General features: G+C 41.4%; 1 protein-coding gene across 2 annotated transcripts; it reads left to right on the top strand.

The window, feature by feature from the left end:
• Positions 1 to 21,660: 21,660 nt before the first annotated feature.
• Positions 21,661 to 56,339, top strand: FAM53A (family with sequence similarity 53 member A). Of its 2 annotated transcripts, none has more exons than XM_057432309.1 (4): positions 21,661 to 21,902; positions 42,156 to 42,402; positions 51,830 to 51,884; positions 55,345 to 56,339. In XM_057432309.1, the coding sequence occupies exons 2-4, from the start codon at positions 42,325 to 42,327 to the stop codon at positions 56,205 to 56,207; spliced, it is 996 nt and encodes a 331-aa protein (XP_057288292.1). In that variant the 5' UTR covers positions 21,661 to 21,902; positions 42,156 to 42,324; the 3' UTR covers positions 56,208 to 56,339. The 2 variants fall into 2 exon arrangements, with proteins under 2 accessions (XP_057288292.1, XP_057288291.1); XM_057432308.1 differs by having other exon boundaries at positions 21,668 to 21,902; positions 55,342 to 56,336.
• Positions 56,340 to 71,840: the final 15,501 nt, after the last annotated feature.

The raw sequence follows: 71,840 nt of genomic DNA, 5'->3' as shown, positions 1-71,840 counted from the left end.
GAGAGGAGCTGGCTTCAGATAAGAAATTTCTGCCTTATTTCCCTTGAATAAAAAAGAGTAATTTAGGTTGGTAGGGACCTAAGAAAACCATCAGGTCAAACCTCCTCGTTCAAAAGGAGATAGCTTCAACACTAGATCCGGTTGCTCTTGTCTGGTTTATTTCTGAGTATTTCCACAGATGGAGATACTACCATCTCTATGACCCCATGTTTAACCACTCTCATCATGAAGCATTTTCCTTAATAACCACTGGAATTTCATTTATGCAGCTTGGATCTACTGCCTCTCATGCTCTCATTACGTACCTGTGAGAAGAGTTCATGTTCTCCATAAGCCTCATTAGATACTGACAAGTGACTTAGTCCTTTCCAGCCACTGAAAGGAGGGAAGAGCTGTGAAGAAGAAATGCTCCAGTCCCATCCCTCCCCTCTTTCCTTTTTGGGATTGTTTTCATTGAATACCTTGGGACTTTGGAGTATTCCTTGCACTTCCTTCCTTCTTTTGGCTCCCGCTCACATCACAGTCTTTCCAGGTGAGCTACACTAACTGGCTGCTTACTTAGGCCCTGTTGCCATGGTATGGAAACACTGCTATGACATTATCACCACTTGCAGGGACACCGGCCATGAAGTAGGGACCTGAAACAGAGCCCCTGGGTTGGCTAAGAGGTACCAGACCTCCAGATCACACTCCAGTGCAAGAGAGGTGTGTTGAGGGCTCCTGGCCATTATTCCAGCTCTCTGTTGAATGGCTGAGCTTGAGCCCAGGATCCAGGGCATGAACAGATCAGCTCTGGTGAGCTTTGCTGGTGTGGGACAAGAAGCTTCTCCTCCCTGCTTGTCTCCATGTTGTGTGGGAGTTCACGGCATGTCCAGCAATGGTTGTGTGCCAATTTCCCAACCAACCTGCAAAGCCTGCTGCCTCCATTCCCACCCTGTCCTCAGCAGTTTGGATGAAGGTGCTGGGCCATGACCAGCCTGAGATGTGTTCTCCCTCCCCGGTCTCTGGCAGCTGTGGGAAGCAACAGCACTTCCAGCAGTGCATCCAGATCTGCCGGAGCTTGTCTGCTGAAGTGGGTTTATCCGAATCCTCTCTAAAGCATTAAGATGGAGACAGATTGCCTCTCTTCTTCAAGAAACGAAGCTCAAGTCTTGCACCAGACACAGCTGGGTTGAAGCGGAAGGCATTCATTTCAAGTCATGACTTGGTCCCTGCAGGCGATTGAGCTCTGCTGAATGAGAACTCCCTGGTGTGATTTGCATTGCTCTTTTCCATGTGTTCTGCAAAACCAGAGCAAACCTGTCCATGGGCCCTCCTTACTTTGGTTTAGTTTCTCACCAGATTAAAGCAAGCTGATAGGAGTCTGGTTTTAATATGGTGCAGGAGCGTCCATCCCTCTGCTTGCTCCGGGGTTCCTATTAGTTTAATGAATTGGTTTAAATTAATATCTAGTTGGATGGGTGCAACTCTTTCATGTAGATGAGGCCTGAGGCTATGAGATAAACAAGAGATGAGGTGAGAAGACCTTTAAATTCTTCACAGCCCAACAGAAGCCTGCACAAATGAATTGAGATCTAATTTTGTCTTTATTCTTTTACCTTTTAAAAGAAACCATTAAATGGCTGGAACGACTTTTAGCAGAAAGACAGGGCCAGGCAGTGGGTGGAGAAGAACTACAGGAGGTTAGGGATGCAACTTTTGAGCTCAGACCTGGGAGTGCCTCATTCCAAAGCCAGTGGAGCCGCCAGCAAGCTACACGTGTAGCACATGAATGGGTGAAAAGAGGAAATACAGGGGAAGGCTGCAGGGCTGAATCCCAATCTCATTGAAAGTCAGTGGCAAAGCTCCATTGACTAGGTTGGCCCTTGGCCCTGAATTCATTTGTTCTGAAGGTTTGCTTGTGCAATTGTTAATCTGTGCTGATGAGCAATAATTGCTGCAAGAAGGGAAAAGGGAAGAGGAGGCAGCATCAGCAGCACAAGAACAGTGGAATCTGTTCTGCTCCTGCCTGGACTCGGCGTTTCACTGCATGGATTCAGTCTGTGCATTGCTGCAGGGGAGCACCCTCTTTGTGCCAATGCCACATCAAAGTGCAGTGTGTGGTGCGAGATTTCAGCATCCCAGGGTAGCAGACAGCAGCAGCCTGAGCTGCCTGTGAGATGAGCTGGGATATGGGACTGCAGGCGGACAAAGGCTCACGGTCCTTTGAAAGATGTTTGGTGTGATCCAGGAAACCTTTAATGTACAGAGAAAGTGCACATGACTGTCATACATGGGCTTTACATAGCAGTGCTTCCCCAAGGAGGTGGTTTACATCAGCCGCAATTAGGGATGAGGAAGCTGAGGCATAGATGAGAAACTACTTGTCCAGTGTCACTTAGGAGGTTAGAGGCATGGAAAGGGCTGCTTCCCTTGATGCACCTCTGCCTTGTACTTTAGAAGACAAAAATGACCTGCTTTAGGCAGTAAATATCTAATATATTAGATAGATTAGATATATAGATTAGATAGATATCTCATATAGTGGTATGGGTTAGTGGTGGCCTTGGCAATGCTGGGGTAATGGTTGGACTTGATGATCTTAAAGGTCTTCTTCTAACCTAGCTGATTCTATGATTCTATGATTAGATATCTATAGATAGATATAGATGTATAGATATATCACAATACAAAGGAATAATTTTACCTTGCACCACAGACCAAGGGGATTTTTTTTGCCAGGTGTAAGCAGTGTGGTTCAGGGGTGGCTGGAGCACTGGTTGTTTTTCTTGCTGCTCATGTTGCAATGGGGCATTTCTAATGACTCTTCCTAATACATGTTTTCATGAATCCAGTCATCTGGGAAGCATTTCAGGTAACATTTCTTTTAAAGACAGTTGAAGAAAATGAAGATGAAGCATCAGTTGGCCACAGCTCTGTTAAGTAATATCAGGATAGAAGGGGTTTCTTTTGTTAGAGTTCTCATGAGCTCTAGCCAGTACTGCAATGAAACTGCTATTAAAAAAGGGAAATCAAGCGAGGCTGGTTATAGACACTCTGGGGAGGTTAATGCTGCCTCATTTTGTTGCTCTCAGTGGCTCATATCCTTAATTTAAAGCAGATATAAATCTCATGTTTGTAAATGAATGAACATCTCCTGTGGTTGGGTTATGCTGATCCTCCCTGGCTTCTTTGTTCTGAAGCACCTAATGTTTCCAGATATCCATGAGACAAATGCAGCACAGCTCTTCAGTCTGCAAGCCAATATTCATGCCAAGGTATGGTGATGTCCATGGCAACTGAACAGACTATCTGGTGGGTTCAAAGACAGGAGATCCTATCATTTCACATACCTTGTACAACCTTATGAGCTGCTCTCCTTTCAGTTTGTTGTGCAAGCCTTGTGTGCTCTCCCCAGTGTAAGTCACAATAATGCCCTGTCCATCACTGTGACTACGTTTTCGATGCTATTTCCCATAGTTTCTAATGACATTACTTGCTCTTTGCCCCAGGTGAACGATGAAGCCCAGCTGTCATTATCATGGATCAGCTGTAGTCTGGTAGGTAGTGATGAGATGATGAGATTGTCCTATGTCACCTCTGACTCCACGAGCAAGCTGGGTTTCCCTGATCCTTCACCATCTCTAGCTGTGGCAGGCCAGTGGCATAACCTCCATGGCTTGGGAGGTAGCACAGGACAACAGAAGTTGGTTTCCACTTCCAAACCTGCATCTAGTATGTGGAAGAAATGGCAAGCTCCCATCTTTTACAAATGCCTATGACTGCATAACTTCTCATCTTGGATACCTGGTGCATTTTCTTCTGCATATCTTCCCTTCCTTCCTTCAGCCAGCCAGACTTAACATCTGGACTTGGGTTGGGAAGATTACCAATACACAAAGGCTTAAGATTGCTCTAAACCAGCCACCCCTTTATTGGTGCTTCCCCTTCTCTCTGAAAAATAGCCCATCTAGTATTTGCTGCAAATAGTCTCATATGGTCTCGAATGTCATTCCTCCAGCCTTTATTTCCAAACTGGAATGAAAATACCAGCATTGCTTTAATTTGTGCCAATAATCGTAACAGCAAAAAGACTGGGCAGGACTTCCGCAATTGTTAATTCAAAGTGTGTTGTCAGACTTCTGGTTCTTTACAGAGTAAACACCCAGAACAATTTTTTCTCATGTTCTTTCTCATGAGAACATGAACATGAACAATGAGTAATTTCAAGCACTGAAAACATAATTATTATATAACCAATAAGTTAACTAATAAGTAAGGCCAGTAATGAGTGGTGTCCCTCAGGGATCGGTGTTGGGACCGGTCTTGTTCAACATCTTTGTCGGTGACATGGACAGTGGGATTGAGTGAGCCCTCAGCAAGTTCGCCGATGACACCAAGCTGTGTGGTTCAGTTGATACCCTGGAGGGAAGGAATGCCATCCAGAGGGACCTTGACACGCTTGTGAGGTGGCCTGATGTCAGCCTTATGAAGTTTAACCATGCCAAGTGCAAGGTCCTACACCTGGGTCGGAGCAGTCCCAGGCACAGCTACAGGTTGGGCAGAGAAGAGATTCAGAGCAGCCCTGCGGAGAAGGACTTGGGGGTGTTGGTTGATGAGAAAATGAACATGAGCAGGTTTCAGTGTGCGCTCACAGCCCAGAAAGCCAACTGTATCCTGGGCTGCATCAAGAGGAGCATGACCAGCAGGTCGAAGGAGGTGATTCTGCCCCTCTACTCTGCTCTTGTGAGACCTCACCTGGAGTATTGTGTGCAGTTCTGGTGTCCTCAACATGAAAAGGACATGGAACTGTTGGAACAAGTCCAGAGGAGGGCCACGAGGATGATCAGGGGACTGGAGCACCTCCCGTATGAAGAGAGGCTGAGGAAGTTGGGGCTGTTCAGCCTGGAGAAGAGAAGGCTGCATGGAGACCTCAGAGCAGCCTTCCAGTATCTGAAGGGGGCCTATAGGGATGCTGGGGAGGGGCTCTTCATCAAGGACTGTAGCGACAGGACAAAAGGGTGATGGGTTCAAGCTTAAACAGGGGAATTTCAGGCTAGATTTAAGCAAGAAGTTCTTTACTGTGAGGGTGGTGAGGCACTGGAATGGGTTGCCCAGAGAAGTGAATGCTCCATCCCTGGCAGTGTTCAAGGCCAGGTTGGACGAGGTCTTGGGTGACATGGTTTAGTGTGACGCATCCCCGCTCATGCCAGGGGGTTGGAACTGAATGATGTTAAGGTCCTTTCCAACCCAGAAACAAAAGGTCTGTTAATGACATTTCAGGCTAAAATGAAAGGGCAGGGAAGCAGAGATATTTGTGAGGGTAGAAAAATGAGGCTGAGTGGGCTTCCAACAGCAATGACAAGGGCAAGTAGGAAGGTGACAGTCATTTGGAAAACTGCAAGCTGGAGAATCAGTGTGGTGCTGGATGTAGCTCCTGCATGTCTTTGCAGAGGCTGCCAACCTTAAAAAACGTGGGGTAATAGTGGTGGTTCCCCTTTTACCAAACATTTAATCTTCTCTTGGAAGAGAACTGTGATTTATAACTGTGTCCAGGAAAAGACCAAGGAGCCTTCCCTGTCACTGCTGTCCAGTCTGGTGACTCCCGCAGAGAAACCATGCTGCTGTATCTCAGCAGCATATAGTGCCTTCCAAAAATCCCTTCCCTCTGTCATTATGAGAGCTTGATGAGGGCAACATCCTTATTTTCCTGCACCAAGCTAGCAATATTAAGAATGGATCCAGAGGTGGCTACAGAGAAATGCTGATCTAGTGAGCACTTCTGTGCAATACTGAAACACTCCTTTCAATGACTACCTTTTGTTCCACCTCCTCCTGCTTTTGTGTAACAGGAACTGTTTTTCCACTGAAGGCACTGACCAAAAATAAGCACTTTTCTTAGATACCTTGTTTTAAATCTTGTTATCCCAATCTGACTCAGGTTCTTCTTGCTCTTAGAGTGTGTAACCTAGTTAGGTTGACGAACTCATCTATTGAGGTAGCCCTCTTAGATTAACAAAGGCTGGGCCAGTCTTGCACCTGAAGAGACAGAACTAAGCAGTGGGACTGCTCAGACCCCAAGAGCAGAGGAAACACGATTTGTCTTTTCAAGAGCCCCATGAGCTGAAATAGGCTGTTGAGCTGATACAAAGCAGGGTGGATTTTTCCAGGGTTGCTAAATATCTCCAGCTGCTCTAAGAAATTGCTGAAGTTGTGGGGAATGACAGTCCTGAGGACTGGGGCTGAAGAAATGGTTGTTAAGCATTCTGCTGTGCAAGGGAAGAAAAAGGGAGGGGATGGGAAAAGCAAGATAAGGTTTGTCATTTAAACCCAAACACAGAATAGCCTCACCTTGTATCTTTAAATCTGCATCAATTATAATGCCTTGTTCACTTGCAAATTTCACTTGAAGATAAAGAATCATGCCTGGTTTGTTTGCCATTCCTACAGCCAAAGACAAGCTTCACTTTACTCCCCTTTTATTTTCAGTGACTAAGACTGAAAGAGCTAAATTACATTTCCTCCCCCTATGGAAACCTGATGAACCAGTGTGAACCTGCACCTGAGAACCCCCCGGGAATGCCGAGGATTTGGCCACACAGATTGGACACTTGGATGCTTAATTGCGCTCTGGGCACAAAGCCTGCTTGAATGTGCATCTTTTAGTAAGGGTGTGGGAGACCAGCACAAAAGTTAGACGCCATTAAGGTGCAAGAAGGAGGAAAGCAGTGCAAAGGCTCTGCAGGGCCTGTCTCTACTGCACTGCAGAGCGTCAAGCTGCTACCCCATGTCAGAAGCCCTCTGAAAAATGGACCCTGAGCATCAACCTGGAACTCATAAGCAAGACACAAAGATTTGCTGTGGGCACTGGTAGAGACTGGAATGAGTAGTTATTTATGGAGCTCACACATAAGGTTGGGGCCAGGAGCAAGAGCAGAACTGGAGCTAAAGGAAAGAGAACCTGAGAGGACATGAAGGGACCAGAAGAGCATGGGCAGAGCACTAGGAACAGCTAAGGCTTGTTGGGAGCCCATATACCCTGCAAGGGAGATGATACCTCAGCAAAAGGGTTCAGCCAGAGATAGGGGTGAAAACAGGGTGTTGGTGAAGACATGGAAATGGTGAAGAACAAGGGCCAAATGGTGTAATGGGATGAGTCTGGGAAGTGAGAATTTTGTTAGGTAAGAGTGTGATGATTTTTTCAACTTTTTAAAAGATTAAGCTAGTGATACAGCATTATACTTTAGAGGTGTGTTTGAACTTCCTCAGGCTTTGCAAAGTTGGTGATTTGGAGCCTTTTTCTGGGTGGCGGCCTCCTTACTATTCTGTCCACCTTTGTATGAATCACTATGAAAAAAGCAAGATGAAGAAGGATGAAGAAAGCATCCTTGCTTGTAGAAGGAGTAAGATCTGGGCCTCCCTTGGAAGTAAAGCAGCCACATATGTTTTCCCTCCTCCCATCATCTTGGTCACTTAGTGAAGACGAATTGTAATGCCAGCACACAAATGCTTGCAGCTTGCATCAGTCATGGACAAAGCATAGTGTGCTATAAACACCACATTTTAACATTTTGAGTATCAGTACCTTTTCAATCATCCCCTTATTATATTTAGTAGTTGCAACCCAACTGAAGAACAATAAGCAAGTGTAGTTAGTGTCCAATACATCTTACCGTGTTTCACTCAGGATTTGTAACTTGGGTCTGTCCTTGGCCTCTAAATCAGAATATGAGTGAGATGCATTGAATGATCCCATTAATATAAATAGAACTAAAGTTAAAAGCAAGGCTCTGTGAAAGGACTTTTGATACACCGGCTACCGTCGCCCTTGAGTCAGCAGGTGGCATTATAGAACAATCAGAAATCACCGAACCTCCACTGCTTCCCGCTCGCAGCCCCAGATCTGAGCCTACAGAGGAACGAGCATGAAACCAGCCTGTTCAAAACACATGGAAACGCACAATGAGCAGTTGCCAATTAGGGCCAGGGCTATTGTCTGCTAAAGGTCAAGTGCTGGCCTTGCTGAAATCTTTCAACACTGGCTCCAGAGAGATTGGAACTACATCTATTTTATGCGGCTGAAAACTTACTTGGCCCTTTGCAGGGCAGAGCCTTTCCTCTCCCCTTCCCCTGTATTCCCCAGACCGGCAATACGTGCTGGGAAACCTCAGAGAGGGAGGAACCTGGCTTTTTAATCTGTTACCCCCTCCCTCCCTGTAGGTATTGTGGAAGAATTGAGTTGTTGGCAGGGCAGAAGAAAAGGAGGTGGTTTGGCAATGTGGGCAAGGGGAGGGTGTTTGCGACTGGGTTTGTTTTACCATCTCCCAAGAGATTTTCTTTATAGCTCTGGTGGTACATGTTTTTACAGCTTACTACTTTTAGTATCTGTCACTTGAAAAGAATAGATGGTCTAGATACAGGGGGAAAAAAACCTTGTGCAAGCAGCAACACGCAACAGGCAAAAAGAAAACTTTCCCATGAAATACCTTAGTGCTACAGATGTTGCAGGGTGCTTAATGAACCGCAGGTTAGGGAAAGACTCAAAACCTCTGGCTAGGTGCTGGATCCAGAGGCTGCAGATTAAGGCCCTCTTGCTTCCTTGGGTCTGCTGCCAGATGATCCATCAGTCTAATGACCATGCCAAGACACTGTGCCTCCCAGCAGCTGCAGCTGGCAAGGGTCTCTCCTCAGACTCCAAACCATGTTTGCCTATAGCCCTGATGCTGTAATTACTGCTGCATGGCAGAGTATTGCCTGGTGGGGTTCTTGGTGATGCAAGGGCTTTGACTTCCACAAAGGCAGAGGTGAATACCCCTCAATTCTCAGCACACAATGAGCTACTGATGTTGCTCCTTTTGCCCTTCTATTTAGGGCCAGTGTTTATTAAAGTGGATGGTGACTTTACATCCCAGGCCAAAGTGAGTAGTGACTGCAGTGTCCCCAAGGGCTCTGGACTATAGCATCCTATTGGGAGTGAAAAGTCAACTTTCAACCACCACCACTCCCCCCCACCACCCCGCATAAGAGCTGACTTTTATTTACACCAGTGGCACAATTAGGATGAGCTCAGGGTGGTCCTGGAGAAGACATCAACCTCCCTGTAACTGCTGGTGATGACAGCCACAGGCTGGTGTTGGGCATTGCCCACATGCTTGTACAGTCACCAATGTGCTGCGTGACTGTTTTCCAGTGGGCACTGGCATGGAGCAGGGCCACAGACCAAGTTACTGGTTAAACACAAGGTTTTTATATGCTAATCCCTGAGTTTGAATACCTGTACCCTGTGTGTGTGGTCTTGAAAAATCATCAATCTACATTAAAAAAAAAAGAAAAATTATAATATTTGCCCATTTGTTGCCATGGCGATAAAGGAGTGTGGGACAAAAGAAAGACATTCCGGTTGCCCCGGGCCTGTGAACAAGCAGAATTGGAGAGAGTTGGTGAGAATGTGCTGTTAATTGTAACCAGAAATGCAGTAGTCAGCCACTATCCCTGCAAAGTGTTCTTCAAACCCCCTTTCATGTCCTGCCATAGCAAAATGACATCCTCTATTAGCTGGGTGACAAAGAATACTGACAGCTGGACTTCCGTTGTACCAGGCGAGACTTGAACCCTCAGTGAAGAAAGCTGCAAATCCAGCCTTGCTCTCTCAGGTATTTCCAGCTCCATCGATAACCTTGGCGTGAGCAGATCTTGAATGAAATGTTATCTGGGCGCTGCCAGGACTTGCAGGGAAGCTGGAGGGGGAAGGCAGAGCTGCTGACTCCCAGAGATAACAGGTGGAATGCAACCGTCGGTTCTTTTGTCTACTGTAACTTCCAGTTAAAGCTCTCAAATGCAGCCAGACCATTTGCTGTCCCAGCCTGCAGACCTTGCTAAGCAGAAGCATCTTCCTGCTGGCCTGGGCAGATGCGTGAAGAAGGAATCCGAGGCATTTCACAACTGATAGCATTGCAAAAAAATACATAAACCCCCTATAAAATCCCTTTTTTTTTTTTTTTTGTGGTGCTGGAGACCCATTGCTGCTTCCTGGGTATGGATTATGGGCTCAGAAAATAATTGTAATCGGTTCTCATTCTGTACATGCACTACATTTGGCATGAAAAGCGTCTGTAAATCCCTCTTCAATTATGTGGAAGTGACGGGTTTAATTTAAACTGTGGCTGCTCCTAGCTCACTTAAAATAAAAGAACATAAAAATAGAACCACCCAAATCAGTCGTAGTATCTTGGCCATGTTTATGTTACATACACAGTTTTAGATTTGCTGCTATACAGATGGCAACCTGAAGCCTGCTATCAGAGCTACCTAGTTAGGGAACTTTAGGAAGCTTTTGGGTCCATGTATACCTGGCTCTTCTGAAGAGTTATTTTCCCTGTCTCAACCTGTATTCTATTTGCAAGAAGGCAGATGACGATGCAACCTTCAGATTAAGTGTATAATCATTTAAAAGCTGGTACACTTGGCTCACAGCCATAAGGATGCCCAGGCCCAGTATTTTTAGAGGCAGTATTACATAGCTCTAGCTACGTAAAATGGATTTTTCAAGAAGTGAAGGGGCAGTGGCTTAAGAATGTGCCCGAATTAAATGTGGTCTTATTGATGTGCTTTTAAATACAAAACTAGTCAACATAAGGATCACAGGATCTGGCCTATAGTTGTCGGAGATGGAAAAATACTTGGATAAAGCTCTGCAAGGGTAGATTATAGTCCCTCCTAACAGAGGACTGGCTCTCATCTGTCATTGTTCATTCTTCCATTAACTTGATCTTTGATCTCAGTTCCTGTTAGAAATAACTGTAAACAGTGATGAAGTTCTAGGCCATTAACCAGATGTACAACATAGCAAGGTCCCTGCCACTAACAGACCATCTGAAAAAAAAAAACCATGCAAGAGTAATGCTTAATAATAATTTTTTTTTTTTTTTTCAGGAAAGAAGACACAGCATTTTCATTTCCTGCAGGATCTGCCATGTCATGTCTGAAGCAGGTCAGGCTGCTGGAAATGTGGCTCACAACAGCCCTTTCAGAGTCATCAGACCCCAGCATCAAAAGCCAAGCTAATGATTCACTTTAACAAACACAGGGGTTCAGTTCACCTATAATAATAATTTGATACCCATTCCACCAGTTCTTGACAGAAAGATGCCCAAATAACAGACATTACAGAAATTGACCTCAGGGTGTTGCATCAAGAAGAGCGTGACCAGCAGCTCGAAGGAGGTGATCCTGCCCCTCTACTCTGCTCTCATGAGACCTCACCTGGAGTATTGTGTGCAGTTCTGGTGTCCTCAACATAAAAAGGACATGGAACTGTTGGAACAAGTCCAGAGGAGGGCCACGAGGATGATCAGGGGACTGGAACACCTCCCGTATGAAGAGAGGCTGAGAAAGTTGGGGCTGTTCAGCCTGGAGAAAAGAAGGCTGCATGGAGACCTCATAGCAGCCTTCCAGTATCTGAAAGGGGCCTATAAGGATGCTGGGGAGGGACTCTTCATTAGGGACTGCAGTGATAGGACAAGGGGGAAGGGGTTAAAACTTAAACAGGGGAAGTTTAGATTGGATATAAAGAGGAAATTCTTTCCTGTTAGGGTGGTGAGGCACTGGAATGGGTTGCCCAGGGAGGTTGTGAATGCTCCATCCCTGGCAGTGTTCAAGACCAGGTTGGACGAAGCCTTGGGTGATACAGTTTAGTGTGAGGTGTCCCTGCCCGTGGCAGGGGGGGTTGGAAATTGATGATCTTAAGGTCCTTTCCAACCCTAACTATTCTATGATTCTATGATTTTAGTTTAGCCTTCCTTTATGCAGAGTTTGAACTCTTAAATCTTCCAGCCCCACAGGAGGCCACGGAGATGCTTAAACGGCTGGAGCATGTCTCCTATGAAGACAGCCTGAGAGAGCTGGGCTGGTTCAGCCTGGAGAAGAGAAGGCTCTGAAAAGACCTTAGAGCAGCTCCCAGTGCCTAAAAAGGCTACAAGAAATACGGAGAGGGATCTTTTACATGGACATATAGTGGCAGGACAAGGGGGGGATGGCTTTAAGATGAAAGAAGGTAGATTAAGGTTAGATTTGAGGAAGAAATTATTCACTCTGATGGTGGTGAGACACTGCCACAAGTTGCCCAGAGCAGTGGCTGCCCCGTCCCTGGCAGTGCTCAAGGCCATTTTGAACAGAGTTTGGAGCAGCCTGGTCTAGTGGAAGGTGTCCCTGCCCATGGCAGGGGATTGGAACTGGATGAGCTTTAAGGTCCCTTCCAACACAAACCCTTCTATGATTATATGATTCTGTGATATGCTGGGTAGCTTCCAGACCACAGCTAGTGCTGTGAAAGGACTGCACTCAGACAGGGCTGTCCTGGAAATCCTTCCCAGAAAAGCTCAGGTTGATGGTGTTCAGGTAAAACTATGAAGTCCGTCTTTTAATTCATAGAGTCTTCTGCTGATCTAACTGATAAATAAATCCAGAGAGGTTGTATTCTTCACTGAGGAAGGAACATGAGAAAAAAAGCCAACAGTTTTCCTTTTTTTATAGCCTAGTAATTTTGTACAGCATGACATGCAATATATAAAGGAAAGATGTGTGGAACAATCAGGTTAGAGATTTCAATTGTATGCATTATGTATGCATTATTTATAGGCTTTCGCTAAAACATTATTTAGTCCCATTCACTATCCTGAGTTTTTAAAAGTTGAATGTAAAGCCTGTGACTGGAAAAATGATGCAGAAAAGGAGATCTGCTTTGAATGTACTCCTAAGTACTGCTGAAAAGCGTTTATGAAAAACAGACCAAAGCACTTCCTATTGTTTTACATTTTGTCCTGGTTTAGAGACTGACAAGTGATGTCATAACAGGGGGAAATTTGTCATGGACACACATTAAAACCTGAACACAAGGAAAAGACCTTTGATAACAGATATTTGGATACATAGATGGGTAATTCAATAAGGGGAGAAAATTCTGAATTAAAGATATTTTGAGAGTTACTTATATGCACGTCTCAGAAATTCTACCTCTGTTGAGAGGCACATGCTGAACAGCAATCAAATTACAATGTCCAGCTCTGCAATTTCAATCATTCATCCCATTTATAGGGGTCTTTATGCCTTGAATTAGGCAAAATGTGAGCCCAACAGGAAATTAAGCAACCAAGCAAAATCAGGAAATTCACTCAAGTGGCTTAGCCAGTGGAATGCCACTGCTATCTTCAAACTGAAACTCCAAAGAGAAGACACTGAACTGCAGTCAGATTTACTTTCAAAGCAGCTAATGTGCTTTTAATTTGCACAAGATTGGTAACCAGGAGAAAAACAGGCAGAGCCTTACATAGCTGTTGTGAAGTTTGCTTTTCATTTCTTTCACATAAGGCCCTGGCATACAGGGCACATAAATATAATGACCTTAAAAATACACCACTTGTAAAGAAATTAGAACAGCTATTTTAATGACAATGTTTAAGATGCTTATTGTAAACTAAGTACCCACTGGCTTTAGAACATTAAAGAAGAACTGAAACAGGAAACATACACTCAGATATTGTGCTGCTTCTTCACAAAAACATATTTGATGCTAGCTCTCTGGGGGAGAGGGAAATTCTTTTAGCTGTTTACAGTGGCCTCTCTTCTGGGAGAGGGATCTACAGATCAGTATGTGGAACATTTTAACTGATCTTTTGGAGGGGCAAGCTACAGTTTTTGGTTCATGAAAAACACTACATCCCCCTGCCCCAAACCCTCAAAGCAATTTCTCTCTTGCAGATTACCATTATTATGTATCTACCAAAAGTACCCATGAGCTCTGGTGGTGGGGCAGGTCCCTGTTATGCTGGGCAGTGCACCAACACAGAATCAGTATGCAGTCCTTGCCTGAAGAATTGCCAAAGTAAGACTGAGGCAAGAGGAGAGAAGCAGGCAGCCACCCAAGTTAAGGATAAAGAGTATGTGCATAGAGATCAACCTGGTTAGAAGCATCTTCAGCACACCACTAGCAGGCTTTGCCAAGGTTCTGTAAATCTGAGAGCAAAGTCCCAGCTTGTGAGGGGATACGAGAAGAGATATCAAAACAACCTTGCAGATACCCAGAGGGAATTTCTCCAAAGCCTAAGACTGGCACAGGAGAAAGACAAGAAGTGTCCGTTGGCAGTTTAGTAAGACAGAAGTTGCATGGATGATCTTTGTTATGGATCCTGGTGGCCCTCATTGTGTTAGATATATTGCAGTTTGTGACCATAAATATGCATTGCCACTTACTTCACAATGCACTGCACTTGCCATTAAAACTAAACCATGAGATGTTTTATTAGGTTAAGAAGAAACTATGGAGCTTGTGCAGGTGCTAGGTTTGGGACCGGAGAGTCTCACCAGTTCTTCCTGACCTCAGTACTTTTATCATAGTCTTCCTATTCAGTTCCTTCTTCTTGGGACTAAGGCTTTGTGCACTGCCTTTGACATAGTTGTAACAATCCCAGTTCAGTATTAAAGTAATGGTTATAATCCAGTCTCCTGTCTTTAGCCAACAGTATCAGAGATGAGGGAGAAATCAATGCTCACCCACTTTCCTTTGCCCAACACATAGCCACCAGTGCATGTTATCTGTGCCTATCCACACATATCTGTATATGACACAACATATTGAAAACCAGTTGGACAACTTCAACTGAATTTGATAATGCTTTAGAGGCCTTCTGGAAGTTGCACACAATTTATGGAAGTAGCCAGCTGAATAGAAGACACCCTACAAGTGTTCCCACTGAAGACAAAACCACTTAATCAGCTCTTGCAGTCTTAGAGAACACAGAGAATACACTTCTTAAAGAACAGAGAACACAGAGAAAAACCCAACTTGTGAGGCTTTCACCCACCCCAACTGCAGGAAAAGATTCAGTCCAGACTTGCATCTTTGTCAGTCAGCCCTGAAACACATCCAAAAGACACCAGCTTTCACTAAAACAGAATTTTAAAATTTATTAGCTTCAGTATTATCTCCTCCCTTCTTCAGAGACATCCTAGATGCCTCATAGCTCAAAACACAGAACAGTTTAAATGGATGCTTTGAAGTGATAAGGAAACCTTCTTTCTACAGGACTGATGAATGTCTCTTGCTCCTTTTCACAGGGTTGATTTGGGGTCAAGAAGACATTTCCCTACCAGTCAGGGGAGTAGGGACATGAAAGTTCATTTGCCTTGTTTTATCCCCTTCCTCTACAGTCAGTGGCCTGGTTGACCTCTGGAATCATTCGTGCCACCATAAAACCCTCAGGCGTTGGTGATTACTCTTGTTTTCTGCTTGTGAAACACAGGTTAGTCTCCTGAGAATTACAATCCTTTAGTTTAATTGAACCCTTTGGGTTTAACATATGAGTGTCTTTGCTAAATGTAAGGCCTGAGGTAAGCAGGGGCCACACGAGGTGATCTTACGGTGCAGTTCACAGTGTCTGAGGGGGCTCAAGAAGCAGAAGCTGCCTTTGCTTTAGTGAAAGGCAGAAGCTGAACAAGCTATGAAGGGCTTTGGATGGAAAGACAGGGAGTGTGTGGTTGATACAACAAAAATAAAGTCCATGGAGAATTAGAAGGAGAAAGACTGTAGCTAAAGGACATGGCTAGGCAACCACTGCAACAGCAGTTTGAATGGGTATGAATGAGATGAGATTGCATTAGCTGACGAGGAAAGTGTGAGAAAATTAGAAGATCTATTTGAGTCACAATGGGTTCCGTCAGTTACATACCTGAGATGGGATTTCTGAGAGACAGGCTGCAATTTTAGCTTGAGCAGAGGAGGCAGGTCTGGGAGCACGAGTAGAAACATGGCATTTGAATTGCCTTCTGCAGGTGAAATTATCTAGAAATATAAAATGTAAAAGTAAAGCCTTCAATACTTGAATATACCTGATCATTAGTATGCACAAACCTACATGAATTAGGAAGAATTCATGTTTAAAATCTTGCACATATATCACTGTGCTCAGCTGAAATGCAAATGGAAATTCATCCTTAAATCCCTGGTTTGATTTTATGATTAAAATAGTTCCTTATTTATCTAACCACAGTCAATTCAGGAATGAGATGAAGTGAAACACAGGTATTACTGTTTTGCAACCACTTTGTTTTCCAGTAAAGTTTCCTATTTGAAAGATCTTTGTTTTCTGGAAACTGGTAAAAGATATTAAGGTCTGACACAACTTTGCACATCTTCCACCACTTCTGAGCAGATATTGAGACAGAATAAAGGAAAACAGTATCGACGCAAGTATAAACAATTCTTACACTAGGAAGGTACTTATCTGGTGTGTTTCCACAGGAAAATGAGTTTGCTTCTTGCTCCCTCAGATTTTTGGGTAGGTAATAAAAGTATCAGACCAGTGCTAACTACTATCTCCTTAGAATAAGCAAAGCAAAAAACCAAAAATGAAACAAACCCAACCAAACCCAAAACTGAAAAATCCCCCTAAAAAACAACTCATAAAAAATTTGAAGCAGATGAAATGGCTCACGCAGAAATTCTGTATTGAGAATGGTGAAAAGGAACAAGCGTGCTATGTTCTGCAGAGCAGGGTTTAAGTAGCAGTGCTTATTAATCAAATTTATTTGTTAGTGGCCTGATCTTCCCTATGTCTTGCCTTGGAAATCACTTGGGGAGTCTGCAAGAGCTCTTTAAGCCCTGTCCTGACAGAAAAAAATGCAAGCCTGAGAACTCAGGCAGTCCTGGCTGCAGCAAGATGCAGGTAACTGAGGTGCTTTCACTGTCCCTGGCTTTTTTCAAGGAGAGACAAGTTGAGGAAAGGTTGTGGGCTGAGAAAAGGCTCACTCAGGAGGTGAATAAGCCATTCGGTCAAGCAGGGAACATCTAGGAAGGAAGTGCTGTATATTGCAAAAAGAAAAAGGCACTTGGAAATGTATGTAGGAAAGACTAGAAACTTGAGTAGGGAGAAGATGCTTTGGCTGAACTCTTAGCAATTTAGAGTTCTCATGAGTGGGGCTGTTCCTAGGGGACTGCAGTGAAAAACAGAACAATGCTGTATTGGCTCAGCACTTGGAACTTGACTTGCCCTTTTTGAAATCCTGTGGCTAATTCATACCCTGAAAAATGAAGTATATCCCGGCCAGATGGCTCAATTTAAGAAGTAGGCAACTGTGTAGCTGGAATAGCAGGCAATGGAGGTGAAAGGCTGGGTGTAGGAAAAGTCAGCTGTGTACAGGGGGCACGGGATGGAGTCACCCTTCCATGAAATCCAATAAAACCTGATCTGGTCATGATTAACTCAACATTTTCAAAACCCTTTTAAGAGCTCACAAAGAACATAATGTCCAGTCAACTTGTAGTGGTATACGAGAGACCCCTGACTCTAATATCCCAGGATGTCAGCCCTCTGCTTGTTTCAGGTTTTGATGCTGAACACTGCTTTGCTTCTCCGTTCCAACTTATTTATTCAGCATTCTTACTGCTTTATCTCATTTATAACAAGCCCTTGAACTTTAAGGAAAAGTACATTATACAGAAAACTCATCTGTTTGAGCAGTCTGAAGTTTACATTAAAAGGTTTACATTAAAACCATCAACTGATACATATAATTAGTGGCAGAACTTCCTCTTGTGCCCAGAACCTGTATGCTCAGCTGTGAAACTGCTGAACACAGAGAATGGAGAAGTGTGAAAAGCATCTTTCATCAGGCTCAGCCATGCTCAACCACCCTCCCAAAACATGCAGGGTATCACAGGACCCCTCAATACCTAAGCAGTGTCTCCAGTATCTGCTCTGCGTCAGCCTCCAAAGTCAGTCCAGTTTCTTTCTTCACTCCCTTATGAGGGGACTCCCCGGGCAGGGAGATGGAATCCACATTGCCCCCTTGCTCCGGAGGGTGAATACAAAGTGACTCTGAGGGAAACATGAAGAATTTGATTGGATCTGGAATTTTTCTGACAGACCCTGATAAATTTGTCTTTTAAAACAGAGACCCCTTTACCATTACACGTATTTTTTTTTTTTTGGGGGGGGGGGGGGGGAACAAATGAATGATTAACAGTGATTGCTACAAGAAGAGAAATACCATGATTTGGGGTAAATCTCCCTGAGACTTGCTATACAACTCACTTGTCTTGCTTCTATAACACACTGCAAGAGGATTGCTATATGTAGTAAACACACTAACTATTGGCTTACTCATGCTGTGCTCAGTAAAAAGTGATCAGTGCACACAGCAAGTACCATTCGACCAATTTGAAATTGTGTTGGAAATGCTCATCTGAACCTCACAAACAGATGTGTCTAAACTATTTCTGCACTTCATTTCTTTAACTATGTCAAATAGCTGCTGGGCTCCTTGTCTGTAAACAGTATGAAAATAATAACAAAAAATAAGAACTGAGTTGCATAGTCTCCTCTGTTTCCCTTCCTGATCTAAGGTGGTGATTTGCCTACAGTGGCAGCTTTGTAGTATCACACACGTGGCGTTAAGGCCTACCTGTTGTTTTTGTGCAAGAGGCAAAGCCAGCATGTCACTAAACCTATCCACCATGTTCTTGTTAAGGAGGGGGAAACATTCCCTTTCTTGAATAATCAGATCTAGGTGTTTACATAGGGTATAAGAGGAACTTGTGAAATTCCTTTACAGAAAATAGGGGTCAAGATGGACCAAACTGAATATACAGTCTGTATATGTAGTGGAAACTTCTATATGCTCACTCCAATAGCAAGTAAAATAATCCCCAGAAGGGTATCTTAGAGCAATCATGCCAGGCATCAGTTCCCTGAGGTGAAAACCTTCTCCTGAGGTTCATTCTGATGGTACCTGTTTCAGCCGGTACTTTATTGCACAGACAGCTTTGTGTCTCTCTTTATTATTTTCTCTCTATTTTTAATTTAGAAACCTGCCTACATTTATGTCTCGCTGTTCCGTTGGAAACAGATGGTCCTTCCTGGAGACACACAGTTGAGTGAACAGACACCAACCACTTCAACATGTGGTAGCATGTTTGTAATTAGATATTTAAAGTGCTAGACAATTACTATCGAACCTTGTCATGAGGGAAATTTAGGTCTGTGTTTACCGAAGTCTGAATTATAAACTGGATCCCTGCCAGAGCTTTACTCTTGGGTATAAAAGAAGACTATGGTTGAATACAGAATGACACTGATTAAAGCCACCACCTTTCTCTTATATGATCACTTACTCCTGCCTCCCACCCCAGTCCCCTAGCTTTTGTTGACTGTTGTATGGGATTTGCCCATGTGATAAGTTTTGGGATGCAACCAGCTGATCATAGGAGGTAACCACCTCTGGAACATCACTAGTTTAGGGAGCAGCTTCCCACCCAGTTTTGGACTACAGGCTGGTAAAAGTATCTCCATGCCAGAAGAAGACAGTCTCAGCCATTGTCACAATCAGAAAAAAAAAGCTAATAAATCATAGAATTATAGAATGGTTTGGGTTGGAGAGGACCTTAAGATCATCCACTTCCAACCCCGCTACCATAGGCAGGGATGCCTCACCCTAGACCATTTTCCCCATGGCTCTGTCCAACCTGGCCTTTAACACTGCCAGGGATGGAGCATTTACCACTTCTTAGGGCAACCACTTAAAAGTTAGAGAAAAGAATGAAAGCAATAAAAGAATTCAGGGGAGAAATTACAGGGGAACATATAGAAAAGAAAGAAGATTTAAGAGTTATCTAATCCATAAGGTAATTTAATTACTGCATGGGTTTTGCCCTGGTTGGAAATATCCAGCCTGTGGAAGTTGAGAGCAGAGCACTAACTGCTCCTTCCACATGCCTCCCGCATCACTGCAGCCATGCTGTGAGTAAACACTTGGAATCACAGAGTGCAGTTTCAGAAACACAAAGTTCCCTCTGGTTTTACCTTTACTTGCAGCAGAAATAGTGCAGGACGCTGGGGGAAGTACTGTGGCTTAAGTAAGAGAAACATTAATGTTTCAAAACTATGAAAATGGTTGAGCTTGTAGGTGAGGGAAAACCAGTTTCACATCAAAACTCCCATGCCTGAGCTGCTAAACTCCAGCAGAATACTTACATATAATGGTTGTGAAAGATGAAATTATATCATGACTTCATTTTTGTAAAAAAACCGAAATTGTTAGCTCTAAGTTTGCAGAGGGATTTAGCAATGAAATGCTTCAGGGATAACTTGTTTTCAGTGGGGAATTCTGTGTACAAAACTGATTAAAGAATGAAGCCAAATCCCTGCCAAAGATACGGGCAGGATCATGAAAGCAGATGAACTACAATTTCCCATGCACTAGAATTCGCAGTAAAGGCCAGGAGCAAAATGAGCACAACAGGAAAGTATTTCAAGAGCCAGGGTTGAGCTATGGGAGAAAGTTGTGTGCGTTCCTCTGTGTACCTATAATCGCTTGCAAGATCTAAAGAGAAGTAGGTGTTGATCTCACAGAGAACTAGCACACTCATTTAAATACTCATTGTATAATTTGGGAAAGGTATCTTGGAAAGCGATTTGAAAAAGATTTCAGACAAGGTTTATCAAAATATAATAAACACCCAAACCTTTCAAGAAACTGGGTAATGTAGGGATGGACAGAGCGTAAAAGATAGGAGTGATAAAAAGCAAGCAGTAAAACCTTGTAATGCCCTTTGAAGTATTGGGTTTAACTTACTGGTTTCTTACAGTTAAAATTCAATAGCTCAGAAAGTAAACAAGCCCAAGTAAAGATTTCCCAGGAACACAGTTTTGGATTGGGCTCTACACTGCAACGATACCTGGGGTATCTGTTGCACCATCGCCTTGTAGTTCAGTAAAATCTTGCAGGATAGTAAGTTAAATTCAGCTGAAAAACGTCTGGGTCAAAGGAAAGGTGAGGGAGTGAACTACAACTCCATTTGCAAACTCTGAGGAACAGGTTGCAGAAAGCTGAAAGATGCTAGCTGAAGGGATGAGAAGAGCTCACTAATAGTTGCCATTAATAAAAAATACCTGTACCTCAGTAATGTTAGGCCCGTAGGCAACAGTAAATCAGGGTTTGGTTTCTCATGATGTTAAGGATTATGCACCCACATAAAGCAGCCTCTGCCCTGACAAGTGTACAATGTAATTGTTGTCCAAACACATCCCACTTCCTCACTACGGCTGACTCATAACTGCTTCTGAAAAACTCCCATAGGAACATTCGTTGCACAGAAAGAAGCAGATGTCGGGTTTTCTTTGTTGCCTCCATTTTAAGAGACAAGAGAAACCGCACCAGTTCGGTTCCATGTGGGACCCCTTCGGGATGAGAAAGCTGAGGTATTTGCAGCAAGTCGCCCTGGAAGCTGCCAGCTGAGGGAAGCACGGAGCAGGCAAGCAGAGGGCAGTGTAACCACACCGTTACACAGAGCCGCCTACCAGCGCAGGAACCTGGGAAGAACCAGCTATGGGGAAAGCAACATGAGTTGGCTAGTACAAGCCATGGCCAGGGGGTCAGGGGGAAGCCCAAGGCGCCATTCCTGCTCCCTCTGGGACTGACACAACCCCGTACCTCAGCCTTCATAGAGGCTCTGCCAGCGTTGCCAAGCGGGGTGCAACCTACAGCGCCAAGCTAGGGCCTGATGGAGGTCTCCTGCAGCCTGACAAAGCCCAAACTAACATGGCTGCGGGAGGGACGGGGGAGGCCGTGGGGTCAGCGCCCGCCGGTGCAGGGCGAGCGCAGCCGACAGGTAACCGCTGTTGATGTGACCGGCGGCCTCGAGGCAGTGCCGGGCGGAGCGCGGCCGGCCAGGCCCGGACCCCTTCCCCGAGCCCGTGTGGCTGCGGGAACCAGACAGCTCTCTGCGGGTGGCGGAGTGACCGCTACCGGGGGGCTGCTGCTCCGGGGGGGTCCCTGCGGGGTGGGGGTGAGGCGCCGGTGGAGCCCTTCCCCGCGGCGGCAGCCTGGTGCTGCCGCAGAGCTGCAGGCTGCTCATCTCCGTAATTGCATAGGTAGATACATAGGCATCAGCTTTATATTCATAATGGCTATGGTCGGTGCTGAAGCCGGGGGCCGCGCTTCTCCGTCGCGGCAGGGGGTAAAGGCTGGCTGCGTTTCGCCGTGCTGTTAGCTGAACGCTTCGTGGGGAAGCTAAACGGCGGCTGCCTGCAGCCCTGGCAGGAGAGACACTCAAGCCCTCCGAAAACCAACTTATTAGTATTAATTACTGGTCTCCGGGTGTGAATGAGGGTGGCGGGGAGGCCGTGCCTCCTTCCCAACGGGCGGCGGGGCTGCTCTGGGTGAGGGCCCCGGCCTGCCTCAGCGGGAGGGAAGGAGAAGGGAAGGAGCCCGGGCCCGGCCGGGCTCGGGCATTCCTTTGTGCCGCTGCCTTGCGAGACACATGCCTGTAGGCACGTACCCCGGGGGTTTTGAGGCGATTCTCCCCCCCGCTGTTGCTCAAGGATAGAGTTACTTCAGAATAGGTGCATGTTTCTCCACAATAGCTGCCTTCCACAATGATTCCTGCGTGAAAACGGCGATTATTCTCTTCCTTCCCCTCCCTCGGCAATAGGAAAGTTGATTTCTAATTTATGGCTTGTAAATGTAACGACCGACTGGGCTCAAAAGTCCGAGATCGGCAAGTGAATAGGCTCTTTGTGTTATTCTGGCTTTTCTGAGGGCAGTAACATGGCTTTGTTCTGATCATTTGGCTTATTAAATGTCTACTTGTCTGTGTGAAGGCTGAAGAGAAACGTGTACTTGAAATTCGGAAGCTGTTTAAGGAGGTTGCTTTAGGTCTTGTGAGACAGAGGCTGCCCGCCGCAGATGATCCTCTGCTTTAGCATTGCATCCGTTATCTGAACTCTCCTGGCAGGGATCTGAAAGTTGAGACGTTTTCTCTTTAGGTAAAAGATCTATCGAGTCAGAGTCCTTCAGAAAGCAGCAATTAGTGCTTTGTAACTTTCAGGTTGAGGGTGGCTCTGTGATTAAGACCAGATAAGACACTGGCTCTTAACGTGCATGCCGAGTTCTAGGCCTCGGGATGAGTTGAGCCAGCTGGTCAAATCTATTTTCTGGTTCACTGTGCTTACATTAAAATTAGCTCCTGAGAACAGTTATTACAGCCTTTACGGTTACATTGCCTCCCATTCATATGCCTGGCTGCTAGGAAATATTTTTGTCAAAGCCATTTTTGGCGAGAACGAGTAAGTTTGTGTGTTCTTGTGGCAAGCTGAAATGTTTCTGGATGTGTTTTAATTGTGAATTGTCTGTTTGCCTCAAGTCGGGCTTATGAAATGTGGAGTACGTTTGCTGAACTGCAGGAACTTTCCTAACAAAGCATGTGACTTTATCTGTGTTTTATTGGAGATGCAAGGTACATGATTAAGCCCAAAGAGCTTGTATCTTTACAATTATCATGCTTCCGAAAAATCCCTGGAAGAATTGCACTTAGCGACTACCGTGTGTAGGGAGCTAAAACATACATTTGAAGTAGTTCAGCTTATGCATAAGCTGGTGGAGCTCCTAACTAGAAAATGGGCTTACTATTTGTTCCCTTTGAATTTATGGAAAATACTATTCATATTAATCTGTCCGTTATTTTTAATCATCCTGAGGTGGTTTTTTGGCAGTAATAAGATGCTAGTCGTTATCATACGGAAGTACATGCTGCCTATTCCACGCAGACTTAAAATACTTATCTGCAGGATCATCCCACTAATGATATCCTTTCAGGATGTTCCATGCTGTGGAAATCTGGCTGTCCTCTAGTGGCCTTTACCTGCCAGTGTGTAACCCACAGTTATTATCTCCTTAACTAGAGAATTAAAGTTGATTAAATAATTGCAGAGGTGTATATTTTAAGTTTGCTGTAGTTAAACTGCCCGACTTCCTCATAAAAAGCTGTTTTTTTTTCCTGCAGGGTACTATGATATGGAAGAGTGAGGAGGCTGAAAGGAGAAATATTACTTGTATTTGCAACCATCATGTTAAGCTTTGGAAGTTTAGTATAGGCATAAAACTATTTTATGAGAATATGGTGTGCAGATAAACTGAAAGCTTAACCTCACAAAGATGACTGCAACTTATTGCAGGGATTGCTTTATTTAAAACAAGCATGAAGGATTTATTCTTTCCTATAGGAATTCCTTGAGGGTCTGGTAGCCATTACTGTAGCTCCCTTTTTCAGTTCCTTCTCCTTTTCCCTTCCCGTTTTTTTCTCCCCCTTCCCCTGTTGCCTCCCCCAATCCACATTCCTTTGTGTGAGCAGTGATGATGGCAGTTCTAGTCACCTCCTGTGGTTTGATAGATTATTCCTTTTAGAAACATGGTGTACTTAAAACTTTACAAACACAATTCTTTCTTTCCTTGTTCCTGCACTTTATTGATGCTGGTTTTGAGTTTTCTTCTAAGAATTTATCCTTTGTGGTTCTGATTTGAGTTTTCTTAAATGCTAGTGAAAAGTCTTGTTGAACCTTTAGTGGAGAATTTCAGTATTTATATTATACTTTACATTTCTTTTTTTGTGCATTTTGATGGTCATAATATAAACAGAACTGTTGCCTTTTGGCAACAGTGAATTTCCCTTTCCCTTGCAAGACCATGAGTATTGTTCTTTCTTTTTTAGATAAAAGTTTGCTTGCTTTAAACTTGAATTTTTACTTTTATAAAATAAACTTCTTGGGCTATTTTTAGATGACTGCATTCTTGACATCTGATATTCATGCAAGAATAATCTTGCAGATGAATGTTCATAGTTAGTCTTAATTTACATATAAACTTACATGTTCTACCATAATGTTTCAAAATGTAAGAGGTTCTTGCCTGTTGAGGTGGTAGTTGTAACTTTTATTCTAGATATGCTAAGTAACGTAAGCTTCCAGGGGGTGGTGGTGGTTGTGAAACTACACACATCAACCTGTGAAGGGCTTTATGAGTGTTCCTAAGGAAGGGTTAATGAGCAGAAGGTTCATTAATTCTAGGGAAGAAATTCATGGCTAGAAAAATAGCTACTTAAACTCGGTATAGTGGCTCAGACTTTCTTGGTGGGTAGGTTTTAATCTGTCGACTTTGTATACCTAAGAGGTAGCCATTTATGTTGACAACCTGTTTTTTTGTCATAAAGGTTGTGTGGTTAACAAGATCTTAACAGTGAAGTATTGCAATCCAGTGATGAGAGTCTCTATAAAAAAGAAACAACTGTGCATTGTTGGTTTCTTTTAACCATAAACTTGGTTTGGGGATAGAGACATTTTCAGAACATAGGTTTCTTTAAGGATTTTCTTTCCCTAACAAAAGGAGGCCTAAAAAAAAGGAGGGGGGGGGGGGAAGGAAGGATATTTTTAACTCCTTTCTAAGCTGTTATACAAATTTTCCTGTGATGAACCAGCTGGATATTGCAGTACTGTTAAGTATAGAAAAACCTATGTTAACTCTTTTATATCGCCGTTTCTACATTTTGTGCTGTTTTGCCTGATCTGCTTGGGAAGTAATGACATCCACAAGCTGGCAGGAAACTCCTCAGCTAACTTCTGATGCTTTGTAGTGGGCACAAATAACTTCTGAAGGCCATGTTTCTGCTGATTTTCAGGTTGCAGGGAGGAAGTAGGCAGAGTTGTTACTAAACACATTATCTGGGTTATGGCTCTCAGGTTACTGACAGCACTGTTTTTTAAGCAGGGAGTTGAATGTCATGCTTTAGAAAATATGAAATGTTTCAATTAGGAAACTTAGTAATAAAATCAAAACTAATATAATTGTCTTTCCCCTGTTTGAACTTGATTATATTTTAGTGAAATGCAGGCCATCAGTTATGTTTTGCTGTTAACAGCAAGATCAAAGGTTCCAGTTGCCTAATGTTAGCATCGTTGCTCTGAATTTGGTATGACAACATTGTTTTAAGTTCCTAGGAAAATTAAACTAGTAAAGTACAGGGAAGACTACCGTCAATGATATGTCGAATTGCAGGCCTGGAGCTTTGGACATACAGTGCCAGTGATGGCAGTTCTTCAGTGTGTGTAAGTCTGTACAGATAGAGCTAAGAGTGTGAAATCGAACAAAATTTTGCCTGGAGCTGTCATGAGAAATGTCATTTACAAAGCTGACTCAGTATACTAAGACCTAAATGTCAGTGTGGGAAAGGTATTTGAGATGGAAGAAACCCATTTCTGCACTTGCTGAGCTTTAGAATTTGAACTGAGCTGGTACAGGAGGTAGCCAAAGAAATAACTGCTGCACCACTTTACCTTTACTTTTGTACTTTACGCTGAGATCTGTGATGCTGAAAGATGGGATCTGAATTCCTTTATCCTGAAGAATACTTTTCTCCTTAACACCCCCCTCATCCAAACAGCTTTGGCTGCTGGCTTGTTGTTTATTTGTTAATGCACTTAAGTCTTTCTGGGTTTATGAAAGATCATGTTTATAATATGGTAATTTCCACGCCAAAGTTAAAGTGGGTTAACTTTAAAAATGAAGGAAAAGAACCTTTGCTGTCCTAATAAGACCCCATACAACAAGGCTGAGGTTTCATTTCTACTGTCACCTTCCCTTGAGCCATGAATGGGAATAATAGGAACTTCTGCTGATGTTATGTTAACTTTAGGTCTCCAATTTGCATCTCAAATAACATTGTGAACAGCATTAATGCCTTTGAGGGGTTTGGGAGGTTTTTTAATTTGTAGGGTAAATGTGTTTTTTAACCTAATTGGGAATCAGATTATTATTGCAGCATGTTTAGCTTTTGCTCTGCGCAGTTAGTGGTGTTGTCAGTGGCACTAAATCATTCCTTCAGTGCTACGCCTATGTATTATGTTTCACTTTCTTAATTGTGGCTTTAGATTTTGTCCTAGTAAAGTATTCCTCCATTTCATGCAGTTACTACTGGATACAGTGTAATGTGTCCTTTATCCTACCCTTCCTAGTTTAAAGGGAAAATTCTTGTTTTAAAGGTACTGCTTCCTTTAAGTCTCAGTGCTTTCACACTGAAAAATGCATTTTTCTGTCCTTCTCCAGGGATTTCTGGTGACTTGACCTCTTTTGGCTTTAGATGGATGGAAATTCTTCATATATGAGGAAGTATACAAGTGACAAAAGTTGTGTGTCACTTGGGTCTCTCAAGCCCTGTTGCTTTATCAACTTCCACAGTCCAAAAGTAGCATGTGGAATATGGAAGGTTGAAGTTTGGAGCTTCAGGTGTGATGTGGATTATGAATCAACAGAGTTGTGGAAACATGCTTGAGGCTGGATGGGTCTGGATCTGCTGGATTCTGTCTCTTGCAGAACAGCATTTCTTAGTTGACATGTAGATGGCCACTGAGGTTGTGGGTGGTTTTTGTGTTGTCATATGAACCAACTTTGTTTTCATAACATACTTCTGTTCTACAGACTGTGACTTATTTTATAAGTGATGGTCTCTATTTAGGTACCTAGCATCTATTTGTATGGCTGCATGTTTTTTTGATGAAGTGACAATTACAGTCCTAGTTTTAAAAAAAGGAACCTTTTTGCTCAATTATCCCATACTGATAGTAGTGGCAAATAATTCAGTCATTATGTCCTATTTGTAATGGAGTGTAGGTGGTGTGTAAGCATGCCTCAAGACTACTGCTGTGCTCCTGATGCAGTATTTAGTAAGTGAGGAGGAGTAATGAAAACAGCATTCAATAACTGCTTACTTGAATAAAATATGGTGTATCTATATATTCTAGTGGGTAAAGGGAGAGGAGTAGGTACCTAGTACGTTGTCTTTTCACGTTTTACAAGTGATGAAACAGATTAACAAAGTTGAAATGAAGAATTGAGAAGCATGAGTAACTTGGAGGCTATGCTGAAATGCTGTTGCCTGCTGTAAGGGGCTGAGAGAAGTTTAAGACAGAATAACAGAGGTGCTGGTTAAGAAGATACCGCTGGCTCTGGAGCACATGTGGAGCTTGGCCTATTCACTTGTCAGTATGTATGGCAGTCTACTTAAGCCTGGCTATGTATGTGCTTGCTCACCTCATCCCCTTCCACTGTAGGACTCCATTCTGACCAGACCTGTCCAGTTCAGTATTTGGATAAGGAATTGCTGAGCTTCTGGAGGACTGCTGCTGCTCTCATTTTCATGTTTCACAAATTGGAAGGATGTCATTTGAACAAAGCAGACGAATACTTGTAGTATCAACACTATTACAGAGGATGAAAAAAGATAGTATTTTGTCTTTGGTTTATGCCTCTTAAATGTTCTGTCTCTGCTTGAGCTCTCGTGAGTTAATTCTGTCTCTTTGGTGACTTTAGAATTTGAAGTTTACATTTAAACATGTAGCTTATCTCAGGCACAGGCATCCTCTGACTGTGACTAACACTGTCTGCTTCAATTCCCTATCTGTAAAATCCTGCATATCTTAGTTTTTACTTTAGAGTATTTGGTTTGCTGCAACATTTTCCATCCTCAAGAAGCCTAACCAAGCCTAAGGCTACAGTTGTAAAAGGTGAGGTGCAAATGTTTGTGTGAGGGTGCTTAGTGACACCACATCAATGAAAGCTATTTCATCACTGTTCTAGGTTGATAGAAGGCCAAGCTTGCATGTCCTTCTGAAATAATCGGCTTCTGGTTTCTGTTGGTCAGGAAAAAGATAGGTTACTGCAGTACTGCTGAGGTTTGCATGCTGCCATGGGAGATGGTTGGAGTTGGTTTATTTCTGTGTGAAGAAAGCATGAGGTGGGTGCAAGTTACCTTTTGGTGTATAGCAAATAACCTGAATGTGCAAATCCTGAAGTTATAATTTGAAAAATCAGAACAGTAACTTCTAGCTCACTGAAACTAAATATACACCATAGGAGGGTAAGCAAAGACATTACAGTGGCTTGAAATTGAGGGAGTTGCTTTAAAAAAAGGCTGGAAAAGGTGTAGGCTGGTTGTGAGAGTCCTCTGCCCCGTACCAGTGTGGCATATCTGTGATTCGTAAAAGGAGCTTGAGTAGCTCTATTTCATCCTCAGTCCAGTGCTTTGTTGTACTCGGCATTAAAACTAGTTCTGAATATGGAACTAGACATCTTCCTTACTGCAGGTCAAGCCTATTGCCTAATTCCCTGTACATGATATGTAGCTGTTCTTTCCCCTGTAGTAATCTCTTACAAATGCTTAAAGTGGTCTTTGTCACGTTCCTGTTTCCTTGTGTCTTGCCCTGTACCCTGCAGCCTTCTAATACTTCTGGCCTAAATAAAACTAGTGTATTCAGTTCTTCCCAAGAGGTCATGTTTTTTCAGCTCTAATCATTCTTAAGTTAGTTCACATTGGTCTTTGAGTGTGGTGCTTAAAGCCCAACTTTGTCCTACAGCTGAGGCTTTCCTGTGCTGAGGGGAGTGAAAAAGACTGTTTTGTGTGCTTTGGAGCTGATATTCGTGTTTATGCATCCCCATACATTTGACTTTCTTACAACAGCTTAACACTTGTTTCAAGGTCAGCTGCTTGATCCAGCCTAGCCCACAGCTTTCTTGTAAAGAACTCACCTTCCTGTTTCCTTGATAAATCCTGCTGGAGTGAATTTGGAACCAAATTATCTTATTTCTTGCAGTACAGCTCTTGAATTTGTCAAGTTATGCAGAGTTGTAATGCTGTCCTGCAGTTCTTGCCTTTCTCTTACTTGTAACAAGCCTGCTCTGCCAGCAACAGATGATGAGAAACACATTGGTGAACTGAGCTGGGTTCCAGTTTAGTGTGTTCTTCTACGTACCACTGTTAAGTGCTCTCTGGGTATGGTTATCCACCAAGTATTGCATTCACTATAAAGCCTTTGCTTGCGTTCCTGCAGCAGAAACCTTTAAATCAAGGTGTAGGACCTCAGTAGATTCTCTCTGAAACCCTCTTGCACTGCGGTAAAGCTGACCCTGATGGGTGCTGCTCACCTGCTTGTTGTCTTTTAGTGCTCTCACAAAGGGTCCCTGTTCTTCCCCTGGGATTCTACTGGAATGTGAAGAGTTGGAAACCAGTCATATGAATTTTGACCTTTTTCTGAGGACGGACATGGAATGAAGGCAGGCCTAGGTTCAGGAACTGATGTCCGAAACCTGGCCTGTTCACCTCATGACAGCCTAACTCTGGTACCTTGCAAATAACTGTAGGTGTTAAGAGTGACTCTGAAGTCACCAGTAGTTGGAGTGAAGTTCTCCATTCTTGAGACAAAACTTCTCTTAATGTGGCAAGCTAAGCATTGTATAAGCCCTGCTGTTTGGACCTAACTTTTCTTTAGGGTACTTCTCTTGGATTTGTGTTTGAAGTATTGACATCTCTATGGGTGCAACGCTTTGCCTTTGAAATGTTAGTTCTCATGGTATCTTCCCCTGGTGAACTTGATTCACATGATGAATCTTGCACTTACGGAAATGGGTTACTCTGAGCCCTGTCTCTGGTGGTGTTTGCAGTTCTGTAAATACTCTTCATTATCGCTTCTCCAGCATCTCTCCCTATGAACTTTCAAACCACTTTGCATCTTCCCCTGACAGTAATTTCCTTACTCTTTCTCTAATCATTGCCCTGTTTGTAGTCCCTGCATGTGTAGCAGTTTATTCTCATCACACAGATATATTTGAGTGTAGTTAAAGTTTTGATGCAGTTGGCCATGAGTTGGAATAATTTATCTTCTAACCATTATTTCCACTGTGTGCTCTAAGGAGACATCTGTCCTTTAAAATCATACTGCCATCTTTTGAGCAGAGGTTTAGAAAGTCCAGTAATCCTTCTCCAAAGATTTTGAATGTTTGTTAGCTGAGGTTACTTCAGTAATCACATTTTTGGCATCATATGGTGGGTTAAAACTAAGGCAGCATCTCCTTGTGCTGAGAAGTTAAAGGCAATGTGGATGGTGAAATGTGTATTGAGTGCTCTTTAGAATGTTAATACTTGTTTGGTTTTTGATACACAAGATAAAGCATGGTTGCTTCTTTTTAATGTTATAAAGAAGTAAAAGGGCTTTTCAAATTATATTTGCATAAGATATAGGTAGCTTCATAATGCTACCCAAACCCTTTGATTTTTGCTGTGGAATAGTATGACTAGAAGTATCCCTTATAGTAACCTTGCAGAGGTGGTGGCTGGCATGGACTGAGGGTGTGGGTAAAGTGGGGATTAATGCCATGCTTGTTGCGTGCAGTGTTTGAGTACTCACTTTTACAGCAAGGCATATCCCCATCCCTGCCCTCAGGTTAGATATTTGGGCTGTTCCAAGCTCATAATAATTAACAGAAATGGGGATTTTATTGGTAGGATGCTTTTTAAAGGCTTGTCTAGTTGGATACATCCTGCTATCAGTGGTGCTGCTAGGCAAGCTTGGCTGTGGAAACTACAATGGGGCAAGTGTGTTCAGAAGGGCTCTTTGAAAGTGGGTTAATACTTAATTTTGAGAGGCTTGTCTGTATTGAGTGCTCAAATTTTAGTAACCAATTCCAATATACTGTGTATTTTTAGACTGAACTTTATAGTCTTGTTAAAATACATAGTCTTGAACTTTGTAAGTGGTTTGGGGGGACCTTCCTTTCCCTTAACCCTTCTTTAGCTGAACTCAAGATCTCAGGGAATCAAATAAAACCAAACCTATTTATAAATTCTGAACCAGTTATTGAACTAATTGCAAAAACTGAGCCAAGCTGTAGCCTCTTGCACCTGCAGAAAAGTTTGCAGCTATCAAAAGCTTGTTTATTACTCCAGATCTCCTTGGGTCCAGGTGCTTAGCCGGACACTTCCCCCAGTTCAGTGGTTTGATGTTCCAAATATTCAGCAGAAAAGGTGTTGCTGCTTTATGCAGACTGTAGTATGCTTAACCTTTGCATGAGTGAAGATGCCAGAAACCCAGATGTAATTTCAGAGGCTTATTTTCAAGTATGTTAGATAAAAGCACACTTTTAAACAGTATCAAACGATCATTTGAAAGATTAAGAGTTTTCAGGTGAAGATCTGAAAGGACACGGTTGCCTCTTTTATTGTTGACTTTATCAGGTAAATCTTTACTGTTTTGTCCTTCAGCTTGGTTAGCAGAAGTTGATCTTGTTAGAATGCAGTCATCTGTAAAGGTAACTGCCCAAGTGGGAGGAAACATTTCCATTCCTGGTCCTCATGGTTGTGTCATCTCTTACACTGTTGTCTGCAGATGTTATGTGCTTGACTTGCTGGTCAAGTGACTTACCTGCCACCATTTAAAGCTGCTAAATTTCTGACCCAATCAATGAAGATCAAAACCAGGAGCTCTTCTTCCTCCTCAGCTTTGATTTTTCTCCTGGCGTTTTTGTGCTTAAATGAAAGTGAGTTGTTCTACCCTATACCGACTGAAGTGTGGTCTGTAATACTTTTGTACTGATAGGCACCTTGTGCCTATTTCCATCACATACAGAGGCATGGTTTTGCTTTAAGGCTTCTGCATAAACCTCACAATTTGAACTCCTAGTGACTTCTGTGAATCCTTCCATAGAACATGCTTGCAGAATTAATGACTTTTCATTAAATATCTGATAGTGTTGAGGTAGTACACAGTGAAAATACTGAGCTTTTCCATCAGGCAGAGGGTGATCTTTCAGTATTCAAAGAAAACCGATCACACTGATATAGTTAAGTTCACTGTTGGGTTTTTTTTTTCTGCTTTATGTAGTCAGCTCTTACATAGTGTAACTTTGTCTCCTGAGATTTCTTTTAGTACATGTAGTTATAAATGCTTTTACTAAATACCTACTGCAGTTGTACCCCTTGATTTGTCTTGACCTCTAGTGCAGTGTTTCCTGAATCCAGCTGTTCACTGTGCTGTGGAAGGCTGAATGCACAGACAAAGTCATTGTCTTGCTTTTGGAATGGTCTAGTGAACTAGTAAGAGCTGCATGGCTCAACTGAAGTAATTTTTATTGAAGTACCTTAATCAGTCTGGCAAGAGGGATGTCCCTGGTGACACTTGAAGTAATATCTGAATCGAATGCTGAAAGCACACAATATTGACACATACTGCTTTTGTCTTTGTGGTTCATTCCATTATTTTAATGGACTTCAATTTGTGGTCTGCTCATACTTGTAGTGCTTGTGGGCTGTCCTGAGGGTTCATGTGTAGTAGAGCATATATACATAGTGCAGATCTTTAGAGACTTCAAAAACTCATGTGATGTGCAAAACAGAAGTTGGATAACAACAAAGTTGGTATGAACCGTAGTTTACTGCAAAGCAAGGAGCAGCAGCAAATTCTTGAAGCTGTCACTCAGTTTTGGTATTTCTAGTGTGATCTGAGACCTCAAAGTTAGAGAACATTCTTGCTACTTGAAAGCTGTGTGATATTTAGGCTCTTCCCCCTCTTAATTATAATGGATTGTGTAACTAGACGGTGGCTGTAAAACTTGGTCTTTCAGTCTGCTTGAGGTGGTGTTTCTGCCAGATGAATTTGAGCTTCTTGAGTAATAAATTACAGATGGTCAGCCATGATTGGGAGCAAATTTGAGAGGGAACTTGGTTGTCTGTTACGCACCATACCTCATATCTGTTTAGTGCATTTCCATGTTCTTTCAAGATGGGTAATATAGCAGACAGCTTGAACTACTGGATGCAAGCCTGCGTGGAGCTTTATTCTTGTGTAGTTCTTCCTGCAATTTGCTTTCTTAGACTTCTGGGGTTTATATGAAAATATGTAAGCAGTTTATTTGTCATAAACTGATAAAATAAGGATGTGCACTTACCTTTGTTCATTCATTACAGTTGCACGATGATATCTGGGAGAGTTCAGTTTTCAGAGACTGAAACATCTCTTGTGCTGCTAAATTGGGCATAGGACTTTGTCATGAGAGGGGAAATACTACTCGTAGTATGAATTAGGATGGCAAGGCTCAGGGATAAGTGCATTTCATGTTACTGTAAGCATTGAGCTGTATAGATATTTACAGAGTACTGCTAAGCACTTGAGTTCTAAATTTAGCAGGCTCTGCAGTTCACCAGCTGTACTATTTACTGAGAAATATTTGGACTATAGGTTTCTTGTTTTTAATTTCCATAGCTGTATGCAAGCTAATGTGAGGGAGACTTCCCTGCGTGCAGATTATATAGCTCATTAGATCCCTGAAATGCCATGAAGTAGCATCTTAACACAAGTGTTTTTCACCCAGCCTGAGGCCTCCAGCAAGAACATTTCACACTTGGGATCATAAAAACAAACCTACTCCTTGGGCTTTTTATTTTAAACAAGCCAACCAGATGTCTGAAACCCTTCAGAATGAACCTGAAGGCAAATAGGAGGAGGTTTATTAGCTGTGTGTTTTTTGGGAGCAGGATGTATGGAAGAGATTTGTGTAATACCTCAGCTCCAAGCACGTAGGGTTTGGTAATCGAACGGTACGTTAATACTGATATTATTTCAGTCTGTCATGGGGGGGGAGCAGGATGTGTGGAGTAATCATCATTGACACTGCCATACAAGTTAAGGGCAGTGCTACATGTTTGTTCAGGTCTGAGTACTTTTAAAGCACATATGTGCTTGTTTGACTCTGCTCATTTTTAAAGGCAAACACTTAAGAGAAAGTAGGTGATACTGCTTTTTTCCACTGGCTTTTCTTCTATAATGGAGTGAAGCAAATATCTTTGTTGTAGGGCCTGTTAATCTTCATCTGTATCTTTTCTTCACAAGCCTTAGAGTAAAATAAGATCTTGTGGGTCTTGTATAATCTGTATCACTTGCTTTAGTGGGAGCATGGTGGGCTTAAGTTGGTGGTATGTGTATTTCTTCAAACACTGATATTCTCGGTATAAATTACTATTTATGAGTCTAAGTTTTGTATCTTGTTGGAGGCTTTTTGTACTAAATAAACACTTCCATTGATTTTTAAATAGAACATTTATAAAAACAGTATGTGGAGGTGGAAATAATTCATGTAGGACCTGAGCTGTGAGCTTTCAGTAATATCACAGGCTGAATGTTGCAGTAATACTGTAAAACTGGTGATTGCCCACTAGGTTTTGTTCTGAGCTACTCAAACAGGCAGTAATTCTTAGTTTCAGCTGCCATGTTCTTTAAGTGATGGTGGTTAGCACATTTAGTTCATAATTACGCAGAGGCAAGGCGTTTGGAGTTCATATATAAAAGCCTCAGTAGACCAGGCTTCTTGTTCCTCAACACTATGTTGTAGTCTTGTGCTTTCTGCAAGATTGCTGAGGAGGAAAAAGAGTCCAAATGGCACATTGCAGGGAGATGGCTGGTCACAGGCCAATGCTGATGGCTAACTCAAATGGAACTCCAAGCATAAATGGGAATATCCTTCAGCAGAATGAATTAAATCCTTGGCTCTCATTTAAGTAGTGATAGATTATTTTAGGAAACAGAACTTGAGTAACAAAGCATCTTGGAAAAGCATCTTTGTACAGGATAACCCACAAGGCACAGCTCATCTATTGTCCTGTCTGACAAAAGGATCCTTTGAAACATGCAGGATGATTGGTCTGCCATGTGAATGTTAAGTCTTTCTCAAGTGTAAAAGACAGGTTTAAACCTGGGAGACTGGTGAGACTTCTTACTGATATGAGCTAGCAGTAGTAAATGCTTTAACCTCTGGCTGGGTTGAGTTCCTAGCCCTAGTTTTCTGTGGTGATACGTTCCCTGCTTTAATTAGGTATGGCCTGGAAAAAGTCTCTTAAGCTTATATCTCCAGCACTTCTGTTGCTTTGAGAAATATACTTTGTAAAATGTGACAAAAGGCTTAACATCCCCTGTCTCAACCCTTCCTTCACCTTTCTGGAAGGTGACTTTCCACCAAACAAACTCAAACCACCTGATAAATAACTTTGAGAAATAGAGCACAGTGTATTTATTACAGATAACAGTTCAGCATGTAATGGAGTAAAATCTTCCATTTTCTAATTAAAATTTTAGGAAACAATATTAGCTCTTTATTTTGTCTGTTTTTCAGCCAAGCTGGATGAGTTCTGCATCTGAGGTATGAGAAATCTGTGCACCAGAGTATTACCTTTAGTCTCTTTCCAGCACATCATCTGGCTGTTCTGCAAACGAAACCACCATCTTAAGCCAGGAAAGTCTCTTTAGTTGACTTCCGGTGCTTCTGCTTGCAGTTTTTTATCCATCTCACAAGGTCTGTTTCTTCAATCAGAAAAATCAGAGTACTGTTTGTTCCCCTTTTGTTCAAGGAATTTGCCAAAATGTGTTGAATCTTAAGCAAAATGGAGTCTAAAGGCTGTGTGTGATGGTTGAGGTTTTGCTTCCTTCTCATAGGAGCTCCTGCATCTAAAGTGTGGGAGATGGAGTAGAAACAAGAGTGTAGGATGCAGCCTTGTTTTAGTAATGGTTTGTACTTTGTCACAGATGTCTCAGTGACCAGTTGGTGTTACAGTGATGATGCTTTAGGTTCAAAACAGCGTAATTCTGGGCTCCATAATTTCCAGTATTTGAGGCAGGTGGACCTAATATTCTTGTCTGTCTCTGGAGGCAATAGCAAGGTTAACTGTAATTTTTCAGCCTTATAATGGTGAAATATAGTCCTGTTGCATGGTAAGTGAGGTATGTTCTTCAGAAGAGTTTTGAGCTCTTGATATTGCTTGTCCCTCCTGGAGCTTGTGAAGTATCTGAAGAAACTTGACTCCAGTGACAATCAGTTAATATAAAGGATGCCTTCTAGTGTATTGTCCTTTTCTGCAGTTTTGTGCTGGAGCTTTGGCAACCTTAACCTAGGCTTGAAGGCCTCCTAATATTGAGGCTTCTTCTAATAAAAACTGGCTTATGAAAGCACTGCATGGAGAAGGTGAAGAGATTTTGTAGCTCCCAAAATTTCTTTTTACTCTTTGAAAGAAACTCTGAATTGCAAATGTTGGAACTAACTTTGGCTTCATTTTGAGTTTTAGCATGTGTAGAGAGTGACCTTGAGTTACCTTATTTTGGCACATCTGAACTCTTCAGGGAGAGGAGCTATTATTTAAATAGGATTTGCTAGATGATTGTGAAACAATTTCAACAGAATACAAATGAGGCTTAGAAACTTTGTCCCTTTTGGTTAGAAACTGTTGTTCTAATACACTGGTTTTAAACTTCTTGTAGAGAACCTCAGAAAATAAAGGTGTTAATGGTGCATTACGAGAAGATCCCTAAAGTATAACATTCTGGAAACACAGCTGTCCTGTTCTTGTACCTATACCCTAAAACATTGATGGATAATTCTTTAGCTGCAGGAAACTTTCTAATTAAATCTCTTATTTTTAAGACTTGATGTGGAATTTTGGAAGGCTGCAGAATAACCACTCTGCAGATTAGTGCTGAAAAGGATAGAGTCCAACTAATTCTTTCTAAATGCCAGCTATCGAAAACCTTTCTGGGCTAAAAGTTATTAATAATAGCCTTATGTTACAAGGAATGCTTAGCCTCCCTGTGAACTTCTTAGCACTGTGGTACCTAACGTGTCGTTCTAGGAGTAGAATGTTCTCTTTCCACTTGGAAACTAGAGTTTTGCATTGCAAGGAACTAGATGTTATGTAGCTTTTTTTCAGATGGCACTAAATATTACTTTAGCAGTTTCTAAAAAGCTGGTCTTCCAACTTAGTCTTGCTTCAAGCATAACTAGGACGGGCCAGACAATGCTCTGTTAAAACTTAATCAGTTTGGTGTGATGTTTCAATTCTGAAATGCTACTGAAAGTGTCAGGAGGGGAAAACACGTATTTCATCTAGAGTCTAGTAGCAAAATCATCTAGATGTAGAGTTAGTACTGCTGGGGTTATTAGCTGCTTTGGCTTGCTGAAGCAGAGATAATATTTTAAAGGGCCTACTTATCCGAGTTGGAATTTTGACTCTAGCTAATCCTTTTCTTCTGCTGGGAGCTGACTAAGTACATCATTATGGGATTGTTGGTAATAAGGGTTCCATGTTACTCTCTAAGCAAAGACTAGGAAATGATGTGAAAGAACAGATAAGAGGGAGCAACCTTCTGTGTTTTCCCTGGGTCATTTTAGTCCCATATGTAGAATAAATGGAATTCTGATAGTTAAGAAACACCTCCATTTGTGTTATGGGGAAATAATCTAAAATCTTGTGATCTTGTCTTTATCCAAGATGGAACTTCCAGAAACAGAGGAGAAATTGTTAGCAGTGATTCAAACAAATGTAAATTTTCCCAGTGAGATGAGCTGTTGCTGGAACATTTTGTCCTGCAGCATGCAGAGGAGGAGGAGTGGGTTGGAAATGAGTCTGGCTGCCTTTCTTTCTTAGAGCCAAGAAGAGATTTTTGAATTGGTTTTATGTTCTTCATCAGGACTCTTCAGCTCTTTGAAAGTAGGTTGTCAAATTGGATGAGCCTCTGACATCCTTTAATTGACTGGGAGGTTGGGTAATCCGTATTTTTAGTAGTCTTCCCAAAAAAAACCCCAGTGGCGTCATTGAGAAGATAGAAAATTTGTGACACAAGCACTTCTTTTCTTCTATCTCCACCCTTAAATTTGGCACAGATTTTACAAGTCATTACTACTTGTGGCTTAACTTTTAAAGAAGTGAAACCTCTCTTTAATAGAACTGTAGAGATGGAATAATAGATCTTTGCTTTTCCCAGGCTTCAGGATGTGTCATAGAGCAGAACTTTAAATCAGGGATAATGGTGATACTGATTCCATCACAGCGCGTTCTCCAGCTGTGAAGAATGTTAGTTTTGGCTTGGGTTTGGAGTTTGACTTTTTTTCTAGTCCATTTATTTTGTTCCTTTTCATTAGTCTACCTTTGAGCAATAAAATAGCTTCTCTTCCTCTCACCTCTACAACCCCCAGCTTAAGGAGATCCTAGTAAGATTAAATCTCTCCCAGGATGGAGACCGACCAAAGTCTTTTGTTAGGTGTGTTTCTCTTGGATGGCTCAGCTTTCTCACTCGTCTCCCTAATCAGGCTCTGTAAAGGATGGTGTGCTAAGAGAAAGATGGCCATAATCTTGTAAGACTTCATCCAACTTGGAGCTCCAAGGGATGTTATTATTACCTTAAGGCTTCAGAGTATCTTGGTGTTTGAACTTGCATGCCTTGCTTAGCCTGCTACCTGTAGAGACTTGGTGACAGCAGAGGTGTATGTCTTTGGGGTATACTTACAGGTTGTATAGAAGGCAGGGCATGTACTTGCAATGGTAGGCAGAACTTGATTGTTCTAAGATCTGTGCTGTGAGGCAGCTGAAGAAATGCAAATTCAGTGGAATCCATGTTGCTGTAACAAGGATGGTTAAATGGTTTCTGTTACTGAAAACCTAATTTGTTTTGAAGTGCTGAGCAGTTTCAGAGGGATTCAGCCTGTTAAGCATAAAGGGCATGATAAGGAGAGCCTGAAAAAAGGTGGGTGCCTTTATTCATCTCTGGAAAGAGTGTGGTGGAAAAAGTACATAAAATAAGCAGCTTACAGTCTCAGGGTACATTAAATATATGCCACAGCAGAGGATCTTGAAACACGGAAATCCCCAAAATGTGAAAATATCATGAGGAGTTTTCTATAGTGTAAGGAACTTCCTCCTAAGTGGTAATGAGGGCCAAAACCTTGTAAGGCTTGCAGATATATATTAATGAAGCTTTAAAATGACAACAGCATAGTGAAGCTAGAGTGGCTCTTGAGAATGTCTTGTCTCCTAACAGCATGTGGATAACTGTCCTATTCAGCTTGATTCTGAAAGTGCCATGCCTCTGTGATTTCATTTGCCTCCCCTTTATCCTTTCAGGCAACTGAATTTATTGGTTCATTAACTAAAGAGTGATGTCCTTCTGTTCTCTCCTTATTCTAGCTTGTATCATGCTGACTTAAAATTTCAGTTAAACATTGAAAATAAGAGCTAAGCAAAACATAACTGCATTATAGTTAACTAATTAGAGACCAAATGTTGTTCCTCCCTTGGTTTTGGTAGCTTTGTTGGTATTGCTTTTTCCCATAAGGAACAAATTCATCCATGGCTCTTCCAAACAGAAAAGTAATTAAATACCTGCTGAACTTCTCAGCTGGTTCTTGGTAGTAGCCTCTTAGGTGTGGAAATACTAATCCTTACAATGACTCTGGAAGTCTTTGTGCCTGTTACTAAGCTCTTCAGTATGTTTTCAGTCTGCATATGGACTGTCTCTGACACAGCCTTTGTTTTGACTTTTGTTCTGGATTTCTGGGTCTAGTTTTAATTTCACCAAGTTTCGAACAGGACAAGGGGTAATGGGTTAAAACTTAAACAGGGGAAGTTTAGATTGGATATAAGGAAAAATTCTTTACTGTAAGGGTGGTGAGGCACTGGAATGGGTTGCCCAGGGAGGTTGTGAATGCTCCATCCCTGGTGGTGTTCAAGGCCAGGTTGGATGAAGCCTTGGGTGGCATGGTTTAGTGTGAGGTGTCTCTGCCCATGGCAGAGGGCTTGGAACTGAATGATCTTGAGGTCCTTTCCAACCCTAACTATTCTATGATTCTGTGACATTACAAGGTTTGTTTTTGTGAAATACTGCTCCATTCACACACTTGCCCTTAACTTGCATGATCCCCACTTTTCTTTGGCAGATGCTTACATTGAAAAGGGTATATGCAGCCAGGAGGTGATTGAATTTGAGTGCTTTTGATTCTTGACTTGATGTAATTTCAGAACAAGATGTGGTTGGTATTTCAAGTTGTTGGGTTCTTTCCTGAAAGACAGGACATAGTCTGTAAAAACAGACCAGTGAAATCTCCAGGCATCTGGGTAGCATTATTTGTGGTTGAAGAGCACTTATAAGCATCCTGTTTAGCACGTAAAAGTAGATACAAGAATGAGGCTGAAAGATGGGCATAGTCTATGGCTGTGAAACAGCTCTCAGGCTCAGGGGGAGGCTTTTATGTATCAGACACCTGTGAAGGTGAAATAGCGCATGGTTAGCATGTTAAAATCATATTTGAGGATGTTCTCAAAGGCAGCAGGTTTAAAAGATAATCTAATGTTACCATTAATGCTATTAATATCTTAGTTTTAAATGGGTTTAACTTGGGTCATGGACTCGCACCTTTTTTTTTCTTGCAGCTACTGGTTATTTAAACAGCTGATAAATAGCAGTGTAGAAGAGACAATATTTTATGGAAACATTCATTTACGGTTATTATCTGCTATTTATTGTAGACTTTGAAACCTAGCAAACAGAAGTAAACTTCTGGGCCTAGTGGCATCAGTGTTCCATCCTTCAGACTCATGTTGCTTTGTTTAAATTTGGAAGTACCTGTGTGTGGAGTCATGGGAATAGGAGTTTGCTGAACGTATTGTGAAGAAATTATGAATAACACTAATGTAGACTTGCTTTTGGAAACTGGAAGTGAATTTGAGAACTGTGTGAGCCTGAAAGATGCTGTGATAGGAGAAGGAAAATGAAGAAGCTGAAGTTCTGTGGTTTTGTTGGTGGGTGGTTCTTGAGAGTTGGAAGAATGAGGTGGAGTTGAAGGTGGTACAGAGGTCCACTTGCTGTGGTAAAAACCATCAGCTAATAAAGACTTTTAGAAGACAGTGAGGAATGATATTGCAGGAGTTAAGGGTTACTGATACTAAGGGAAGAGAAGGGAGGATAATTTATGTAGAGAATGTTTGGGATAGAAAGAGGCAGCCAGTGAACCCAATGCTTTTGATTTAGCTGACTGCTCACAGAATAAAGGTATCTAAGCTTTTGTCAGTGATGCTTTTATGTGTATGGTAATCTGTCGTGCTTACAAGTTTAAAATCTTGTGTTTGCTGACAGGTAGCAATTACATAACCTTTACAAAAGAGAAAACGCAGGGAGTATATTGAAAGTAGCTGAGGGTTTGGAAAGTGGATGTAGCATTTGAGGTACCCACTGCTCCAGCTTTTTTTTAAAGAAAGATTTAGTGATGAAATATGGTAGAATGTCTTAAAATAGCATATAGTGTTAAACATACAGAACAGTATGGTAGGTATCTGCATCTTTCACACACTGTTCTCATATACCTAACTAAGACTTCAGTAGTAGTTTAAAGGAGGAAAAGTTTAAGTCTTTCCTTCCGCCTCAGATAAAAATCCTAGGTAGAATCAGTTTAATATAGGAAACTGCCAAATAATATCCTAGTCTTTACTATGTGTGATTCTCATCTCCCTTCTGAAGTTGTCTTCAGTGGAATCTCAGTAGGCATATTCCTTCATGAATAGACATATAATGTGAAATGCCAGGTAATAGTGTTGGTCACAGAGTGCTGTACTTGTATGAACAAATGGTCCAAACACGAGTCCTGTAATTACAACACTAATTATGATGTACACAAGAATTGTTCTGACTTTTCTCTTTTTTTTTGCCTCAATTTTACAGAAAATCAGACATGATACACTGACAGCATCTGGAAATAAACTTTGGCAATAAAATGGAAGCATAAATCTCAAGACTTAAAACCAAACCAGAAATGGCTCATGAGTATTGAAAGAAGAGACCGAAAAGCCTCCAACACTTCTGTGAGAGCAGTGGAAAAGGAACAACTACCATGGTAACACTAATAACAGAAAAGCTGCAGAACCAGAGCTTGGATGATCTGACGTGTAAAACGTACAATATTAATCTGGTAAGGATCTACCAAAATAACATTGTAATAAATGTGAAATGCAAAGTAGGTTAAAAATAACTCAAAACTACATAACAAATTCAAGAATGTAGATGAGCCAGAATTCAGTTATTTAAGTTAGCACTGATTTGCAAGGTGGATGAGAGTTATAAGGAGCGGGGTGGGGGGAAGTGAAACTTTAGGGTATGGTCCTTCTTGAAATAATGCTGCTTTATTTTAGTGAACTTTTAACCTTACAGCTTCATTTTAAATAGTGAGTGAAAAGCCTGTTTTCTCATAAAAATGATATTCTAATGACTTGAGAGGTATCAGAACTTCTCAGAATTCCTTTTACCCTAACAGAAACACAAATACTGGTATGTGGTGAAGTTTTCTTCACTTCCTATAGGCTAATGATTGATATCTGACAATAATATTTACTTACAAAGATCAGTGGCCACTATGTAGGTAACTGTCAGCACTGAGCAGGAGAATAGGTCATCCAGTAAATACAGCTGAATGAAAATTGGGTTGCTAGCTACCAGGCTGTTGTTGGTGCTAGTAGATCCTTGCTTTACCAGAGTATCGGACGGCTGGTGCTCTGAAAAGTTGTGTAATATTTACTGGACTATTTTCTGCATATTTAATATGTGGGTCCGTGGTGTGGTTCAAGCTTGCTATTTAGACACTAGGAAGTCTATTCTCTTCTTATCTCACTTGTGAAATGGGACATTACCTACTCCAGGCTAATTCATGCAGAATAGTCTTCATTTTGGATGCCCACCTGAGAACACTAAGATGGTATTTTTCATGTAGTGCACCAGCCTTGTTTCACTGACATTAATTGTAATGGCACCTTCCTGTAGGTCAGACTTGCCAATGACAAATGGCAGAACAGTTTGACTAAATGCCGAAGTATTGCTCAACTTGAGTTATCTTTTCAAATAGTAAATAATGCAAGCACTGAACCTGAAGTGCATTCAATTACTTTAATGTTTTTGCCTGGATTGTAACTTGTACTTAAGTAGCTGGGCTGCATCCATATTTATTTCACAAGCCCAAACCAGGTGAAGCAAATCCTGAATGTTGTGCAAAAGCGCCTGCAATTTTCATGTGTGAAGTGCCTGACCTTTGGTCCAATACTTTGTTCAATAGTCTAATAGTAGACATTAATCAAATGGCTTTATTTCTACAACTATAACAGGTCCATTTAGAATTCTTCTATTAATTTAATTGATTTTTCTGTCTTTACCTTAAGTATGTGCTGTTCTTGAAAGGCAGGTATAAAAGCATTGGAATGATGTTAACTCTCTTAGACATGCTTAATGAGCCTGCATTTATTTTGGCTAGCTTGTTGAAGCACTTGAGATACACAGTTTGTAGGAGAATCTCCTGTATCCTTGAACTTGCAAACCTATTGCTTATAACTAAATTCTGGGCCTAGGTGTGAGCCAGTGATGACCTATAACCAACAGCAATGCTTCTAACTAAACTTGTAGTGGCATCTTGGAACTCTGTCTGGGGACAGGTGAGCAGTCCACAGAGAGTTTGTGGGTCAGGGTTAAAGGGAATATAGCTATGGGAGACATTAGTGTGGGGATCTGTTACAGACTGCCTGATCAAGGAGAACCTGCAGATGAAGCACTCCATAGATAGGAAAAGCCTCACGCTCGCAGGCCCATGGTCTCATGGGTGACTTCAATCACCCTGACATCTGTTGGAAGGACGGTACTGTCCGGCACAAGCAATCCAGGAGGTTCCTCGATTGTGTGGAAGACAACTTCCTTCTGCAAGTAATAGAGGAGCCGACAAGGAGAGGTGCCGTGCTTGACCTCATGCTCACCAACAGGGAAGGGCTTGTTGGAAATGTGACACTTCAGGGCAGCCTTGGATGCAGCAATCACGAGGTGCTTGAATTTGAGATCCTCAGGACAGTGAGAAGAGCATGCAGCAAGCTCGCTGCACTGGACTTCAAAAGAGCAGACTTTGGCCTCTTCAGGAACCTGCTTAGTAAGGTTCCATGGGATACAGCCCTAGAGGGCAGGGGGGCCCAAGACTCTTGGTTGATATTCAAGGATCACCTGCTACAAGCTCAGGAGTGTTGCATCCCAACTAGAAGGAAGTGCAGCAGGAGGACCAGGAGACCTCCTTGGATGGATAAGGAGCTCCTGAGGAAAACTCAATTGAAAAAAGAGGCTTGGAAGCAAGGACAGGTGGCATGGGAAGAGTACAGGGATGTTGTCCAGGAAGCTAGGGACCAGGTTAGGAAAGCTAAGGCCCAGTTAGAATTAAACTTAGCTAGAGGTATTAAGGATAACAGGAAGGGATTCTACAGGTACATAGCAAATAAAAAACAGACAAGGGAGAATGTAGGCCCCCTCAGGAAGCTCTCGAGAGAACTGCCTACACGGGATTTGGAGAAGGCTGAGGTTCTGAATGACTTCCTTGCCTCGGTCTTCACTGGCAAAGGCTCTGACCAAACCACCCAAGTCTTGGAAGGCAGATGCAGGGACTGTGAGAATGAAGACCTTGCGCCCGCTGTAGGAGAGGAACTGGTTTGAGACCATCTTAAAAATCTGAACGTGCACAAGTCCATGGGTCCTGATGAGATCCATCCGTGGGTCCTGAAGGAGCTGGAGAATGGAGTTGGGAAGCCGCTGGCCATCATATTTGAGAAATCGTGGCAGTCAGGTGAAGTTCCCAACAACTGGAACAAGGGAAATATAACCCCCATTTTCAAGAAGGGGAAAATAAATGACCTGGGGAATTACAGAGCAGTCAGTCTCACCTCTGTGCCTGGCAAAATCTTGGAGCAGATTCTCCTGGAAGGCATGCGAAGGCACATGAAAATCAACAAGGTGCTTGGTGACAGCCAGCATGGCTTCACTAAGGGGAAATCCTGCCTGACCAATTTGGTGGCCTTCTGTAGTGGGGCTACAGAACTGATGGACAGGGGTAGAGCAGTTGATGTCATCTACCTGGACTTGTGCAAAGCGTTCAACACTGTCCCACACGACATCCTTGTCTCTAAACTGGAGAGACATCAAATTGATGGATGGACCACTCGGTGGATAAAGAGCTGTCTGGATGGCCGCACACAAAGAGTTGTGGTCAATGGCTCAATGTCCGGCTGGAGACCAGTAACGAGTGGTGTCCCTCAGGGATCGGTGTTGGGACCGGTCTTGTTCAACATCTTTGTCACTGACATGGACAGTGGGATTGAGTGCGCCCTCAGCAAGTTTGCCGATGACACCAAGCTGTGTGGTTCGGTTGATACCCTGGAGGGAAGGAATGCCATCCAGAGGGACCTTGACACGCTTGTGAGGTGGGCTGATGTCAGCCTTATGAAGTTTAACCATGCCAAGTGCAAGGTCCTACACCTGGGTCGGAGCAATCCCAGGCACAGCTACAGGTTGGGCAGAGAAGAGATTCAGAGCAGCCCTGTGGAGAAGGACTTGGGGGTGTTGGTCAATGAGAAAATGAACACGAGCCGGCTTCAGTGTGCGCTTGCAGCCCAGAAAGCCAGCTGTATCCTGGGCTGCATCAAGAGGAGCATGACCAGCAGGTCGAAGGAGGTGATTCTGCCCCTCTACTCTGCTCTTGTGAGACCTCACCTGGAGTATTGTGTGCAGTTCTGGTGTCCTCAACATGAAAAGGACATGGAACTGTTGGAACAAGTCCAGAGGAGGCCACGAGGATGATCAGGGGACTGGAGCACCTCCTGTATGAAGAGAGGCTGAAGAAGTTGGAGCTGTTCAGCCTGGAGAAGAGAAGGCTGCGTGGAGACCTCATAGCAGCCTTCCAGTATCTGAAGGGGGCCTATAGAGTTTCTGGGGAGGAGAAGGGGTAACAGGTTAAACCTTAAACAGGGGAAGTTTAGATTGGATATAAGGAGGAAATTCTTTCCTGTTAGGGTGGTGAGGCACTGGAATGGGTTGCCCAGGGAAGTTGTGAATGCTCCATCCCTGGCAGTGTTCCAAGACCAGGCTGGATAAGGCCTTGGGTGATAGGTTTAGTGTGAGGTGTCCCTGCCCATGACGGGGGTTGGAACTGGATTATCTTAAGGTCCTTTCTAACCTTAATTATTCTATGATTCTATGATCTTGTATTTCCTAATTTTTGAGGCACTAAAGTTTGCATAGATTTGTGAAACTGAGCTATCCTATTGGTAGTTACTGTAGGTTTTGTATCAGAGACTTGCAAGAGCAGTGAATGATGTACTTTTACACTTTATGGAGTCTATACAGGATTGTATTAGCATGGTGCAATGTGGTGTTGGTTGTTTTTTATTCTTGTCTTTATCTGTACTTACAATAAAGGATAAAGGAGGAGTGGAAAATGGCAGATTGTCTCATCAGTGGCTTTGTCCTTATCCTTCTCTTGCTCCTCTCCTCCTTCATTAAGTAACTGGTTTTGGAAACACTTTAGTTCTTGTAGAAAATTAATTCTGAGGCCAGGAAAATGTTCTGTTTGTACACAGTGGCAGCTTGGAAAAGTCTGGAAATCACAAAGGAAGGTGTGTAAATGGAGAAGCAAGTGTGAATAAAAGTGTGCAATAGGATGTTCCCTATGAGAAAGGTTTAATGGGAGCGAATGATGGCTTCTTGACTTAAAACATGAACCTAAGATAAAGCACCCTTTTTCCAGTAGGAAAATGACAACTGCTAAATTTTAATAAGGGGGAAAAAGAATGCTAGTGGGTGTCTTGAATCTGCTTTAGCACACTTAGGCTTCTTGGCAAGAAGTTCAGGTTAATGCTGTCGTTTCTTCTAATAGCAATAGCAATTTAGAGCCATTCTTTCACTACTTTCATTGCTGGCACAAAGTTCTGCGGGACGATGTGATTAATTGTATTGTGAGCTGATCAAGGCTTAAATCTAACCTTTCTTGCAAAGCTTAATGTTAACTCTTATCAGTTTCATGATTCTTTTCATAGTGCATCTGCACAAGTATTTGTCTTGGCACAAATAGGTAAAATAGCTGGGGAAAAGCTATTCTGTAATGCAGCTTGTAAATGAAGGTTATAAAAGAAAGAATAGCTCTTTCAGACTGTTTACCTTCCAGCTAGCCAAGCTGGGCATAAAGACAACATACACAGGACATAATACACTTATTTGTGTAAGCTGTGTGATAAGTACTTTTACCTGCTGCCTGAGTATGTTGTAAAGTACTGGGTGTAGCTTTTTACTTGTCTGTTAAATGAGTTGCACCAGCTTGGAAAATTAGCATGTCATTTGGCCATGCATGCTCAGTGATATCCACTGTTGTGCTGCACCTGCCTTCAGGGAAAGTACCCCAAATGGTTGTGTTTCCTGCTGTAGGAGCAGGAAGGTTGTCCCAAGTTCTTAACTAAGTGGGTAGAACAATATCCCTGGTTGGCTGACTGTACTTCTCAACAATGAGATCTTGTGCAAGCATATTATGACTTTCATTCAAGGAAATAGTGACCAACTGTTTCATTTAACATAGATTTCTTGAGAGCCTTAAGAATCTTGAGGGCTTTTCTGTATGTTCTGGCTAAGCCAGTACTTTTTGGTATTCATGTAGAAGTTAGTATTGTTTTCTGGCATAACAGTGTGTGAGGTGCAAGACTTCAAGGTGTGGTATTAGGAAAGAAACGTGAGCATCTCCAGAAAAGTATTTGTGAAAGGAAGAAGCTTTACTATTAATACTTTCTGTGCATCTAGGTTTTCATTGTTTTTAATTTTCATGAAGCTGACTTGTGTTGAAAGACTTAAAATGGGGCTGACATCCTTGGATGGAAAGCCACTAGCTGAAAGACTTGAGGGCTGAGTCTGAAATGTGACTTAATTAGTACTTTGTATTCTGAGAAAAGGTCAAATGCTTCTCACTACTTCCTCTCTAGTCATATTTGGAGGCTATTTGTTAGAGAGATGGAAGTCTAGCATGGCCTATTCAAACAATGAAGGTCCCATCTGCACAGTGGTGGTTAAATTAGTACTTGAATAATAAACGCTGGCTTTTCTGTGGTTTGGGAAGAATGCTGATAAATTGGAGGAACTCAAAAATACTTAGAAACAGAAGAAAATGCCTTGAAATAAAAAAAAACTAACATTACGAATATCAAGAAGTCATTCTGAGAATGAGCAGGATAGCGCAGGCTGTGAAGCTCTTTATGTAGTACATTGGAGTGTATGTAAAAGAACAGCCAGATTTATTTTTTACAGCTGCGTTTTCACTAGCAAAGAGCACTTTTTAAATTGGTGATGTAAATTATAATTGTCAGTCTCACTTGTGTGCCTCTTCCATTTACTGGGTTCAAGACTAGGTGTTTTCAACATGAGTATTTTGACTCAAGAACATCTGCTAAGACTCAGTAAACCAATTGAAATTTGCAGTGCTGTCTTAAATGCCATACCATGCAATTCCTTTCCTTTTGAGGATAGTCTTTCCAGATGCATAGGAGAGGTTCAGTTCCACTTTCTTGCATGAAGGTAACAAGTAAAACCTTAGAAACTTGTTTCATAGGCTTTGTGTCTCTATCTAAAAATGTTCTTTTTCCCAGAAAGCTTCTCAAGAGGCATCAGATCTTCGGGGGGGTTTAACATGAAAAGCAGTAGTGGGAAGATGGATATACGTGACCTCTTGGGTTTCCTCTTAAGGCAGATGACTTTGTGAATAATGTGGCATTATTCTGAGGAAGATTTCTTTCACACAGAGGGTAGCAGACTTCCCTGTCAAGGTTCTTTTAGCAATTGCAACTTCTCAAGCATAATCATAAAAGAGCTCTTCATTCTGGAAGCTTCAGATAGATCGTAGCACAAAGGGAATGAATGGGGGAGGGTAGAGCATGGCCAACCCAGGAGAGCTGATAAACTGGTTCAGTGCCCTGTTTCAGTAATATCTAGTGGGACTTCTGCTATGTGCTGTATAGATAAAAACGATCCTCCCTCCTATAAGCAATTTACAGCCTGATAGTCTAGTCTACTCAAATTTGTACTTCCAGACATCATTAAAATACACTAGCAGATAGTGTTTCCAGGTATCTTTAGTGTCAGTTATATAACTTGGCTTTCTAGATCATAAATGAGTTTCTTGTTTCCTTCATCACCCTGAAGTGCCTTGAGCGCAGCTTAATGCCCCTTTCCTGCATATGACGTCACATGTGACATTTAATGAGGGTTTTTGGTCTGAATCTCCAGAGAATTAGCACCTTCTGTAACTTAATAAGGTTCTGTATAAATGATCACTGAAGAGAACAAGTTGTAGTTGTAATACGTCTGCTTTATCATAGACCTGTGTTCTGACTTCACTAGGAGCTGACCAGAAATAGCTCAGAGGATGGGGTTGTTGTCTGGGTTTGAGAACATTGCGGTTCTCTGTGGTACAGATAGTCTGTGTATGTGATCCTACTTTTTCCATGCCCTCTTGAAAAATTCTATTAGGGCTTTGCAGCTCTTGGACAATATTTTAGCCTCTGTTTGATGGGCAAGGCTTTTTAAGGTGGTTAAAGTGCAGGTAATCAAATAACTTGGGCATTCATGAAGAGAACCTTGTTAAAGATGGATTTGGCTAAAAACTACTTGTGAAAACTAAATATTGATCTAATTGCCATGTGGGATTGTCCTTGAGGTTCTGTTCCTTCTAAGCATTGAAGACCTTAGCCTGGGTCTTTTAGACATCCTTTGTTATTGTGGTTAAGTCATTCTTACTGCCATTTTCCATGTAGGTCAAAATACATTAGCTAATACATTTTGACACAATGCTGTTACAAAAATGTGTTTTCCTTAGCTACTATCCGATAGTTGGAATAGGTTGGTATTGCCTTTCATTTGGGAAAAACTGGAGAGGGAGGAATTTGCTGAAAAACCTTATCTTTAAGTCTCCAATTTGTTTGTTTCCCCTTCGGGGACAGCTGAAATGTAAATATCACTGTTATCTTGATGTGCTCTTGTGTTCTATATGGTGCCTTATTAGCTGTTTAGAGTAAACAGTTGATATTGGCTTCTTAAATGTGTGTATACATATAAGTGGCAACTGCAGTTATGAAAAGCAAGCTAGTAAAAATGACTATGGCTCCTGCTGTCAAGTTGCAGACTTCATATGGTTGGATTGGGGCTAATTGGTTCTCCATCAAATTTGCAGTTAAACTTGAGGCTCTGCTCTTTAAAGTAGCCTTCTTTAAATGTAAGTTAAGAATGCATCTACAAATGCAAACATAGAGTAAAAATTAAATGGCTTGTCTCATGCAGACATCACCAAAGATTAAATATCTGATTGTCTTATGCTTTCATCTGTTCCATTATTTCCTACCTCTAAAACAATAATGCCAAGAGAATATCACCATAGCTTAGTGTTTGTCTTGTGTGTGGGGCTCAAGGATATAAAGTTGTCACTAGCACTCCATGTGCTGCTGTCCAGCAAGAAAGAAAAGCTTTGTAGCCCAAGGATGTTTGTTTTAAAATTGACTTTGTATCTGGAAAGGAAGTGTATGTACGATGCTATCTTCTTTGGCTATACACAAAAGACAATGCTCACGTGAAATGTGGTGTTCTCTTAAAGCAGTCTTCATACTGAGGTGGTGATGGAGGAATAAATAATGATCCTTGGACTCTGATGGAGCCTTGAGCTTATTTATAACTCCTTTATAAGAGGCTGGATAGCAAGATCTATTCTCTTGAGACCTAGACCCTTAAAGAATACCTTTGTAGTGATATTTTCTAGGTAAAATTAGTTAAGAAAATGGAAAACCTTCATACAAATTGTCCTACTGTGCAGATACTCCTGATGAGGCTTCATAATAAATTCTGAAGCCTTTTACACACAAGCCTGGTTTTAAGCATGGCTTTATATTGTTTCTGAGTAGTGATCTATTGCCAGTAAGCCATGATTTCAAAGACTGTGAGTCTGCAAAAGACAGTTTTTAGCTAGTAAATATTTTTGATTTTTTTACCCTTAAGAAATAAGCAGACATTTTGCTACATAGGTTTTAAGGAAACATAAAATGCTAGTAAAGCCTGATTGAGATAATGTTCATGGTGGTGGCCTTAAAGAGCTTGTATATTGAATTTAGGGAAAGCTATTCCTGTCTTGTAGTTGAAGATTAAGTGTTTTGCTTTTTAGCCTTAAGATTGAAAATGGAAACCCAATTGTTAGACTGTAATTTCCTCTCCAATGAAATGAGAATTGGATCAAAGCTTTTTCATTAAGAATGAATTATTGCTCTTAATTCTGCAGTTTATTCACGTGGGCCAATGTTGCAACTCCTGAAGCAGTTCGATATTTCACAATAGATCAGAAAACATTACAAATATCTAGCTGCCAGGGTTTTTTTTATAAAGATCAGCTGTTGAGGAATTTCTTCAAGATACCCAGTCCTTTCTAAAGATGTTGTTAAATGCACGTATAGGGGAACTGAAAACTGCATGCAGTATCCTATGCTGACTGCTTCCACAGTTAAAACTTTTTTTCTTCTGATTGATTTCAGTACTCATCTGAGAAGCTGAACAAAAGTGGCAGCTTGTTCCCTTTCGAAATCAATGGTAAGTTCTTCAGAAACCTTAGCTGTGTTTTACTGAGGTAATTGGTATAGCAAGCAGCCTTTCTTTTGTAAATAAGATGAGGGGGATGGAGCATGCTGTTGTAGAGCCTGCTGGTTTAAGCTGGTCTTGGAACAATACTGGGAATAGCTGGTTGTTAGTTTTGTACTTGTGATCTGCTTTGCATAGTAAAAGCCCTTGTAACACGTTTTTTGGTTCAATATCTGCTATGCCAGAAGCACAGCAGTGCTGTTTTTCATGCTAAACATCCCTTCAGGTTCCTCAACTGGCAGAAATCTTTACACACCTTCTTGCCACGTAGAATATCCAGCATGATGTAAAACCTAAGTTGAAGTCCAGTGCCTTCGTAGAAGTGTTACCTGCATTTCCCACTTTGGTCGTATTAGAGTAAGAGGAAGTTGTATCTAGAAAAAAATAAAAATGTCACTTATTGAAATGTAGACTTTGTGCTGCTTTTTTAAGGGATGGACTTGGAATTTTGCATCTTCTGTTGTGTTTGAGGATGGAGGGATTTTATTTGCTCGGTGGAATTCCCTGTAAAATGCACATCTTAGCTTGTGTAAATTTTCAAAGGGAAATGGTCTTTTTATCTTAAATACCATTATCAGCAAGGCAGATAATCATGATGGGAGTCTATAATAGACCACCAAGACAGGATAGAGGGGTAGACCATAGTCTATAGTCTGTAAGCATCTGAGAGGAGTCTCACAATCGCTAGTCCATCTTCTTGTGGAAGACTTCAAATCACCAGATGTCTGTTGGAAATATACTGTAACAGAGAGGAAGCAGTCTATGAGGTTCCTGTAGTGTGTGGCAGAGAACTTCCTGACATAGCTGATGAGTGAGCTATATAGGGAAGGTGCCTACTGGAGCTGTCATTTGTGAACAGAAGGACTTGTGGGTGGTATTGATGGTTGGAGGCTGTCTTGGTCATAGCAATCTTGAAATGACAGCAAGGAGAGTGGGGTCAGCAAAACTGCTGCTTTGGACTTCCAGGGGGCACTTTGGCCTGTTTAGGAGCCTGGTTGACGAGAGTCCCTTGAGAGGCAATCCTGAAGGGCAGAGGAGTCTAGGAAGGCTGGAGATATCCTTCAAGAAGGAAACCTTAAAGGTGGAGGATCAGGCCTTCCCCAGGCACTGAAGGATGAGCCAGTGGGAAAGATGACTGCCCTGGCTGAACAGAGAGATTTGCCTGGAATTTAGGTAATAGAGAGTTAATGACCCTTGGAAGAGGAGATGGGCAACTCAGGAGGGGACTGCAAGGATGTCATGACGTTATGCAGGGAGAAAATTAGAAGGGCTGAAGCACAGCTATAACTTAATCTGGTGACTGCCATAAAAGACAATTAAAAATGATTCTATAAATACATTAGCAGCAGAAGGAAGGCTAAGGAGAATCTGTCCTTTATTGGACACAGGAGGAATCATAGTGACAAAGGCTGATGTACTTAATGCCACCTTTCCTCAGTCTTAAATAGTAAGACCAGTTATCCTCTGGGTACCCAGGCCCTGCACTGAAAGTTGAGGACAGGGAGCAGAATAAAGCCCCTATAATCCAAGGGGAAATGGTCAGTGACCTGCTATACCATGTAGACACATCCAAATCTATGGGTCTGGATGGGATCCACCCGAGGGTACTGAGGGAACTGGCTGAAGGACTCACCAGGCTGCTTTCAGTTATTTGTCAGCAAACCAGGATGGTCCCAGTTGAATGGAAGTTAGCAGATGTGGTGGAGGCACAATCCCTGGGGGTATTTGGAAGATATGTAGATGTGGCAGTTGAAGGATATGGTTTAGTGATGGGCATGGCAGTGTTAGGTTGGAGCTTGTGTTCTTAGAATCGCTGAGGTTGGAAAAGACCTTTAGGATTTTACCGTGTAAAGAATTAAAACACACATGCAACTTGTGACTTTATTTCGCAGTATTCTTTAAACCCACTTCCCAATCTGGGAGAAAGCTTCCTAAGGCTTTTTAAAAATCAGGGCAGTCCAAGCTAGCGAATTGTCCTACAGTACATACAAGGAGTTTCAAGCATTATCTGGATCCTATTGTGTTGGCTATTTTACTTGCATTGAATTATGGATGGTTCCTGCCTTGAAGAGCTTACATGCTTAAGGCAAAGCACAGTATGTGGTTGTACCCATCTGAAAGAATGGAGGAGGAAGGACAGAGGAATTCTAATAAAACATGTTGTTTGAATAGGCCAGCTGTCTGCACAGTTAAATGATTTTGAGACAATAGGCTGTTCTTTAAATAAGATTGAAATAAACAGGATAATCCATGACATACTTTGGGCATGGAATATGTAGAGCTATTTGCGTTCACAGTTTTTGAAGCTACTCAGCAAATCTTTTATCTGATGATTACTCTAAAACTTAGACAACGGTAAGAATATACTGGTATTTAAAGTTATATCTAGGTTCTTAAAATAGCCATTGGGGAAAAAATCTGGTGTTTTAAATACTCTAAAGCTGGGGTAAGTGAAACTTACTTGGCTAATTGGTTTAAATTAGCAAATTTTCTAACCAAGCATGAAGTGCTGTTAACTGGCCAACAGTTTTCAATTTGCAAATCCAAAGTCTGCTGTAGTTCTTCTTACACTTCATTGTATAATGTGGAGGAACAGCTGTAAAATGTGCAGAATGTTCTCAAAGAAACGCTTTACAAAAGAGTGAGAGGCTTCGCTGGCAGACCGCTTTTAACCCAGCGTTGCCACTTCAGATGAGACGTTGTGCACTGTGGGTTATGCCGGTATTCACAGTGAAACTTGCAGGAGGTTCTTAAGGGATACTCACTTTATTTTATGCATTGAATTAGGATTTTTATCCCCTACACTTTGAGCAAGAAAAGGAAAGGATCTGCAGTTTGCTTTTAACTTTGTACTGTTTCTAATTTAAAGTAAAGCTTTTCACACCACAGAATGTGAACGCCCATCTCTTTCGAACTTTTTCTTTATTAAGGTATTCTTAATAGAAGAGCATAACAGCCAAATGAAGGACAGCAGTCTGAGAGATTATCCTGTTCTTATTAAAAGAATAGAAATTCCCTGGTGGGTTCTTGCATTACTTGTTAATCCATTTTGGTTGGACCATAGGTTGCTCACTGTTACAGGTTTTAATTGTGCTGTGTACAAGGAAGCAGGTAAGGAAGCTGTCCTTGTTCCTAACTAAAGAAACACAACGCTGTAATCTTTCAATATACAGGAAGAAGCATTAACAAGGTACATATGTACTGCAGTCCTGAATTGGCTTCTGAAATACCTTGGTCTTAATGTTTTTTGAATATTCTATGTTTTTTAAAATGTAACTGTAGTGTGATTAAGAGCTAGGTATCTATGGCTCATCCTTCAGAGCTTGAGTTTTATTCATGGTTTTGCATTAAGCTAGGTTGAAAACAAACTGGCTTTTTTCTTTTGCATCTTTCACTTGTATCTTTTCAGAAGAGAGTCCTTGGAAAGCTTTAAATGGCGGTTACCCAATCCAGACTGACACAACAAGGAATTCAGCTTACCCTTTCCCAGTGTGCCCATTCAGCACCAGCACTGCCAGTAATGGTAGTCTGCAGTGGCAGCAGGAATCTTCCAGTACATCTATGGTGTCCGGATGGATAAGTGAATTAAACCTTAACGAAAACTCGGGTCAACCCTTGGCACCACCAACAAAACGCCACTGCAGGTCCCTGTCTGAGCCAGATGAGCTGGCTCGCTGTCGGTCCCCTTGGAAGCCTGGCAATTCAAAAGTTTGGACTCCTGTGTCAAAGAGACGGTGTAATAGTGGCGGTAGCGCTACTTTGCAACGCTGCAACAGTCATGGAAGTGCAACATTACAGAGAAGCACAAGTATCAGTCTGCCACAAAACATACTGTCACTCAATAACGTCTTCACTATCACCAGCTTCAACACATCACCAGTACCCAGACCTTCCTCTGCCAGCAGCGGGTTTGTGGACAGTAGCGAGGGCAGCACAAGCTCGAGTACCCGCTGGAATTCTGGAGGCCCTTGTGACTTTAACCCAAGGCGCCGCCTCTCCCTCTCCCAGGAGCACATCACCGAGACAGGAAATCTCTTGCCTTCAGCCAACAGCACTCCCACCTCCACACCGGAGCTCAGCCGGCGTCAGGGCTTGTTGAGATGCCGCTCTCAGCCTTGTGTTCTGAATGAAAAGAAGAGCCGGCTAAAGCGCAGACGGGAGGAGGATGTACGATGGAACAGGCCATCGTTAGACTTTTTTAAAATGACACGGGTGAGATTTTACTTTGCTCAGTGTGTGAAGGGAAACTCTTGCAGAAAGGCTGTTCCTAGATAAACTGAACTAGTTGGTAGTTTACAGACTTGCTTATGTTCTTATACTGACATAGTCACCTTCAGCAGGCTCCTTATACTTGCCCGTGCTATATACCCTATAGCTACTTGCTTTTTGTTCCCGAAGCCCAGACCCTAAAGTCCAAACTGCTTGCTACAGGGTACAAAGATCTATGAAAAAATGCTTGAAGCAGAGTCCAAAGAAAAATGGCTTGACTACTCCATGGTTTCGTTTCATTTTGAAGTGGGGGTTAGACAGGCCAGCAAAAAAATTATACCACTCTATTCCCAGAGAACAGTGTGCAATGATTTCTCAATCATCTTGGTGTAAATCTGTTTGGTTAATCCTCCCATTGCAGTTTGAGTAGTTCCATAAAGTTAAATAAGAGCAAACAAGTCCCTGTATAAATGAATTAACTAAAGAAAATGCTAATAAGCAGTCAGAAATCCAAGCAGTACTGCAGTACAGCAGCTGCAGATGCTCTGGCTCAGTGGAGAGGTGTTCTAACTTGAACTATGCAGAATTCTTCTTTCCTCATGTAAAAGTGCTGATATAAAAAAAAAAGTAAACTTCAGTTCAGGCCTGTGCTTTGCATGTAATGCAAATACGTGTGCACAGCTCACTTTTCAAAGTTTGTGTCCACAGAGGCAACTGCTACAATTTAAAATGGAAGATGCTAATTTAGTTTCTGTAGTTGTGAAATTGAGTCTTACTTTATGGCCAGAGAATACATTATGCTTGTGAGAGTATAACCCTCCTGCCTTCAGTAGGTAGGAGACTCAGGAGGTGGATTGGTTAAGAATAGTGAGGAAGAGGCAGTTTGTAGAAATAGCGATGAAAGCGTGAAGAAAGGAAAAATTTTTGTACCAATGTTCCTCCTTTAATGCGCTGTGCAAAAGAAAAGCTGAGTAGAATGAGATGCTGGCAAAAATGTCCAGTCTGTGGTACCTTGGTAGTAGAAGGCTTTACATAGAATTGGGGGGGAGGGGTGGGGGGATACTAGTAAGCTACTGGAACTGAACTGTCCACTGTGGAATATTCAGAGTTAACTAATTTATGTCCACTTTGCCAAGGTAAAAGTCTGTATGACTTTTTTAACACCTTTATGAGTCAACTTACTGCTTAAAGGACATTCTTCATTAAAAATAGGGCTTTTTTGATGAAGCTGTGGGATAGGTCACTAGTTGGTAAGCCATACAGAATGATCTGTTTGCTTATTGACAAGCTTGGTAACCCAAGCTTGCTACTCTAGACAGGACCTAGACAGTGTTCCGAGTTCTGGTTAAGATGCAAGTTTACTTACTAGCTAATCAGATTTTACCTGTTACTGTGTTAATCACTGCCGAGATTAGTTTGCTAATCTACTCCAGAAATAGTAGCGGATTTGCCTTCAGCTGCTCGTGTGGTCTAATTCAGGTTTCTTTATTTAAAACCTGCTCCTTTTTTTGGCTATACTTGCTGCTTACACTCTTCAAGCTCTAGAAGTGAGATACAGTATTTAACTGGCAGAGTAGTTTCAGTTGCTCAGATATATGGATTACTTAGATGACATAACAGTGTATATGGAGAAAACCTGATATAGCCTAAAGTTTTTTGGCTACTTAGATTTGCTGCTACACAGACTAATATTCAGCCTGTCTCAATCACTTTTTTCCTTTAAGATCTATTTTGAAATCATATTTTTACTATAAGCTGAGTAGTTTATGCAACAAAGTTCACTCTGCAGTGTCATGGTGTGATGGGTTTTTTCTAGCTGTTTCAGGAGAATCCTCTTTCAGAGATACTACCGAGTATTTAATTGAAGGCAAAAAGTATAATTTGGAAATAGATGAGTTTCCAAACATGCTAAACTTTAGTGAAAACATCTGTTTAAAACTTAGAACAGTGCTGAAAACATTTGAAGTAAAAACTGAATGAAGTTTTCAAGAACTATTGGGGTTTCTGTAGAATGACAGCTTGCTTACCCCTTTGATTGTTAAAACTCTATTTCTTCATAGCCTACCTTTTCCCCATGTCCCAAATCCTGGCAGATGTATATGCTTTGAAACTTACATGGTGGTCTTAAACATTTCTCTCTAAATTTAAACAAAATTACTGCTGTATGAAATACTGTAAGTTAATATTACGGAAGACTTGTTTTGAAATGTTATACATGCATGTGTCCTATATCTGCATATAGCTCTGTGAAGATCAGGGCTATGCTAAGGGGAAGTTCAGTAAGACCTCTTTTTATGTATCTTGATGGCCCCTTATTGCTTCCAAAAATACTTTTTCTGTGACTTCAGATTCACTTCTTAGTCAGTTTATGAAAGACCTGTGTTGAAAACAAATGCTTCTGAGGATTTTTTTGTGGTTGTTTCTGAGCTTTACTCCAAATATTTTGATATCCTCGAATCTTCCTGAAGAGCTAAACTTACCAAATAGTTACTCAAAACCAGGTCAGTAATTAGATGCTTGTGGAGAACTTAAGTCATAGTTGACCCATGTTAGGTTAGACCTGAAGTTGGTGAGAAGGGAGAGTTCTTACTTCTATGGCATATGGGAGCTATGACTATGCGAAGAGGGGAGTTTTGGATCTGCAGCCATTTCTGCCAACACTCCAGAGTCCTGAAAGGTTGGCATTGAAACACCTGCAAGAGTTGTTCAGGGTTTCTCAGCTAGGAATTCTCTCCTATGACTGTTGATTAGAAGTTCCCATTGTCATTGCTTTTTACTGTTTAAGCTCATAGGTGAGTAAATTCAGGTTACTAATCTATCCTTAATTTCTCTTCTTGTTCGTGGCTTGCTCCTTCTGCTGTTGCCTCTTTAATATTCTAATTTGTGCCTTTACTTAAGGAAAGAAATTGGGCAGCTCTTAACACCATGAACTGTTTCTTTCTATATATTTTGATTTTATGTTCTTTCGCCACAGACCTTCATGCTTCACTTCACTGTACTCCCCCTCTGTTTTAGATTTTATGTGCTCTTGGAAAAGAATATGCCATAGTTTCAATTCTCATGGAAAATACTACATTAATATTCAGTAAAATGAGTAATTCACATATGTAGAAATAGATGGAAATGATCAGGCAGATTGCTGTACACCACTTTAGCTCTTGCATAGTGCTAAAATCTGGAAGGATCTTTTTCTGGACTTGAAGCTGAAAATACAAGCTGTGAAACTTCAGACCTTCTAGAACATGAAGACAGCTGTAAAAACAAGTGGAAAAGACTGTAGGAAAAGATAACAAAAAAATGATAGCTGTTTTTAGCCCCAAAGGACTCAAAATTACTTTCTCTGTTCAGTTATATGTGCAAGAATAGCTGTAGGAGTTTCAGAACGCAGTATTTATGCCTACTTAGTATTTGTTCTCAATAGCCCAAGTAAGAAGGTGACTCCAGTGAGGAGTGTTGGTGTTCCTTCACTGTAGCATCTGATCACCCCCGTATTTCAAGATGACTGTGCATGGCCAAGAGCCTCTTTGGACTTGTGCACTTTGCAGGTAATAGAATCATAAAATAGAATCATAGAGTAGTTAGGGTTGGAAAGGACCTTAAGATCATCAAGTTCCAACCCCCCTGCACTTAAACTCTTGACAACTACTGATAGATCTCTTTTCTGGGTTTTTTTAAACCCTTTCTCTTAGACATTCACAGTAGTCCACAAGAGTTTAATTTTTGTAAACTGTTCACTGTCATATTCAAACATTCATTCTCTGAGTAATTAACTTTTCTTTCTTGGAGTTTAAGGTCTTGAATCAGCAAAACACTAACATTGATCATTCAAGTAAATTGAGCTTAAATTATCTCTGATTTGTTGATTTTATGTTTTGGGTCACAGTGATGTGCTGGCTTTGTGGATCTATGTGGTAAGGGGGGCTTCTCACAGAAGATAGCAACTGATTTGTAAAGACTTGCCAGCTCTGGCCAAACCAGCAAGACTAGTGTCACTGAAGTATGAGGATGAGCAGAGGCACAAGTTGATAGTGATTTCCACAGCAATTTAAAAATGTGTGCAAAGTATGGAGGAATGGTGGAGGTGGATGTATTTCCCTGAAGGGTGTGATGAGGAGGCAGTGTTTTATGAAGGGCAGAACACATCAGAGTGCTGTTGACAGAACTTGGATCAGATGATTGCTACCGTTCCTGCAGAGACTTTGTTAGTAACTCCTGGTCTATCTTGTGGAATCTTTGCCTCTGCTTACTTCAGTTTTACTTTTGTAGCCTAGTTGGAAGAAGCCAAGGTGAATATATACAAGGGTGAGATGTGGTACTGATTTATTTAAGTATCTAAATAATAAACCAGTGTAACAACTTGTGGTTGCTGTCTGAACTATTAGGCCTACCTTTTGTTTTATTGGTCTTTGAGGTCACTGAAATGGTCAGTATGCAGCCAGGTAGATGTGTTAGCCGTACTGTGGCCTCACTAAGCTTAAGCAAAATAAGCTCTAAAGCATTCTCCTTGATCCTTTGAATTCTTGTATAGAAAATTCCAGGGATGCCTGTTAAGCATAGTTAAAGATGCATTCACTTGATTATGCTACAGTGATGTTCCCAAGCTGTTCAAGCAGTGTCACTGCTCTAAGTAAAAATCAAGTATAGACATAGAAAAGATGCTATCATACATGAGTAGTGTAGTGAAGAAGCTGCTCACTTGGTGTTAGGCTTTCTCCCAGGCTGCTGCTTTAGCATGTATAAGAAGTGATATTGAGAGTCATTCAGAATGCTAGCAGAGTAACCTGGGAGTCAAGCCTGAATGGGCTGAAGTAGGTTAAGTACTGGCTCATGAAGTTAATTTAGATTGTGTTCTCTAAATAGTAAGCATGTTGTTTTAAATAGTTTTGAGATGCTTATGTGAAGCTTGTCTCCTACAGCCCCCTGGCAAAATGGGATCAAACAGGTTATTTGGGGTAGATGTGTTTTCTGCTTGTGGATACACTGAAGTCAGCAAATGCTGTCCTCTACCTGGCACACTACACTTGTGTAGTGTGGCTGGGGGAAGATACTTAATACAGTTGTAAGTATTAAACATGAGGGTTCTTGCAAGAGTGTAAGAAGATGTACTACAGCATCTCTGGGTCAGAATATAGGTCTGATTTTTATTTTTTTTTCTTCTACCTGTGGATGACACTTTGCAGTTCAGTGATGCATTCATGTGTGGTGTTGCTTCTCAGATAAAATAGATGATAGATGCCCTTGCACTGTGTGAGGGTATCTTCTGCTTCAGGATGCCCTTGGCTTCTGGAATACGATTTGCAGAAAATGCAGATCAGCTATATGTAGTGAGGAATTGGACTGGGTTTGATTTGGATCATTAAAATTGTAGAACTATATATATGCAACACTAGTCAATCTACTAGTAGTTTACGTTTGTGTAAGATTAAGAACCAAAAAGAACAGCTATGAATGAAGCAGTTGAGCTAGGGAAGGAATTTTGATTCTTGTTTGAAAAGTTAATACCTATTCCTTTGGGAACCTTTAACTTCACATTTGAAAAGTAGAGGTAATCCTGGGTTACCTTTGCTTTGAAACACAGTTCTGGGGCCTTTTTATTTTCTTTTTCTTTTCTATTTCCCGTGGTAGTAATTTCTCTAAGTGATCATAAACCAAAAAAGCGGAAGATAACACGTATTTCACAAAGGCATGAAGTAATTCAAGCACAATGGTCAATGGCCTTATTAAGAGGAAGGGAGCTGGGTAGCAAAGTTGTTCAGCTGAGTAAATCAGTGGTTTGAATCTACTTTATGTAATTCAAGGCATAAACTTAATTTATAGCTGAAAAGAAATAGTCATCAATGGACCTCAAGGAAAATGTCTTTACTGCTCACCTGTGTAATGTACCCCTGCATGCAAGAGGCCAAAGACTGGTATTTCCAAAGTGTAAGTGCCTCTTTCTTTCAGGGCAGCCTTATGACTTGGAGAATAAGTGTCTGAATGGAAAGTGAATGTAGCAGAACACTTTTCTAAGGTTTTCTTGTAAGTTTTAGTGTAGTGAAAATAAACTACTGCTATGCCCACAGGATTTTGAATAGTGAGGTGCAAGTCAGCTTTAGTCTGCTGGGGGTTGGTCAAGCTATTGTATTTATACATTTCAAGTTGGTTTTAGGAGCTAGAGAACTGCTAAGATTGGGAGAAATTCCTCTTTGGAGAGGAGCAGGTATGTGTGAAGTTCACAGAATACCAGTTGGAAGGGGACCTCAAGGATTATCTGGTCCAGCCTTTCTTGGCAAAGCGTGACCTAAGAGTAGATGTCCCAGCACCCTGTCCAGCTGAATCTTAAGTGTGCAGTGCTGGGGAATCCAGCACTTCCCTGGGGAGATTATTCTAACTGTTGAATGTGCTCATTGTGAAAAATTCTCTTGTGTGCAGTTGGAATATCCCCAGGAGTAGCTTGTACCCATCACCCCTCATCTTTCCCCCTCCGTCTTCTTTGTTGAAAGTTTCTTGAGATGCCTACTCTTCTATTGCCTTTCCACAAAGGAAACACTTCTTGAGCAAACATCAGTGATGGCCAGTGATAGTCCCAGCACTGCTGTCATTGGTGACATAGCACAGGTGTTCTTGAACTCTTTGTACTTGTCTCTGTGTAAGATGTCTAGTAAATTTCCAAGTATTTTGACTTGAATTGTAGGTTAAATTGGCTTTGAAGTTGAGCAGTGTGCATCTACTCTGTAGTGTGATTAAGCCTTCCATGTACTCAAACTAAATGAAAAATAACATACAGCAGTTTGACTTGAAGTTTATATGAGTGACTATTGACATCTGGCTTACTAGCTATAAAAACCAATTGTGGAAATCATGGGTGAGTAAAGATTTTTTTTAATTCATCCTATCTCAATCTCTGTTGATGCATGATTACTTTGCACAGTATATATTTTTCTAGTATTTAGTCCACTGTAGCCTTTTAAATGCCTTCGGGAATGTGGTTTTCTTAGAGATAAAGACCCTTTTGTGGGAAGCAAAAGCAGTTTTAATTAAGCTGTAAAGTTCATTCAGACTTGCTTAAGATAGTGGCATGTACTTTTGCATCTCTTTCTTACTGTCATGACTGTATTTTATAGAAATAAAACTTTTAAATAAAGCTACTGGTCCTCTGGCTAATGAAGACATACGAGCTCTTAGTCTCTATTTGAAAGCCACTTATGCAGGAGTGGGAGGAGGGATAGCAGATATTAAGCCATGGTGCCTAGAGACTAGGAGTCTGTATCCTGTTCCTCGTTTCTGTTTTGTGATGTTAGGGATGATTGTGCTTTTGGCCTGGAATACTTCTTCATGAGAGTTAGAGGAGACACACATCAGCAGTAGTTTTTGCTGTGAGAAATAATAGCCAAGGGCTTCTTGCAGAGCTTCCTGAAGACTTGAGTAGGACCAGCTAAAGCGTTCAGCAGTATCTCCATCTCCTTTTCCAGTCAAACACTGGCCTTGAACACCACACACACTCGCACACACCCCAACAACACAACTTTATTTCATGCTGTTATAAATCAGTAGGGAAGAGGTGTCTAGTTCAAGTGGTATTCTCCTTCTCAAACAAGCAAAACAGGCGGTAACTTGACACAGAAAAGTCAATGCTGATTTCTGACTTCAGGAAAGCAAGTCATTCCCAGTGCTAGCTCTGTGCTTCCACTTGTGGTGTGATATGTTGGGCTTGTTGAACTAGGAATTTGTTCCTATATTTGAATTATTGGGAGTTTAAATATATCTGTACTTTGTTAGCATTCTAAACTTTTTAATTGTATGTAGCATCTACTGCTTGTTTCTTGCACTGTCTGTTATTTGTCTAGGAACTTGCTTAAATAGCAATATTTTCAGGGAGATGTTAAACTATTTTAATGAAGCATGCATTTGTGGTATAAGTAGTTCAGTTCAGTTTAAAGACAGCTTTTTAGCCTTGTTAGAAATCTGTGTTTTCCACTGGGCTTTATGTTGCTATCTTACAATCAGTTAGGAGTTTGAATTTTGTCATTGCAGGCATGGCTTTATTGCTCTTTCTTTCTTCTAAACCTAAATAGATGAACTGCTCATCTGTTGTGTGAAAGTAATGTAGGAAGTCTTTCATTTTTTTCTGTTTCAGGAGTGACTTTGTTAACATCAGTTGGATGGCGTATCTATAATTACATAGTTCTTAACACTGTGGTGTTTGAAAACTGGTATTTGTTTTCTATAAGCAAGATTAACCCAATCCCTTTGCAGATGTTTTTTTTCATGTGAAATGATTGAAAATCTTGAGGGTTTTATAAAATAAGGGTGTTAGGCTTGACTAACACAGCAACATAACACTAAGTTTTAAGTTCAGACACTATACCAGGTGGAATCAGAATTACTCTTGTACAAAGGGCTGTGTCATTCACCAAAATGTGTGTAGCAATTTGCCTAAAGGCAATTTTTGTGCCATGACTAACTTTAAAGGGCAGGTTGGGGAGCAACTGTTGGGAGCTTTTATTGTTGATGGGGATGTTCGGTGACTTAAGTGTGCTTTTAAGTTCCATAGTGTGGTGCTATGAATTGTGGCAGTGAGAAGAGTCTGGGTTCCTAGAACGAAGTAAGGTTAGATTATGCCATTCTTTAAGTTGTAGGTAAATATTGTGGAAACCTTTCCAAAACTTGAATAGGAGTCAAGCCAGGTTATAACTTAATTTCGTGTTGAATCGTATAAGGCTTAGGATATCAAACACTATGATGTATAGCTGCTGACTTGTCTGAGCTTTTCATGTGAAACTTGAGGGCTTTATCCAAGTGCGTAAGAGTAATGTGTAACTCAGCTCAAAATGGAAAAGAAAAAATGCTGTGTATTTGTCAGGGATGCTGTCCTGTGAAATTAACTTTCTTTTTGGACAGTTTGTGAGCCCTTATGTTTGCAATACATGTAGTTGATTGTGTAAGCTGTAAGGGCTTCCTGGAAGAACAATGATAACATAAAGGTGCACTTATTACAAAAACAAGATGTAGGAGACTTTAGTGGCAGACTGGGGTTGATGAGTTTGGATCCTGTTGGCTTGATGATACATGTTAAGTCCAACAAATTAAACTGGGAAGGACGCCTGGTTCTCCAAGCTTTCACCATTTCCTCTTTTCCTTAAAAAAGAAGAGTGATTTTTTTCCATAAAGCAGCAGCATCACTGTCAGCAGTTAATGTTTGCAGTATTAATTTCTCAAACTTTACAGTTCCAGTTCTGCAGTTGAATACAGCTGGGAAAAAAAGGGCATCCTTAACAGAAAAACACATGTTGAAACTACTTCTTGTCAACTTCCTCTGAATTATTTTTGAATCTGGGATATAATTGAGACTGAGACTCCCTCTGTTCAACAAAGTGCTTATTGGGAACTTGAGTTTGTTTCCAAAAAGCTCTGTACAGAGGGAATGTTAAACTGTATCTTTCCTTGTTCTGAATTACAGGTCCTCTTTCATCACTTGCTTTTGTTTTCCTCTGTTTATCTTATTGCATGGATGATGTGCTAACTGTAAAACACTTCATCCTTTTCACATCCACTCTTGTGTAATTTTAAGCTTGGGTTCTAGAAATACTTGAATTCTTATGTTGGTATTTTAATGATATTCTTAAGCAAATACTAACTAGGGTGAAAGGCATTGGTGATAGTGCATTATCCTCTCTGAGGCTGTACTTTCCCGTGATCATCCTGTAGCATGTTAGTGCTGTCCGGCCATTTAGTCTGCTTTGAAATTATGGAGGTTTTGGTTATAGAAACCACTTCAGTGTTTGTTTTTCTCCTTCCCCACTCCCCTCCCCTTGCTACCCCTGTGGTTTGAGTTTTGTATGAGGAGGACTCAGAGGAAGGGCAGCTGAATTCCTTTTCCTCTTCCAAATACAATGGTGATTACAATGTCTGTATGAAACAGGCATTATTTTGGTATGAATGTTTTGTCTCAAAGCAGGTGAGTCATTCCCTGACTGCCAGGCTTCAGAATATGACAGTCCTGAAGAACTTTCCATGTGAGGAAGCAATAATGGGTTTGTAGGATAGCAAATGACTAGTGGATACTTAATGTCCTGCTTCTGCTAAGCTTTAGTATTTGACAGGTATTTTGTCTTTTAGTGGGACAGTTTAGAGAAATGTTTTCTACCCAGCTTATAATTTGACCTAATATATGAAGCGTTAAAATGCCAACTTTTTATATCATAGTATAGTATCAATGTGGAGTGCTTTCATGGGGTGACCTGCTGAGGGTTTTTTTGCTACTTAATTCTTGTGAGTTTATTCTAGGGCAGCAAATATTAATCTATTTAATCTATTAATATTTAATAGTATTCTGTTATTATTGATCTATTATTAATAATAAATTTAATAATTTAACTATTTACTATGATTTAGGACACAAGTGATATATTTTCCCTGTATTGGTGTGCATATAACACTAGCTTCATACTTGATTTAGAAGTATCCTTGATATATTAAAGATCACTTTAAACTTGCAGTAGTTAAAGTCCCCTAATTATTTTTGAGATATTAATTTCAGCTTGCTTTAGCTTAGCTTACTTTAAAAGTATGACAAATAGTTCAGCAAGCCAGAAGCTTCCAATTGGCAGTATTGGGCTTCTTTTGAGTAGCCTGGGGTGCTTAATCATCAGGTCTCACACATTCTATTAAATGGGAGAGCCCTGCCTGTAGCACACTTAATGGCTCTGCTGAATACAAAATGGTCGTCTGAATCTGTGCTGATTCAATGCATCTGATGATGCTCTGTGGCTGGTATAAAACTGGTAAAATTCCTTGATAGTCTTCTGTTGCTGATCAAGCTCTTTGACACCGAAGTGTTGATTTTTGGTAACTTTTCCCAGAAATTGCCATTCTGGGAAGAAAAGACCTTTCCAAAATATGTCTAGGTGTCTTAGAGCAAAACCAGAAAGTCTTTCCTGAGAGCTTTAGGGCACGTTTGAGGCTTGTGTAGTCTCAGATGTTCAGGAGCAAGTGTTGATACCAATGACAGGTCTTTCAGGCAGGACCAGCAGGTGCTGTCCCAATGTCTTCAGCCTCTACCAGGCTTGAATTTCAACCTACTCTCAATTTTCTAATCCTGTTGTAGTAAGCAGACCCAGTTAACTGAGAGTTTTACTATGGTGTCAGTGCAGATACCTGAGGATGCATTTCACTTTGCTAAGCTGCTGGAGGTAATGCAGTAGGTCTTGGATCTAATGCTTTTACTTTTTCCTGCCATGAACAATATGAATTACTTAGGTAGTTAAAAACAAAAGGGGAGATTGCTGTCCATCAGGGCTCCATTTCAGATGCATTGGAGCTTGGATAATCCACATCTTGCATAATTTCCCTCTTCATTATGAGGAAAAAGATCCTAATTGCTAATTAATGAACTCCTTAACTTGTTAGAAATAGCTCTTCAGGTTGAGCAATATTAGAGGGGAACGTTTTTCCTAATCTTGTTCCTTAAATAGCTTTGCTGTCAAGAACAGATCTAAGTTTTCTGTACTGAAATGTAGCTGATAACCATGTTCCAAACCAGAGTTGTGCAGGTTAAAAAGCTTTAAAGAAGTGGCCTTGTAGGGTTTTTGTTTTTTTTTTCTAACCACTGAAGAGTATTTTCTTGACCTAGGTATTTTTTCAAAGACAGATAACTTGTTCTTACCTTGAACATTTCCTGAATGTCTGATGGCTTGACCCATGGTTTGGAGAGCCTTTAGTCTCTGCCTCCCTCACTGTTGAATTTGGATGCTATTCTACCCAGCTCTGTTCTAGAACTAAACAAAAAGTGTAGGTACTTGAACTTGAAATGCCCCTTCAGTAACAGGCTTTGAGAAAGCAAATACAGGCTTTGAGAAAGCAAATGTTCCTGTAGGCACATCACCCTTCTTCTAGGGTGCATCTTACGTGGTACAAATCTAAAGTATGGAACTGTTCCACTGGGAATCAACATTTTTGTCAAATGGCAGTTAAGCATCATTACAAAACCCATGTCTGTTTATTGGGAATTGGCAAGCCAGCATGATGTCTCCTGACTAATTCCACATGGCCTAAAAGCTTTTTCCTCCGAAGCGTTGCCAGCTTTCCCCATCACTGGATATGTGTGTGCCTGCATGTGCTTATGTTTTATAAGGATGTTGTGGACTATTACTTTGTTGCTGTAAGCTCTCTTTCTTTTGGAGAGGACAACAGAACTGAATGTTGGAAGCAGGAGTCATTCTTTTTATATTGCTGTTTGTGAGACAAGTAGGATGCATGGCACAGTCAGCAATCAGATGATGGTGGCAAAAGGGAGAAAACTCGCCCAAAGTTCTGTTCCCAGACAGAATTTGGGAATATCTTCTTTACCTGTGTCAGCAGCTTGACAATCTCAAAGTTAGTGCCTTAAATCTATAGGTTAAAAAAACCCATACTTTGTACTTCAGGAAGGGATGCTGGTATTTGATGGGGGGAAGGAAGAATGTCTTCTACTGCCTTTTTAGCTTATGCTCAAGGTCTATGAATAGCTCTCAATGCCTGTCTCTCCCAATTATTACTTCCCCAAGCAGTCCTATTTATAAAGCTGATGCTCTTGAGCCAGCCTTTGGTTTCAGATGGCTTTTTAAACATAAATGATATTTCCTCTTCAGGTATGAGTCTACTAATACATGCAGGATCTTCTACCTTGCGAGTTCCTTGTACACCTGTGAAATAACTTCACTTTAGAGCCTTGTTCTCCTGAGTCTTGACAAAAGCAGTTGCCAGTCATACAGAGCAAATATGCTGCCATATTCACTGCAGCTGGTAGTGGCAATGTGAGGTGTTTCTCTGTCCCAGTCAGAGTACCACAGTAACTTGTGGGAGTAGCGAGAACTGTGACCTAAATAGGAAAGAGATTCAAACTAGTGCTACAACATATTGTCTGCAGAGCATAATGAATGACAGGTTTGGGACACTTTGAATTTCTCCTCTGTTTATTTAAAAATAAGACCTTTTTTGTTTTGATATCTTACAGGAAATACTGCAAACAGTACTGCTTGGCTGCTGTCATGCTTGGTGTTTTCTTTCTCTTGTGGTAAAGTCCTTCCCTTCTTACGAAACAGACCTCGTATTGTGCATTTCGTAGGGGATCATTTATCTATACCCATTCAGAGTAGGGGTCAGGTCTATAGTTTTATGATGATGATATGGTTTGTAATGCATATTAGTAGTTTTACCTTTAAGTTGCAGCAGAATTAACGTGATCCTTGAAGTTCATGCTTGGAAACTGTAAACCTGAGGATTATAGAGAAGAAAACAATGAGGAATGGCAGGATGTTGAAATGCGTTGTTAGCAAAGTCATATTTGTAATAACCTCTAATCTGTAAGAAGAAACCTCAGTGGAACTGTTGGTGAACTATGAACGCTGTTGTGAACACTCCCCTTCTGCACATCAATTCCAGACCAGTTGTATTTAAATTCTTCAATGTGATTAGTATTTACTGGGACTTTTTTCCTCTCTGAAATGGCTTTGTGTACATAGAGTAAGGCATAGAATGTCCTTTCCCTAACAACTAAGGTAGAGGGCTTGATTATTACCAATTTGTCTAAAAAGTGTTGTTTTATTAAAAAGTAAATTGTAGTGGTTTTGTTTTACTTAAGCTTGAATTTCAGGTGTTAGAAACCTGAAAACCACTAAGCAAGGTATTCTGGATTGTTTCTCAGAGTTGAGCATGCATGATGCCTTTTCTCTCCCCTTTTATGTTTTGGTTTAATTTTTTTTTAATCTCCTTTAGGAAGCTCATTGATAACTAAAACCACTAGTTACTAGTTGTTTCGTTTTGGTTTTATTGTCTTGGTCTACTCCATGCAGAAAACTTATGACAGTTTCCTTTTATATGAATGGAAACATTGTTCAGATAAAGAAGTCTTGCCTAGGAGTGCTAATCTCACATAGGCGGTTTAAATATTGACTCCTTGTTATTTTTCCATATTTGAAATACAGCTCTCAGAATAGTTGAATTTGTACCAGGCTGCTTCCACCCTTCACTGACCAACTTGTGCTTGAAATAATTTGCAATCTATTCAAAAATACTCAGATTTATGGTAAGCTTGTTCTTGTGTAACACTCCCCACCCAAGTAGTTTCTCTTCTGCATCCTTCTCGGTTAGTCTTAAATATTGTAGAAACATCAAAATCTCCCAGAAAGTAATAGCTGTCAGATGTATAGCCAAGCTTAAGTCCCTTGGTGAAAGAGTTTCTATAGGTTCCCAGGCTTCAACTTGTTATAAAAGGCAAGTGAATAAAGCAGAAGTTGATATGTGTCCTCAACATAAAAAGGATGTAGAACTGTTGGAGAAGTCCAGAGGAGGGCCATGAGGATGATCAGGGGACTGGAACACCTCCCATATGAAGATAAGCTCAGAAAGCTGGGTCTGTTCAGCCTAGAGAAGAGAAGGCTGCATGGAGTCTTCCAGTATCTGAAGGGGGCCTATAAGGATGCTGGGGAGGGGACCCTTCATTAGGGACTGTAGTGATAGGGCAAGGGGGTAATAGGTTAAAACTTAAACAAGGGAAGTTTAGATTAGATATAAGGAAGAAGTTCTTTACTGTAAGGGTGGTGAGGCACTGGAATGGGTTGCCTAGGGAAGTTGTGAATGCTCCATCCCTGGCAGTGTTCAAGACCAGGTTGGACAGAGCCTTGGGTGAGATGGTTTAGTGTGAGGTGTCCCTGCCCATGGCAGGGGGTTGGAACTGGGTGATCTTAAGGTCCTTTCCAACCCTGACTATTCTATGATTCTGTGCTTTGTTTATCTTTACGATTAGCATGTGAGCACTGACTACCAAAGGTTTTAACTGAAACTGGATTTTATTGCTAGTTCCCAACATGGTTTGCCTGTTAGGTGTGCCTGTTAGGAAACTGGTGTGAAAAATAAGGTTGTGAGAGTGCTTGCGTAAACTTGCTAATGGCTGATTGTATCAGTGGTCCTTCCTTGAGTGTGTTCACTGGAGCTGGTTCCTCTAGCTCTTTATTTCTCATTGATGCCTCCACAGTATGTACATTTAGAGACCAGTTACTGTGTGGATTGTCCATATCCCAGTTCTAAGTAAACCAGGTTCTTAAGTAACCTTTCTATGAACCTTTCCTACCTCTGACTCCTTTCTTCAAATACCACAACTTTTTTCTGCTTTGGGTCTGCTTTTGCTTTATTCTGTCTCCTTTTACGGCTGTATTGTGTTGGTAACTGCAGTCACTTGTTATTCTTGTCCTACTCTGACCCTTCCAAGTGATGAATTCCTCATGATGCAGTTTGATAGTATGATCTTGTTCTTTTCTATAAATGTGCCCATGATATCATTTCAGTCAAGCTCTTACACTCCAGCCTTCCCTTATGTGGCTGGTGCCACTCAACTTTTAACTAGTGAAGTGCATTAGCATGATGTACTTTTTTGGGCATTTTTCCCACTCTTTTTAAACCAGTCTTCAGATGCATTGTCTATAGATGGCCACCTCCATCTCTGTGCAGTTATGTGTGCTGATTAGGTCTCAAGTCTGTATTGGGTTCTTGGTGTTGCTGCACTATGTCTGGCAAAAGTAATGTATGATAATTTAGCTGAGATAGCATAAGAGAGCAGGTTTGTGTGCCACACTGAGCTGAATATGCCAGTGCTGTTAAATACATGAAACCAGAAGACCTATAGTTCCTGTAAAACTATCTGGTCATTATGACCACTGGATGGGTGTTGAGGGAAGTGTTTAA

Source organism: Pezoporus wallicus, unplaced genomic scaffold (genome assembly GCF_028554395.1).
Source record: "Pezoporus wallicus isolate ANWC-B61680 ecotype Strahan unplaced genomic scaffold, APGP_CSIRO_Pwel_v1 contig_8490, whole genome shotgun sequence".
NCBI classification, from domain to species: Eukaryota; Metazoa; Chordata; class Aves; order Psittaciformes; family Psittacidae; genus Pezoporus; species Pezoporus wallicus.
Note: the sequence above shows the minus strand (reverse complement) of the source record. Positions and strands in the feature narration are given on the sequence as shown.

Bases quoted from the DNA above. Each gene is read 5' to 3' on its own strand.
- FAM53A (XM_057432308.1), top strand. From the start codon at position 42,325: ATGGTAACACTAATAACAGAAAAGCTGCAGAACCAGAGCTTGGATGAT. The intron at 42,403-51,829 runs GTAAGGATCTAC...GATTGATTTCAG, and splicing joins AAACGTACAATATTAATCTG to TACTCATCTGAGAAGCTGAA. The intron at 51,885-55,341 runs GTAAGTTCTTCA...GTATCTTTTCAG, and splicing joins GTTCCCTTTCGAAATCAATG to AAGAGAGTCCTTGGAAAGCT.